The sequence below is a fragment of the Canis lupus genome, chromosome 20, assembly GCF_011100685.1.
Source record: "Canis lupus familiaris isolate Mischka breed German Shepherd chromosome 20, alternate assembly UU_Cfam_GSD_1.0, whole genome shotgun sequence".
Classification (NCBI taxonomy): domain Eukaryota; kingdom Metazoa; phylum Chordata; class Mammalia; order Carnivora; family Canidae; genus Canis; species Canis lupus.
This window is the reverse complement of record NC_049241.1, coordinates 9,791,348-9,863,436: the sequence shown is the minus strand read 5'-3', so window position 1 is coordinate 9,863,436 and position 72,089 is coordinate 9,791,348.

The window sequence follows — 72,089 nt, the reverse complement described above, 5'->3', positions numbered from 1 at the left end:
ATAAGAAGAGGATAAAAATAAGAGTTAACCCAGAGTTATGATTATCAGAACATAAATGGTTAGCTGCCCGCTGAGGATCATGCTCTCAGCACATAATATATAGCTGTACTGTGAGCATTGCTTCAGCCAAGGACCATGTTTCTCAGACTTCTCTACATCTAGATAGGATCAGGTTATCAAGTTCTGGTTCCCAGGAACCTTCTTATAGTCCTCCACACTCACACACACAAGCCTCCTGATTACAGGATCCAGAAAATGGATTTAGACTGTACCAGGTCTCATACCAGAAGACAAAAGACAGCCCAGTTTCTCACTCACTTTTAGGAGGAGGTCTGTCAATCAAATTCCCATATTGGATTCATGAATACATAGAAATAAGCTACTATATTCAGCCACTGAGATTTCAGGGTTGCCTATTAGAGGAGCCAATCTTAAATTAGCCAAACAAGGATTAGATGCTTTATCTCAAGCAATGAGTACCATGTTTGACAGAGTAAGCACACAAAATAGATGGTTGCTCTTCTTTTTGTTACTCCTAACTCTGTACAGTACTTTATGCCTTCTAGGATGTTACTATATTGGACAGACTAATTCAATTTATGTTGCCAAGCACTGAAGAGGATAAAAAGTTAACAAATAAAACTCAGAGACTCCATTCTTCAGGGATTCATATGCTAGTGGTACAATTAGATCTGTAATGTAAGTAATAATATTGCAAGGCAAATTTTATTAAATGTTTTAAGAGAGGCTCAAGGTGCAATGAGGAGGGGGAGATTAATTTTACCTGAAGAGATTGAAATGTTCCTGGAGGAATAAAGATATGAATGGGGCCTTGAGGCACAATTTATACTTTGACAGGTGGACACTGGCCAACAGTCTCTGGATGGGAGAAAATTATAGATAATGGGAAACAATAAAAGGTCCCACTTCCTCTGTTCTCTTGTGTAAGGAAAAGGTTGCAGGAGGGAATAAGCTTTGTCAAGGCTTGAGGAGGAGCCTCAACTGCCACAATCAGGAGTCCAAGCTTCCCTTTATTAGTAATAAAGTACATTATTCACAGCTCTGACTGGAAATGACAGAAACACAAATGGCATAAGCTTAAGCAAACAGGGATTTACAGGCTCTACTCATAATCCAATTATTAAAAGGGTTAGAGCTGGTCCTTAGGGATAAATGGAACCAGGGACCTGAGCACCATCAAAAATCACAGGTAGTAGTACCCCCACCCTCCACCCCTATTCACTCTCCTAATCCAGTTTTATGTTACTTTTACTGTTTTCCACTATCTGAAATTACCTCACTTACTGAATTGCCCAACCTCCTAGGATATAAGCTTCCCAAGGACATGGGTCACTCGGTTTTATTTACCAAACATCACAGCTCCTAGCATGGTTCTTACATATATGGCACACAGCACACACTCAGTGCATATTTGTTGAAAGAATGATGTAAATGGATCAGAGATTTTAAGATGTTCTAGTTACACAAGTATGAATATTTAATCTCCCTGACTGCTCCAGTTCACCACATAAATTCGCACATTTGCAGTAAAGTTTGAATAGCTCAATATATCCGTGATTAATGTCCTCAAGAGTCACCAATAGCATTGAACATTTGGTTCTGTAAAAGTGAAGGTCAGAAGCTAGACTCTAGTGAATGAACCACCTTGTGGTACCACAGGGAGGTAGACCAGCTGACCTGTGCTGAGATGGTCTAACAATTCTATGAAGCTTCTTTGAAATGCCAGCACTTTCTGTCTCAGAAAGTCATACACCGTGGACCAAACTCTATTCTTTAAGACTGAGGAGAATACATGGGCTTTATGTCACATAAAGGGTCACAGTAACATTTGTGAGACTTCATCCTATTCTACAAAAGGTGGTCCCTATGAACCTTGTGTAAGAAGTCTAGAACTAGACATAAGTAAGACACAATCCCTACTTAGACCTTAGCCAGATTCTGAAACTATTCTCTTCTGTCCTTTCTGACGTACTGCCAGGTCCTTTGGTTTTGCCAGAGCAGAGATGGTTTGAACATACTGGAGAGTTCCACATTTGTTCTCCTTGTTATCACATAATGAGATGATCACAGCCCTATTTTGAGTCTTTTTGTCTGAAATAGCCTTCCCTATTTTTACTACCATTTGACAAAAAAGAAAGAAAGAAAAACAGCCAAAGTTATTTCAGGATCAAGACAAAGAATCATCACACAATCCTCTGGGTATGTTGACTTTTTTTAGCCATTCCACTCCCACCTATCTTTGCCCTATATTTTCACCTTGATCTGCTGAATACTCTATTTGTATATTACTCTGAAAATAAACAAGGTATCACATTCTTTTGTGTTTTCTTTCCATTTGTTAATAGTTTGATATATATTTTTGTTAGAATTGTTAAGTACCACCAGAAGTCATAAAAAGACACAGGCATAGTGGTATACTACATATCAATACATCACACTCTGGCCATCTTAAAGAAGTCTATTTGATGAAAACCAGGAAAGGAAAAGAGGTAAGTAGTAGAGACAGGAACACTCCCCAATTTTCTCAATAGCCAGAATGGCTTTTCCTGGGAAGGAAGAGAATCTCTTCTGCAAATTATTTCCATTTGATGTAGTCACTTACCTTAGTCACAAACTATGACATGAATCCAAAAATACCTTTCATTGTGTGCTAACATGAAATAATGGTGAGACCACTGTGGTATAAGCAAATGACCGTGGTTCACCTCACTACTTCTGCTGTCAGGCCTAAGCTCAGTCAGTATTACAGAGATGAGTTTGTGCCAGCTCATTTCTAAATCTCATCTGGTCCCACCTGGGACCAGTGATAGGTATTTACCAGGAGGTAATTAAGAGATAATTTCTATCTGTAGCTATCCCCAACATAAGGCTCAAATTTATTCACCCTAAATCTTCACTGATCAGCAAAAAGTTACAAAGATTTATGCTAGGGACTGGACAGCACGGGAGAAATTATTTTTTCTGTTCTCTAGGAAGTGACAGTCAAGTGGGAGGAAGAGAAATAGGGCACTAATATGCTAAAACAAAAGTAAGTGCCCTTAGAAGTGAGACAGTAGTAGAGGGAGTGGTCAGGATAGCAAAGAGCAAGAGTTGTGGACAGACATGAGGTTTGACTCTCCCCCTTAAGATATCATTTAGCCATTACTGCAATAATGCAGTGTAACCAGTATCTTTTTAACAATAGTTTACAATATCAAACATTTTTCTCATTCTGCAGGACACCTGGGTTTTAGCTGATCTAAAATGTGCTCCTCCTGAAATCCTGGAATTGGGTCTAGACTGTGCCTTGAATTCAGGTCTTCTCTACTTTTGTCTCACCTCCTTGAACCAGTGACTCTCTGAAACATGTTCTTATTACACAATAAAGGCACATGATCCTTGATTTTGGGCCTATGAGCCTAAGAGCCTACAGCAGAAGTTAAAAGTTAGCATAATGGAGTCAAATTTTCTTTATATAAGAAACCACTTATGAAGGCTGTAATTTCCACATATCAAGAACTATATGCAAGTGAAAGCAAAACCATCCCCAACCCTTACCTCTCTCACTTCTACAACAACCACAGGACAATAGCATAATACCTTCAAATCTTTTGTTAGTATTCTAAGGTTTATGACCTTGCAGGGATGCATTTCCTTTCTCAGAGCTCCTTAAGTTTGGGGAACATAAATTGCTCTGGATCTTACTTTAAGGCAGGTTAGATAAAGTAAAACCATTCTGAGCAACATGTTACAAACTTTGGGATGTTGGAGTCTGGTGTCTAGTGAGAGGAAAAGTCTTAAGAGGGAAGAATAGACCAAGAATACTGTATTGAGCTGGGAATTAGGGAGGTACATGGTTAGTAAAGAAATTCACTATGATGAGTTATGGTTAAGTCTTCTTGGGAGTAAGGACTGATGTTAAATTTTAAGTTGCCTCTATTGTACTGTGCAGTGATTTTTCCCTTCAAATACTGTGCACCTAACAAGTAATGTCTGCATCACACAACAGCATTCTATAATTGAACTTGGAAGAAATGAAAGAATAAAGATTCTGGGCAACACAGAGCAAAGTAGTCATAGAAGAACACAGGAGCTGCAAGATCCAAGTCAGGTTGAAGAGGTGAGAAATTTAGCAGCTGGAAGAAATCACAGTGAGAGGTAAAATAGTAGGAACACAAGCCTTCCAAAGAATTCTTAAATTCTGAGCTTCTCCAAACCTCCAGCATTCTTAGTTTTCCTTTGGGAACTCCTCTTCTCCCAACTGGTAGGGCTGCAAACACATGGCCTTTCTTTTCCAATTCAGTGGAGGAGGGGCCTGCAACACAAAATGTTTGGTGAAGAGCCCTTTACCCTCCTGAACACATAACAGGTTCAAGGTTCAGCACCCAGTTCAATCAGAGTCCTAAGGAATGGAGAAGGAGTTACAATAGATGCTGCAAGTAAGAGGGTCCCTTTTTTTCAGCAAGTACATCGGTAAGAACTAAGGGCCATATAAGCTCAAAAGATTGGCCATCTTTTCTATCATGTAAAGAGAGCATGCCTGAGAATGAAGCCAATACAACAGAAAGGAGGTGCAAAAAGTAGAGAATGAGAATCCTGGTGCCATTCTTTATGCCCACAGATCCAGCCATAACTGAAGCCCCATCCATACTGGGAGTCTGCAAGCCCAGACTCCAGACAGGGTCCTGTCACAACCAAAAGAAAGCCTCCTCATATCCTGAGTTCATGTACCTACCAATTTACCCAGTCTACTCTCTACAGCAGAAGTTAGCAAATTCTTTCTGTCTTTCTGTAAAGAGCCAGATGGTAAATATTTTAGGTTTTGTGGGCCATTAGGTCTCTGTTGCAACTACTCAACTCTTGTTATGGCATAGAAATAGCCATGGACAGTATGTAAATAAATGAGCAGAACTATGTTTCAATAAAATTCCATTTATAAAAACATGTTGGCAACTCAGATTTCCTACTTATGTTGTAGTTTACTGACCCCTGCTCTATGGAAACCCTAGATGGTAAATTTCATAAATGACCACTGAATTTGTGCTTCAAAAATTCTATAAGAAGTAAATGTCATAGGGGTGCCTCTAAAAGTCATTTCCATGGCTAAAATGGGATTTTGGGGGAGGAGGAGGTGTTGTTTTATTTTTTACTTCAATGGCTTATTAATAGTATGGATGACATAACAGATTCTTATCCATTCATGCAGTGTTTCCTCTCATCCACTCTGTGAATTCCAACATGTGAAATACCCAGAATTCATAAAATTTAGCTAGTAACACCGGACTTTTTAGGCCTAAATACAGTGCAACTTTGAAAGTTAGTTGACTAAACAAGGCAGTATTAACCACATCAGCAAAAAGCAATGCTGCTTAATACACCATCTTTGTGTATTACATTTTTGATGATGACTGTGGTCATCCTGGGACATCACCGAGCTTCACTTATCCCTTTGCTGAGGGACAATGAAACTTCCTTTCCAGCCTATTAGTTATTTCACTTTCCATCGTCATTATTCCCTAGAAGAGCTTTTTCCCTTGAAATAGTTGTTAGAACTTTGTGCTCCACTGACATAAGCAGTCAAAACATTTACCCAGGTAGCTTTATGACTTTCTTATGAAATGCAATCAGAATGGCCAGCAGTATGTGTATGAATCAATTCAAAGACACCCTTGAGCATCAGTCATGATCAGAGAAAAATTAGGTTTACATCATCAACCAGCCACAACTACAGAAAATACAGACACAAGGCTTAACTCTGCCACCACCTAGCCATACGGTCTACTGTTTTTCCATGAGTTCTGAGTTTCTATTTGGATCACTTAGGGTTGAATCTGACCAAGTCCTAAAACTCTTGAGATGGCAGCCATCTCTCTGATGGCATCAAAATCTGGGCAACTGATTCCTGGATTTGATGAGGCCCTGGTTCCAGAAATCATTATGTGGTGCAGCTAGTCTCCCTGATTCACTGATGTTGAGTATTTTCTGAACTCAAGATCAAGACACACACATTCCCACTAGACCAGGAAAATCTTACCTGATACCTTGTATAATGCCAGAGGCTGGTAGAAAGAGTTTAATCTCTAAGAATGTGAAATGTTAACTGTATTCATTACCCCTACGATATAGAACCTCCAAAACCTTAAACTTAAACCCTTCCTAAAACCCAGGATCAAATTTCTCTCTAGCCCATCAGATCAGGCTCTATTCTGAGTTTTCTAGCAGGATCCCAGGATCCATGTGCTCTAAATTTCTTCTAGGTCTTCATTAATATAATTTCAGTGCTTATTATAGTATCTGGCACATAGTAGGAACTCAAATATTACTGACTGCATAAGCAAATTAATGTGTTGAGAATTTGCAATTAGTAATTAGGAATTACTCCTAAAATGGTAGATGGTATTAGAATACTATTTGGTAAGATTAATTCTATACTCCCCTCCCACACAAGAAATAATCTTACTTGCTTGGCCATAGAATTGTATTGTTGTTATAATGATGATGGATTTTGCTTCCCATACCTTTAATTTGGGTTGGGCCATATAACTTGATTCATCCAGTGGGATGTAGGCAGACGTGATGCAATAGAGATTGTGCAATGTAACATCTTATTATACTCTCTTCAGCATCATAAGAACTCCCACTCTCAGGGCACCTGGTGGCTCAGTTGGTTAAGTGTCTAACTTTCAATTTCAGCTGAGGTCACGATCTCAGGGTCATGAGATTGAGCCCCACATCTGGATCCATGCCGCACATGAAGCTTGCTTAAGGTTCTCTCTCCTTCTCTCTCTACCTGCACCTCTCTCGTGTTCTCTCTCTCTCTCTCTCTTTCTCAAAAACAAAAAAATTAGAACTCTCACTCTCCCCAAGGTAGCCATAGCTCCTTTGGCCTGGGATTTGAAATAAACACAGATGGAATAACCTGAGCTCACACTGCAGTAAGGAGCCAAGTCCAGCTGGATCTGCAAGTTGACAAACAGCCTCCCAGCTAAGCCAGGCTAGAACAGTCAACTGTCAGGCAAACCGTTGACAGGTAAGCAGGAATAAATGACTGCAATACAGTGATGTCAATTGTTTCCTCAAGAAAGTGAAACAAAATAAATTTTAAAAAATTTAAAGAATAAATGACTTATTTTAAGCCACTGGGTTTGTAGTACTTGGTTATGCAGCATTATTATAATATTAAATAAAGATACACCACTACCACCAGTAATATTAACAGCACTATCACTATTCTATCACTGCTATGAAAATGACACAGACCCCAAGCACATGACAGCTCTGCTTCTGCTGGGAAAACAGAAAACACCATAACAGCCCTAGTGCCTAAGTGGAAGACACAAAAAGTAGAAGACCCAAAGGCTTTGCTTGTCTAGCCCACAAAAATGTGGAAGACCTGCCTTGAAAGTAAGAGCTATCACATGGAGAAAATCCTCTCAAATGAAGAAGAAAAACAGAAAAATGCACCCTATATTTTCTTCCCCCTTTCCCATGAAGTGAAGAAATCAATTAAGTTCCTTTTTTAAAATAATCATTTCAAAGGTCCTCACAGATCTGAGTGGGCACAACCATTGTAACAATAGCTGCTGATAGCATTAATATGCAAATGGTGACATTCAGTATTGGTGACTTAAATGCAAACCCAGGACCCTCATTCTTCCAATCAGCATTGATTTTGAGACAAATACTAATGCTTGCATATACATTTGTTGACTTTTTCCTCAGAAGTTTCTTAAAAAAAAAAAAAAAGGCAATGAAAAAGAAAATGGCTTTTTGTTTGAATTTCCTTAAAGAGTCATTTGGTGAAGCAAGCATCATCAGCTCTGGTAAACACGCAAAATTCATTTAAGTGATCTCTGACTGTTCTGAGAAATTGGAATCCGAAGCCTTGTAGCAAATTGTCTCAAACGGATCATGGAATGTGAAATGCATGTGATATAGGCAGGATTGCCTTTATGACAACTCAGTGAGGAAAACAATTACTGCTACTTTTAATGCTCTAAATTAAGGCTCTGCTGTCTTCCATCTTGATAGAAGAATCACCCAAGGCTTGTGATAGATGCTGCAGGTAGGGTTCAGGAAGATGAGGATGAAGGACCTAGGAGCCTAGGAAGCAGCCCAAACATTACACAAACTCACCAAGACTATGTAAAAACATAGTGTAATCATCTCACTTTTTGCCTCTTCCACTTATCTGCCTCTTCCTCCAGCTTCCAAAGAGGTGTCCAAGGATGCCAAGGAGACCAAACTGTACACCCAACAATACTGACTAGTACATGCTGGCTTACCCTGGGTGCATCTCATAAATAAAGGTGTATATCTCCAGGCATCTTTCCACCAACTTCTCTCCTTTCATTTGGTTCCATCTCCCTTGAAGATCTCATCTACTCTATAGCTGATGGCTATCAAAACTCTAGTTCCACCTGACCTCTCTATTGAGCAAAATTCCTATGTTAAATGGCGAAAGTTACTTATTTTACAAGCACCAAGACCCAACATGAGCCAAGTAGCATTCATTAATTTCTGCCAGATGTATTTCTTCTCCTGCTTTCCCTTCATCAGGTAAAGGCATCAGCCGAGCTAAGAGACTTAGAATCATTCTTTACTCTTTTCTTCTTTCCACCCTCAAAGCCAGTAGGATGCCTAGGACCCTAGAGCTTCATTTTCTACTCTGTTAACCTACATCTGCCATTCTTTCCAGCCAACTTCCCATTCACTCGTTCGTCCAATACTTACTGAGTCCTTATTCTGTTCCAGACTCTTTTCTAGGTGTTTTTGGGATACAGCAGTGAACAAGCAGACCAAAAGCCCTCCTGTTTCGGAGCTACTTTTGAGTGTGGCAAGAGAGACGATAAACAAATAAATAAGAAAATATATAATTGTGGTAGTGTTAGGGAAAACAAAGCTCAGTAAATGGATGGTAAATGGGCAAGTGGATGGGCTGTGTGAAGAAGGACAGGATGCAGTGTTGGATATGGTGGGCAGGATAGATCTCTCTGTAAAGATGAAGTTTGAGCAAGGATTTGAAGAAGCCAAGACTTAAGCAAGAAAACATTATTATAATAATTCAGGCAAAAATGTGATGAGGGCTTAGACCACTGGTAGCATTGAAGATAATGATAAAGGTAGAGGCAATGGGATCTTAGGATTGGTCCACTATGGAATATGAAAGAGCCAAGTCAAGGGCAACTCTAAAGTTTTGTCCTGACCAAATGAAAGCAGCAAAGCTGGGAATGAAGCAGGTTTAGGAAAGCAAAAAATCACCAGTCTTGGGCATGCAGAGTTTGAGATGTTTATTAGACATTTGAGCAGAGACATAAAGTAGGCAGTTGCATAACTGGAATAGTTGCATAGGCTAGAATTCAGGAAGGAGGTTTAGCCTGGAGATAGAGTTCAGGTCCACATCATCGCTCACCTGCATTATTGCAATGATCTCGTAATTGGGCTCTGTGACTCCAATTTTCTATTTTCTGCAATTGCCTTCCACATTTCTACCAGACAAGTATCTCTAAAGCCAGAATCAATTCCATTTCTCACTCGCTTAAAAATCTCTGATTTCCCATTCAATACCAAATTAAACACTATTCCACAATATGGCACTCAAATTTGTATTTTGAGCTCTCTCTTATTAGTGCCAAACAAATGGAGATGATACACTGGACCCTAAACTAATCGATAGTCTTGAATGTGTCAGGCAGCTTTGAGCATTTGTACATGTTTTCTGGATGTGGAATATCACTCCTCCCTTGTATTCCTGGCAAATCCACTCTTCTGTGAAGTACTAATTCAAATGCTGCCTCCTTGCTAGCCCTTGTTTTGCATCTCCCAGAATTAATTGCTCTTTTTTTCTGTCTTCCCATTGCACTTTGTACATTCCTCTAGTGGTAATACCATGTGGCAATACAGCTTTCTATATTTGACTAATGCACTGATCAGATGCTACTTTATTCACTTAAGTCAATGGCTAGCACAGCGGCCAGCAAAAGCTCATACAATTGCAATGAACCAAAAGAAACCCAGCTGCCTTGTCAGCGTACATAATATGGTAGCACAATCTGGGAGCCTAGGGATGTGGGAGAGAGAGTGGGTAGTGATGTTCCCCCATCACATGGGCAACCAGGGGCTGTCAGTTTTAGGGTGAGGCAGTCCCCTCGAAGTAGGTGATCATCCCTGCAGCCCACAGCAACTAAAATCTCCCCTTTTACTCAGTCTTGTGTAAGCCTGGCAAAGAAGAGCAGTGAGGGTAACAGGCTTGAGTTCTAACAGTAGGGGTTTTGTTTAGGCATAAAGAATGTCCTCATTAAACCAAGAAATGAGATGGAACTTGCAGAGAAACATTAAGGGAAATAGAAAAATGTTCTCTAAATTCATCAGACGCCAGAGACCTCAGCAGGCACCTCAGTTCATCACACTTTGCTTCCCTCATATTTACAAAGCATCCACAGGCCTGCTTCTGCAGTTTATTAATAGATATGCCTCCACCTCTGGTTCCCTACATATACTCTTTCTCCTGCCTTCTCTATTATAACAGTGTCACTGATCATTTAGAACATTTAGAACAACTGCCTCCCAGTGTTAGTTGAACACCTTTCAAGGATCTTTTGATAACTTAGCACTTTTTAGATTAAAACAAAACTCTTTTCTAGTTGATAAGAAGAGATGAGAGAAACCTCTCCTAATCCCAATTGCAGAACAACTCCCACCTCCTCCTAGAGAAATAACCAGCCATAAAGTTCACTTTGCGCTCTTCTCTGGGACTTGGGGCTAATTCCTAATTATTATGAACATCAGAGGCCACAGGGAGCCTCTGTGTCCTGAATATTCTAAATAAGGCTCTTTGGGAGAAAACCAAAATAAGAGCAACTTATGGATGGATTTATTCTTCACTATGTTTTAGGTTTCAATTACTTCTAAGGAAAATAGAGCAATTTTCAGGGATGCTCAAACATGACTTTGATGCAAAAATAAATTTAAAAACTAAGATTGAAAAGGTCCAAAGAGAGGCCACCCCATGAAGCCAGGACATTTTATTTGTTTTGTTCATGGTAATACTCCCAGCCTCCAGAACAGTGCCTGGCAGAGTAAGCACACCATAAACCTTTATTTAATAAACAATGAGTCACAGGACTTAAAAGTTAGGGTCAAATAGAAGGATGAAATGCCAAAGATCAGATGCTGTGGTAAGGAGTCAAGCAGTCATTGTACATTTTTTTAAAAGATTTATTTTTATTTATTTATGATAGAGAGAGAGAGAGAGAGGCAGAGACACAGGCAGAGGGAGAAGCAGGCTCCATGCCGGGAGCCGGACGTGGAACTCGATCCCGGGACTCCAGGATTGCGCCCTGGGCCAAAGGCAGGCGCAAAACCACTGAGCCACCCAGGGATCCCCTCATTGTACATTTTAAGCTGATTAAACCCCCTTAAAAAATAAATGAGCAAAAGATAAGTTACCCTTCCAGCATCTGTTTTTGTGTTTCATGTGAGTATAAGTAGAGAAGCAAGACAAATGGAATAATTCAGCCAAATATTTACTGAAGGTAGGAATCTCAAATACTCCAGTCCTTCTTCTCTTCTTCCCTTCCTCCCCATTTCCCATTGCCCTGTCTCCTCATCCCCCCACTCACCATCCTCAGGCAACCTGCCACTAAATATTATGGTTTGTATCTCTTCTGAAGTTGTCTCCCACCAATTGCCTGCCCCCAGTCACTCTTAGGCTCATTCTCTCTCTACCCTGCTATATAAATGACCCTTCTAAATCACTTGACCATATCTTTTTCCTCCTTATAGACCATAAATCCCCTCCTTGTCTAAAGTACAATGTTTAGTTATGTTTGGGTGGCATTTAAAACTTCATGAGCTTCACCTCCAGCAAACACTGACCACTCCTTATAAACTGTCATATGTCCCTCTCCCCACTGCTTGCTTGGCAATCCCCTACCCATGTTTAAAGGCCCAAATGCCTTAAGGACTTAGTGATAAGTAAAAAGATTTTAAAAACTAAACATCTGAAAGGACAAGAACTATATGATCCTCTCAATAGATGCAGAAAAAACATTTGACAAAATATATCATCCTTTCTTAATAAAAACTCTCTGCAATGTAGGAATAGAAGGAATATATTTCAATATCATAAAAGCTATATACAAAAGACCCACAGCAAATATCATCCTCAACAGGAAAAAACTGAAAGCTTTTCTCCTAAGGTCAGGAACATGGCAGGTATGTCCACTCTCACCACTGTTCTTCAATATAGCCTCAGCAATCAAACAAAAATAAATAAAAGGCATCAAAATTGGCAAAGAATAAGTCTAACTTTCATTATCACAGACAACATGATACTCTATGTAGAAAACCCAAAAGATACCACCCGAAATTTGCTAGAACTGATATAGGAATTCAATAAAGTGAATGGATATAAAATCAATGCATAGAAGTCTGTTGCATTTCTATACACTAACAATGAGACAGAAGGAAGAGAAATCACAGAATCACTTTCATTTACAATTATACCAAAACCTATCATATACCCAGGAATAAACTTAACCAAAGATAATATAAAGGATCTATATTCTGAAAACTATTGAACACTTATGAAAGAAATTGAGGAAGACACAAAGAAATGGAAAAACGTTCCATGCTCATGAATCAGAAGAACAAATACTGTTAAAATATCTATGCTACCTAGAGCAATCTATACATTCAATGCAATCCCTATCAAAATAACATAAGGATTTTTCACAGAGCTGGAACAAAATCCTAAAATTTGTATGGAATCAGAAAAGACCCCTATAAATAGCCAAGTAATGCTGCAAAAGAAAACCAAAGCTGGAGGCATCAAAATTGTGGACTTCAAGCTCTATTACAAAGCTGCAATCATCAAGACAGTATGGTATTGGCACAAACATAGACACATAGATCAATGGAACGGAATAGAGAACCCAAAAATGGGCCCTCAACTAATCTTCAACAAAGTAGGAAAGAATACTTAATGGAAAAAATACAGTCTTTTCAACAAATGGTGTTGGGAAAATTTGACAGCCACATGCAGAAGAATGAAACTAGACCACCTTCTTATACCATACATAAAAATAACCTCAAAATGGATAAAAGACCTAAATGTGAGACAGGAATCCATCAAAATGCTAGAGGAGAACATAGGCAGCGACCTCTTCGACCTCGACCCAGCAACTTCTTGCTAGACACATCTCCAAAGGCAAGAGAAACAAAGGAAAAAATGAACTCTTGGGACTTCTTCAAGATAAAAGCTTTTTAACAGAAAAGGAAACAGTCAACAAAACTAAAAAGCAACCTTGGAATTGGATAAGGTATTTGCAAACGTCTTACCAGATAAAGGGCTAGTACCCAAAAATCTATAAAGAACTTATCAGGGCAACCCAGGTGGCACAGTGGTTTAGCACCGCCTTCAGCCCAGGGCGTGATCCTGGAGACCCGGGATCAACTCTCACTCTGGGCTTCCTGCATGGAGCCTGTTTCTCCCTCTGCCTGTGTCTCTGCCTCTTTCTCTCTCCCTCTCTCTCTCTCTCTCTCTGTGTCTGTGTGTGTGTGTGTGTGTGTGTCATGAATAAATAAATAAAATCTTAAAAAAAAAAACTTATCAAACTCAACACCCAAAAAACAAACAAACAAAAAATACAGTCAAGAAATGATCAGAAGACATGAACAGTCATTTCTCCAAAGACATACAAATGGCCACCAGACACGTGAAAAAATGTTCAACATCTTTCCATATTAGGGATATACAAATCAAAACCACAATAAGATACTACCTCACACCAGTCAGAATGGCTAAAATTAACAACTTAGGAAACAACAGATGTTGACAAAGATATGGAGAAAGGGGACTCCTTTCACACTTCTGGTGGGAATGCAAGCTGGTGCAGCCACTCTGGAAAACAGTATGGAGGATCTTCAAAAAGTTGAAAATATTGCTACCATAAGGCCCAGCAATTGAACTACTAGGTATTTATCCAAAGGATACAAACACTAATCCAAGGGGCACCTGCACCTGCACCCCAATGTTTATAGCAGCAATGTCCACAATAGCCAAACTATGGAAAGAGCCCAGATGTCCATCAACAGATGGATAGATAAAGAAGATATGGTATATATGGACAATGGAATTTTATTCAACCATAAAAAAGAATGAAATCTTGCCATTTGCAATGATGTGGATGGCACTAGAGTGCTGAGTGAAATAAGTCAGTCAGGGAAGGACAAAACCCATATTATCTTACTCATACGTGGAATTTAAGAAACAAAACAGATGAACATGGGGAAGGGAAGGAAAAAAATAAGATGAAAATTGAGAGGGAGGCAAACCATAAGAGACTCTTAACTATACAAAACAAACTTAGGGTTGCTGGAGGGGAGGTAGGTAGGGGGACAGGGTAACTGGGTGATGGGCACTAAGGAGGGGATTTTATGTAATGAGCACTGGGTATTGTATGCAACTAATGAATCACTGAATTCTACCTCTGAAACTAATTTAAAAATTTTTAATTTAAAAAGAACTAAACCTCTAAATTCTTATATCACCTAGCATGCCTAGAAGAAGAAAGCTATCAGATTTATTTATTTTTTTTTTTTTTTTTTATTTATGATAGTCACATAGAGAGAGAGAGAGGCAGAGACATAGGCAGAGGGAGAAGCAGGCTCCATGCACCAGGAGCCCGATGTGGGACTCGATCCCGGGTCTCCAGGATCACGCCCTGGGCCAAAGGCAGGCGCCAAACCGCTGCGCCACCCAGGGATCCCCCCAGATTTATTTTTCTAAAAGCCTGAAAGAGTTTTGGGTGAAAATGTACAAGAACAAAAAAATACATATGCTTTCAGTCCCTAGCAGGGGTGAATCCCTTATTTCTGCAGTTAGCTGACATGTATGTGGCCAGAGTCTCTTAGTATCAAGTAGCTAAGTGGTGGCACTCTGGAAGTCATTGCTGCTTAATCTATTTAGGCATCTTATTTGTCTTTGATTTTGTGATTTCTTAATTGTTTCATTTCCTGCAAGGATTGAGGCTCCCAATTACTGCCATCTTAATGAATTAAAATAATATATTCTCTCTCTCCAACAGTGAGGGTTAGAATAATGTAGGGCCATGTAATATTATGAGCAGTTTGGAATTCATTTCATTGAATTTGTTTACTCTTTTTAAATTAAAGACAAAAACCTTCAGGAAGACAATAAACTCAACATTTAGTGATATGTCTCTTTCTATCCCAAAGGCCACATGCCAAGGATAGCCAAGTTTGGAGAGTTCAATTATAAGTTCTTTTCTCGGTGTGGGAGAGATTGTCCTCAATCATGGACAACATGAAAAGTCAATAAAAGAAACTTCCAAAGGATATGAAAAGGCCACTGAAGGGTTCAGTAAAAATAAGTATAAAGAAGTAAAACTTTCTGCGAAAGTCTTTTTAAAATATACAGTCAAACTATAGTTTCAGCAGGGTAAAAATCATACACCTGTTTTTAGTCTGAATTCCAAGCCCTCTAAGGTAATTAGTAATATTAAATATATAATCCAAAAAAAACAAAAAACAAACAAGAAAACACTTTTTAATTACTTCTAAGTTTCAGAGGACTTGCCACCTAAGAGCTATTATTAGATGGAGGGAGTAGATCTCCTGGTTAGAAAATATTGGATAGGGAAAGATAAAATAGTAACTTTTCTTTAATACATTCTGCTTATAGAAAGAGGAAGATGCAAAGAGTAATTCTCTCTTATGTGAATAAAATGCAAGCATGCCTGGGAATCTGAGCTCTTTTAGAGACAAGCAGATAGAAATCCCACGCAAAGTTCTTACTAATTGGAGGACACTCCTGACCCTAGTGAAAGCCACAGAGAAACCTCAAGACCTTTCCATTTCAAATACAGAACAAAAACCACAGTAAGTCCACACTAGCTTAATGCAAACCTTGCTAAATTAAGCAGTGATGGAGACCAGTTGAACCATGGTAAGAGCAGGAGCTGTTTGTATATAACATTTTCATCCCTCAAGATCATGTTTAAATCAAAAGGCTGGAATAAAACAGGCCTCACTGGTCATTTTGAAAGCCATTAAGATAAAGCTACAGAGAGGAACCGGGGCACATAATAAACCAACAGCAACTTCTTCAAAAGTTTCACATATGAGATTTAATGTGCCCCATGTGAAACTGAATCTTCCTAAAGTTGGGTCAAAATCACATTTCAGTTACCAGTCAGGTTTCATGCAACATGTTTACTGCCACAAGCTGCATTTTCCTGTATTCTTCTCTTTAGGATCATAAATGTTAAAAACTCTGAAGACTCAACAACAAAAACAACAAAAGCAATCTACAGATTCAGTGTGATCCTTATAAAAATTCCAATGGTATTCTTTACAAAAATAGGGGGAAAAATCCTTAAGTAAATAAAAGCCAAAGCAATCTTGAACAAGAATGACAAAGCTCAAAACCATCATATTCCCTGGTTTTAAAATGTATTATAGACATCCAAATTGGAAAACAGAATTACAACTGTCACTATTGGCAGATGATAGGCTACTAAGGAAGCCCTCAAGATTCCACCAAAAAAAAAAAAACCACTATAACTAACAGGTAAATTCAATGAAGTTACAAGACACAAAATTATTACACATAAATATGTTATAGTTTTATACAAGAATGAGCTATCAGAAAGAGAAATTAAGAAAATAATCTCATTTATAGCTGAATTAAAAAAAAAACAATAAAATACCTAGGAATCATGGAAATCAATGACCTATTGATCTGAAGAATAAGACATTGCTGAAATAAATTGAAGATAACACATATAAATGTAAAGAGTACATAGTACATAGTTGTTAAGTACATAGATGTAAGAATTTATATTTTGTTAAATCGTCCATACAACCCAAAACAATATATAGATTCAATGCAATCCATATCAATATACCAATAGCATTTTTCACTGAACTAGAACCAATAATCCTAAAATTTGCATGCAACCTGAGAGGATCCCAAATATCCAAAGTAATCTTAATAAAGAAGAACAAAGATTCAGTTATCATGCTCCCTGATTTCAAACTATACTCCAAAGCTATAGTAATCAAAACAGTATGGTACTGGCACAAAAAGAGACACACAGATTAATGCAACAAGAGAATACAAAACAAACCCATAATTATACAGCCAGTCTTCAACAAAGGAGGCAAGAATAGGGAAAAGACAGTGGAAAAAATGGAAAGACACATGCAAGAAAGTAAAACTGGATCAATTTCTTACACTATATATAAAAATAAACTCAAAAGAGATTAAATACTCAAATCTAAGCCTGGAAACCATAAGACTCCTTAAAGAAAATATAAGCAGTAAGCTCTTGGATATTGATCTGAAAATAATTTTTTGGATCTGTCTCCTTAGGAAAGGGCAACAAAAGGAAAAAAAATGTGACTTCACTGAACTAAAAAGCTTTTGCATAATGAAGGAAACCATCAATAAGACCAAAAGGTAACCTACTGAATGCAATAAGATATTTGAAATATATATACATATATCTGATAAGGAATTAATATCTAAAATATATAAAGAATTCACACAACTCACTATCAAAAAAAAATCCAAATAAAAAATTGGACAGAGGACTAGAAGAGATATTTCTCTAAAGACAGATGGCCACCAGACACATGAAAGATGCTCAACATCTCTATCAGGAAAGGCAAATTAAAACCACAATGAGCTATGTCTTTACACTTGTAAGAATGGCTATTATCGGGATCCCTGGGTGGCGCAGCGGTTTAGCGCCTGCCTTTGGCCCAGGGCGTGATCCTGGAGACCCGGGATCGAATCCCACGTCGGGCTCCCAGTGCATGGAGCCTGCTTCTCCCTCTGCCTATGTCTCTGCCTCTCTCTCTCACTGTGTGCCTATCATAAATAAATAAAATAAAATAATTAAAAAAAAAAAAAGAATGGCTATTATCAAAATGACATGGGATCAAACCCGTCTAGATCTACACTCAGCATGGGATCTGCTTGTCCCTCTCCCTCTGCTCCTCCCTGCTGCTCTCTCCTGCTCTCTCTCATTCTGTCAAATAAATAAATAAAATCTTTAAAAAGAAAAGACAAGAAATAAGCGTTGGTGAGCATATGGAACCCTTGTCCACGGTTGGTGTGAATGCAATATGGTATATCCACGAGTCAGTAGTATGGAGGTTCCTCAAAAAATTAAAAATAGAACTACCATACGCTTCAGCAATTCTACTTCTGGGTATTTAGCTGAAGAAACCAAAAACACTAATTTGAAAAGATATATGCATGCCTATGTTCATTGCAGTATTATTTATAATAGCCAAGATATGGAAGCAATCTAAGCATCTATCAACAGATGAATAAAGAAGATGTGGCATATACATACAATGTTGTATTACTCAGCAATAAAGAAGAATGAAATCTTGCCATTTATAACAACATGGATGGACCTAAAGGGCATTATGCTTACTAAGGTAAGTCAGAAAAAGAAATACCCTACAATTTCATTTATGTGTGGATTCTAAAAAGGAAAACAAACAAAATATAAATAGATTCACAGATCAGAGAACAATCTGGTGGTTTCCAGAAGACAGAGGTTTGAGAAGATGAGCTATTAGGGGGAAGGGGATCAAAAGCCACAAACTCTAATTATAAAATAAGCAAGACACAGGGATGCAAGGCACAGCATAGGGAATATAGTTAATATTTTAACAACTTTGTATATTGACAAAAGGTACCTAGATTTATTGTGATGTCATCATCACTTCATTTCCCAATGCATATAAATGTTGATTTGCAATGTTGCACATCTGAAACTAATACATCTTTTGTCAACTACACTTCAATATAGACACATATATGTGCTACATTAATCGAAACAGTATGGAAATGGCATAAAAATAAACACATAGGTCAATGAACAGACTAGAAAGCCCAGAAATAAATTCATGCATCTACCATCAAACAATTTTCAACCAGGATATCAAGAATACAAAATGGAAAAGTTTAATAAATTGTGTTGGAGAAACTAGATATTCACACGCAGAATGAGACCCTTATGTCACATTGTACACAAAAATCAGCTCAAAATAGACTGACAACTTAAACATGAGATCTGAAACCATAAAACTACTAGAAGAAAATATAGGGGAAATGCTTCTTGGCATTATCCAACAGCTATTTACTAAAATCTTGGCTAGACCCTGGAGATATAAGAAATAAGATGTAGTCCCCATTTTCAGTAAAATCAGGGCCTACCTAGGGAAGACTGAAGTTAGAAGGTAGCAAATGCTAAAAACTCTTCCAGTGAGAAAAGGTAATCACTTGCAAGAGTATATTCCCATATTATAAAATAACTTTACATTTGTAAAATGCTAAAATTATTTATGGCTGTGTTAATCCTCTGGCTGAGAGCAATATGAAAAACTATTTTAGGGAGAATATTCAGAGAAGGATTCTTAAGGACAGGACACTGAAGATGAGACAGCGATCAGAAAGGATCAGTTTTGGGATTGTGATGAGATTTAAGTACATTACCACAGAATTTCTAAACTACTTAGCTAAAACTGAATTTTGTATTTGACATCCCTTTCCTTCACTTTCAGCCTCCCCTTACACATCCTTAGCTTGAGGTGTCCCCTTGTCAGGAGAGCACCAGTCATGTTAAGTGTTAGAGACTTGATGTGTTCATCAACCAGGAGTTCCTACCAGCAAGACACAGGAAAGTGAATGTAAATAGTATCCATACCTGTGTGTAAAATGTAAAAAGTGAGGGTTGCTATATACATATATCCTTATATATGTATGTAATGTCTGAAAAAGACTCAAAGACATCAACAACTATGGTTGATTCTGGGGAAGAAACTGAAAATCTTGGGATCCATGCTGAAAAAAGAGACTTCCTTTTCAGTAGCTACCCATTTGTAATGTGTTGTTGCTGTCTATCTGTTGCTTATGTCCATGTACTACTTGTCAATTTTAAACTAAAAAAAAAAAAAAAAAAAAACGCCAACCCAACGGAAATCAGTTGCCATAATGCCAACACAAAGAATGACAAAGAGTGAATTGACAACACTGAGGCATAGGATGGGAAAGTTATTTGAAGACTTGGAGGGCCCTCCATGAAAGTTGCTTGCTCCTTCTGTCTATTAGGAGTAGCCTGACCCAGTGCTTGGCAAGGTTGCCTCATTATGCCATGTTTAAGTCCATATATACGTAAGATGCTATCTTAGCTTGAGTTGCCTGATGAAATAATAAAGACTAAGTAACTTAACAACCAAAAGTTATTTTCTCACAGTCCTAGAGGCTGGCAAATCAAAGAGGCAGCATCGACAGTTCCTGTGAAGAACACTCTTCCTAGCTTGCTGACAGTCGCCTCTCACTGTGTCCTCACATGATGAGCAGAGACACAGCAAGCTTTCCGTGTCTTTTCTTAAAAGGACACTAATCTTATCAAAGATAAGTGCCCCAACCTCATGACCTCATATAACCATAATTACCTACAGCCTCACCTCCAAATACCATCAAATTTTGAGTGAGAGCCTCAACATGAATTTTAGGGGCAGCACAGTTCAGTACATAGCAGATGCATATATGTTAAGACGCATCTTAAGATAAATATTTGATCCTATCAAGCACATTTATTTTGTGGATGTGGGTCTCGCATAGAGAGCTTGCTCTTAAAGAACACTCTGTGTGGGTTTATGCCAAACCTTTTATTAGAAATGAGAATAGATGGAGAGTTGAGTATGGAACCTGGCAGGAGAAAATGCTTTGCCCTTCGTGCCCAAGAAGACACAGAGTGGAAGCCAAGTAGTCTCATTAAGGAAGTACAAAGAGGGTAATAAGGAAAGCCTTAGTGCCACCTGCTCCCATTTCTCCTTATATCACAGGGTAGAAAACTACCCTATAAAACTAAGTAAAACACCATCTGTGCTGTTGCTTCTGGAAATTGCTTAATTGATAGTACACCAGGAAACAAAGTGAAGTGAGCTTCTAATTCACTCAGCTCAGTCCCACCTCAGGAGTCTCAAAGACACAGGGAACGTGTATTATGCTTAATTTGGAAGTTTAGACTCTTCTTCCTGCATCAGATTTGATTACCTAACATTTGAAATATCGCACTGCAGTTATGAACCCATCTCGTGAACACACAGCCTTGGTTACAACGTGACTTTCAAAATCATCACTGCCCTGGAGCTGTTCTATTTCTCACAAAGCCAACAGATAGAACACTGGAGGAATTACGTATTTCCCTTAACATATTTTACTGTAGTTCCATAAAGGTCCATTTTTGCAAGAAAGGCAACATGTGTTTTCTGAGAATGGAAGGCAAAGTTACACGCAAAAAGAAATTAACAGGATGACAACTATCTAGAAAACGAAATACACGCTTGTTTTATTGCAACTCACTCCTGAATTCCATTGAAACCTACAGGACTGAGATCAATACTCAATCAGCTGAGGCAGTCTCAACACCTTGAGAATCAACTGGCAACATGCCACCCTCCTATACAAGAGAGTGCTATTGACCCAGGTGGTGCCTGCAGCAGATATGGCCATGCCCCCCCTCGGGTATTCTGGACCTTCCTGATAACCCATGTTTGGCGGCCAGAAAGATCTCTTATCAGAGCATTATCTGCCAAGGAGAGAATTCTTTAACAGCACAATTGGTGCTTTAAAATATACACCAAGTCATTCAAACTAAGTTTTGAGACCCTTAGAATTGTAAGGTTCTTCGATCGATTCTATTCTGCAAAGTACTTACTTCAATCTATGGCTATGCTACCAAGAAATTGAATATTTTGATTCCTGATTTAGAAAATTCAACTCAAGGGTTTTAAATCTTCATCATCAGGAAGAGGTGATTTTTTTTTTTTCTTTCCCAAGGGACTATTCCTATTCGCAGCTGTATGGGCTTTCCATGAGGTATGAAGGCAGCCTATTATTTTTCTTTTTACCTAGAAAATGAGGCAAAAACAAAACAAAACACAGTATTAAATATTGTAACGCAGTTTTGTAGGACAATAACCACTACCTTGTAGCCTGCTTACTAAATTCTAAATGCTTTATGTATATCCACTCATTTCATCCTCACAGCCACATAGGAGTTGGCTACCATTTTTACAGATGAGGGAATGGAGACACAGATAAAGTAACTTGGCCAAAGCAGAAAGGGCAGAGGCATTTCAAGGGAGGCTTCTGATTAGTTTAACCCAAACACTTGAAGAGTTTTGGAGGGGAATTAAAAAAAAAAATCGTCCCTCAAAAAACAAAATACATTTGAACATGGTGTCCCTGATATTGTTAATGCTCTTATGTAAATACAATGAAGACACCCCTCCCCCAACCATCCTGCTTAGGTGGGTCCAGTAACCTGGTGTCTCTACACAAAGTAGATATTCAGTGAATACTGGCTGAGGGAAGGAAGAGATAGGTAGAGAAGATGGTTTTTTTCTAAATTACTATGGTCTCTTTGCAGCCCCTCCCACAAACATGGCCTCTGATGACAAAGAAACAAAAATGGTGTCTTCTCAAGGCTTTAAAGATCACTGTGGACTCCAGCACCCATCCCTCCCAAATTAATGCATGGCTAACTCATTCATTCCTTACCTGTGAGCAATTTCATCCAGTGTCCATTCATCTACTTCTGCTTGTCTCTACATACCTTGCATCCCCACCCTATGTGATCATGTACCCCTGTTTTCCCCAGGGTCCAGGCAGTCAGAACAGTAGACCCATAGACCCTTCATGCAGGACAAATGGACTGCACACAATTGCTACATCAATTCTTGGAAGACATTTTATTCTCACTGCTTCTGCCTCCCCAAGTAAGAGAAAACATTAAGTTGTGGTTAAGTACAGAAAGTGATCAATGTGATAAATAATAAGCACCTTGAATTGGTTCAAGATACTTGGATGTATCAGCCTATCCCTTGCCACTAACATGCCTTATGACTGGGAGTCTCTTCCCTTCTAGAATAGTAGAGACTACTGGACTACTTGGGGGACAGCAAATGCATATGACCAGGTCCCATCCCCAGTCCCAAGGCATGCATCACTCATCAGTCATTTTCCAATGAGCCAAAATTAAAAGTCAAAATTTATAATAGAAAGCATTCTTTTTTAATATTTTATTTATTTTTTCATGAGAGAGAGAGGCAGAGACATAGGTAGAGGGAGAAGCAGGTTCCCCGGGGGGAACCTGATGTGGGACTCAATCCCAGGACTCCAGGATCATGAGCTGAGCAAAGGCAGATGCTGTACCACTGAGCTATCCAAGTAGCCCCACAATAGAAAGCATTCCTGACAGATCAGAACTGACACACTGTCTTAAGCCTCTTTGCTACCTCCCAAATTTGGTAAAACTTGATATCTTTCCCATTAGTTAATTTGTGCTATATTGTGTTGAAATCAAGGGCAACTGGTCAATAGTTTGGGGAGATTGGGTTTTTTTTTGTTTGTGTGTGTGGATTTTTTTTTTTTAATCACTACTTATTTGCTCATCTCCTCCCTGGCATCCTTTCTTATTCTCTCTACCTCCTCAGGACTATCAAATATTTGTGTACACATAATCTGAGAACCTACAAATGTTATTTGTGGGTCAGGAGATTTAGATTATATTCCTTCATTCATTCAGACTCATTTAAGTTTTTTTTGGGTAGCAGCCACATCCAGGCCCAACCAGTTGGACTCTTGACAATGGCTCACGTGTTTGGATAGGGATTGCCTATTCTAATTTGATTGTCCTTTCCAGTGAAGGACATTTTCCCTAACAGAAGGCACTAAAATGTCTAGGTATGGCTGGTTATCTCCTATGCTTACTTTTTCAACAGCAACTCTCCCAAAGAAATGTCCCCCAGTTAGTCCCCAAAACTCTCTGAGCTGCATTGGATGGCATTTGGGTGTGGTCACCCCAACAAGGTAACACAACACCTCTGAGCTCCTAGAGATAGAAATTTTTACAAGAGGGGAGAGGACTCTGAGGTGTCACAAGGAGGACTAATGTCTAATTTGGCTGACATTTACATTTTGTCTGCATTAAGGCACATTACCTGCCTGTTCCATGCCGACTTCACTCACCAAAAGAAGTGCTCATATTCTGAAGTCAGGTCCAAATAATGATGAAAAATAAAGAAATAAGTCCAAGGAGCCCAATCACTTTTTCTATTATCCGGAGGGACATCAGAGGCCAAAAGGCTCAAAGGGTTCCATGCCTATTATATACAAGATATAATGCTGACACACAAATGGGAATCAAGGAAAGAAGGTATCAGGGAATAGTTTCTGACTCAGTGCAAAGGACATATGAACAGTCAGAGCTGCCCAAAGAAAGAGAAGATGCATGAAAGAGTAAGGAGCTTCCTGGCTTGAGGAGGTAATCAAGCCAGGCTGTAGTAGAAAAAGGGAAGGGCCCATGCTTGTCTTATTTGGCTCTATAACCTCAGTGCCTAGCATATAGGTGCTCAATAAGTACTTCTGAAAGAGATGAAGAAAGGGGACATAAAGAATCAAGCTAACAATCCTGGTTCTTGAGGGAATTCTTACTCTCAGAGCGTGGCTGGATTAAATGACTTTTGGTCCCTCCTATTTCTGAGATTCTTTGATTCTGAGAAAAAAGAGAAGTGTATGAAAGACTTACCCAAGGTTTTTAAACAGAGATCAATATGACTTCTAAATGAGGGAGCTCCCCCTACTGGACTTCATGAGCTTTGCTGCTTAGTCCGTTGGAATTGGGAGGTAGGAGCATGCCTTCTCATACCAAATCTTTCTAGACCCTGAAGAAGCCAGTATTCAGTATGCCACACCCTGGTCTGAAGAACCAACTGTGAACAAGTGATAGAGTCATAAGCAGTGAAAATACTATTGATCGGAATCCCTAAGTCTAGTCTTTCTTGCTACCAATCTCCTTCTCTCAAGGAATCAGTTTCATCACCTACAGTAAAGCTGTACCCCATTCTATTATAAGCAGCCAGTCAATTATCTGGTCTCTATTCAACACCAACTATGTACCAAGCTGTCTGACACTAAAGATGCAATGATGAGCGTAAACATAGACCAGCAGAAAAAGAACTACAAGATTCTTTGAGTATGTGTGTGTTTGTGTGTGTGTGTGTGTGTGTGTGTGTGTGTGTGTAAGGGGGATTTGGGGAAGTTGGCCCATGAAGACCTCCGGGAAGAACTGATGTTCTGGACTGATGTCTGAAAAATGAATGGGAGTTTACCAGGCAGAGTAGGTGCTCACTGTTTATAAAAACTGAACAACTAAGCCACATAGCCCAACCTTTCTATTTCAGCTTATTTAAGGTTTTTTACATGCCTATTGCTGAACAGACTGTGGATGCTTTGAGGGCAAGTGCCTTAGTTTATACACCTGCTAGTCCTTAACCTCAATTATTTCAATAGAGGATACCAAGAGATTTCAGTTCTCTAAACAGAACTAAGGAATTAAATCAGAAACCTGAGTTGACTGCATTTTCAGCAGGGCCACCTTTGACTTGGAAGTGATTGGGATGTTAATAATATTTAAAATTCAATCTCCAAATACCACTCACAGGTTTCACATTTAAAAGTTTTGATAATGCAGACTCCTCCTACCCATGTTGAGAGGTTAATGCATGGAGTCATAAGTAACCACTGGTGTGAGCAGGAGTCAGGAAGAGTAATTGTTAACCCATGAGGCAAAGGTATAAACAATATCTGCTCTTGAGGAGAAGGAATTTAAAACTGACATTTATTGAGTACCTACTATGATTCAGATATAGGTCTGTGCTACTGCATTTTGTCTTTGTAAAAAACCACATGAAATGGATATGTCAACTTCAACTGATTGGTAAATTGACATAATGTAGACCATGGGGTCACAATGGTTGCAAAAGAGTAATAATTACCTTCCTGCCAGTCTTCTCCAAACTACAAAACAATAAAACTATATACTGAGCCTCTACCATGTACCAGGCTTTAGGTCCAGTGTTTTTTATAAGTGCAGCATTGACTTCATCCTGGATACCACAATTCTCCTTTCTGAAGGGGTACACTGGGGCTCTGAGAGATGCCATAATGTGCCCAGAGCCACACAGCTGCTAAGTGGAGGAGGCAGGACTCTTCATCAGAGCCTGACACCAAAATCTCACTTCCCGGACACATGCTACACAGTGTTCTAGTGTACCTTAACTTAACACAGGCTTAAAGGACTCAGGAGGCTTGGATCACACAGGAAGTCATCCACAGGGAAACCTTGTTTTCAGCCTACCGTAACTCTACCCTACAGCCCATGCCAAGACCCAAGAACAGAAGAGTCACCCTTCTACTCAGGCAAGGGGGAAAGGAGTGAATTTTATTTTCCTAGCATACACCTCAGGCCAGGAAAAACTCTAATAAGAGAATCAAACTTTTTAGAGGAAATCTATGCAAAAAGGATGCTCTAGATTGCTGCAATTTAACTTTCAGACTCCTTGCCATCATAAAACCCCTTAAAGGGATTCTATTAAAGCAGAACTTCACTACAAAGAACATTACCAGGAAAGAAGTTAAAAATACAAGATTTGGCAGACAAGACAAAGAATGAACCTTGAACAACGAAGTGGGGAGATGTATTTACCCTCTTCTCCTCCAACCAAACACCTCTACCAGATTCACCTGTGTGAATTTCACCCAATTCTTCTCTGTACCTAGTTGCACTTGTTCGCACTATGGGATGTAAACACAAAGGTGTTCTCACCAACTTGGATATCTGATGTATTCAGCAGGGGGCAAGGACCATGGCTTACTTGTCTCTACGATGCCCAGTGTCCTGCTCCATGGCTCACTGAGAATGTTCTCTCAAGATAAGTTAGCTGTTTCACTTCTATTCCAGTCAGCTTGGAATACCATGACACAATGCCGCAGACTGGGTGGCTTAAACAACACACCTTTCTTCCCCGCAGTTCTGGAGACTGGAAGTCCAAGATCAAGGTGTCAGCAGTTGGTTTCTGGTGAAAATTATATTCCTGGCTTGCAGACACAACTTTTTACCATGTCTTCACATGGCCTTTCTTCTGTGTATGTGTAGAAAGAGAATTCTCTGGTAGCTCTTCCTCTTGTTATAAGGACACCAGTCCTATTGGATTAGGGCCCACCCTTATGACTTCACTTAACCTTAATTACCTCTTTAAAGGCCCCATCTCTAAATATAGTCACATTGGGGATTAGTACTTCAACATATGAATTTAGGTGGAACACAATTCAGTCCACAATAGACATATCATGATTGTCACCATCATCTTACTCACCCCTATACTTGAGTGCCACCATGGCCCCAACACAAAGTAGAAGCTCCAAAGAGTATTCACTAAACTGAATCTCATTCCTTTGCATCCACAACCTTAAAGTCAGTGTGACCACTATGTGCTATATACAGGAGCAAAAAACAGTCACAGGGCTGTAAAAGTTCCCTGCATCTGGGAGGAGGTAATTAATCATCCACTCATTCAAGCGAAAGATATTTATGGAAGATGCAAAAAATGAAAATGAAATCTGTCAAAAGAGAGAGAGAAAAAAATGAATGTGCATGAATGAATCAATCAATTAATCAATCAAGGTGTGCTTTGTATGGAATTCAGAGGCAACTTCTGCTGAAATCTCTGCTGGTCCTATACCTTACAAGCTGAAACACTTGGTTTCTAGTTTTGCTTTTTGATTGGTTAATCAGATATACTTGGAGATTATAAATCATGAAAACTCGCTCTTACTATTAGAATCACAACGGCTCTTCGTGTAGATGAGAGTGTTTGCAAAATAATCAGGACAATAGACATTAATTGTAATTAAACATTGATTGTAATGCCAAAGTTATGTATATTCATTGTAACACAAATATCTTTTTTCACATATAACTTGTAATTCATCCAGTTACTGAAGGCAGAAAGATAAATTCCTACTCCTGGAGTTAACTACAGTCTTTGACTCCTCTCTTTTATTAGTTTAAAAAAATTATCTCGTGAGAAGAAACTGTGTGGTCTGGAAAAGGGCTATTTGAATATATGTTTTTGGGATCAGACGAATTAAATGGATTCAAATTCCAACAATGCCACCCATTATGTTGGAGAAAATCTTTGCCATTCTGTGCCTCAGCTTCTCCTCTGAAAACCATCAGCAGAATAATGCCAGTTAGATGTAACAGCAGATGTGAAAGGGGCCTTAGTTTTTCTTGCATTTGAGAGGTGTAATGCCTTCCCATCATGTATAAAACCTTCACCCTTTTTTCCCAAACAGTATGCACAGTACCCTATAGTCTTAAAAGAAAATAAAAATCATCAGAAATTCTTTTCACTCTGACACTGGCAGTCCATAGCAAAAATTAAATTTAAAGGTGAATTTATATTGTAAAGCAAATGTGTCCCGAAACACGGAATTACGACTCAAGCCACCTCAGTACACTTTGCAGTGACAGCACCTAACTCTGGTTTCACCTAGAACAGAGCACATGATGTTGAGGTCACGTGACAGCTGAAAAGGCAAGTCCCAGCAGTGGTGCTCTAAGGGAAATGGGACTCAGGGAGATTAGGCAAGTGAATCTGAGTCACACAGATGTAAGATGGTAGAGCCAAGGTTTGAATCTAGATTGGTGTGAAGGCAAAGCCTGAGAACTTACCTGTCATGCTGTAACATATGCCTATGGAGTAAACATCACCCTGCCCTCAGGACCTTTGCCTGTTCAAAGAAAAACCTTAAAGATGCTCTAAACAAACTGAGGACAGAAAAACAGGCCACTACATCACTATGAATGCATGTAGCAAGAAGCTGAAGACCAAGCAACAGCCAATCTGTAGGCTGCTGTTTCCCAAGATGTCAAACAGCCCATTTGGGCTGAAACTTTCAGTGGGGGACCTCTCAGTTTTGAATCACATCAACCCAGTGCTGAGTGCACCTGCTCTACAAATGTAATAGCCAATATCTGGAGCAAGATGAGATAAATTAGCCCCTCATCCAGGTGTTTTGATGTTCATTAATGTGACATCTTTTAAGAATGTTATATACTGGGTATCTGGTAGGGGGCTGGTTCATTTTTCTTATTTTCCTATTTACCAGATGTGTTGTACAGTAGGAATGGAAACATGGTATCAATTCTCATAGAAACAAAATGAATGGAGAAAAACAAGATTATAAAACAAACGTCTCTGACTAATTTGCATTGAATTAGCAGAATTTATTATTAATAACAACATAATGGCTAGCATACCTCCACCCTTCATGGAGAACTAATAGGCATGTCAAGCAATACAATGAATGTTTTATGTATATTATTGTCACATTTAATCCCTGCACCTATTCTCATTTGAGACACAAGGATTTGGAGACTAGGAGAGTCTGTCAAGTAGCAATGGTCAAGTTAGATTCAAACAATGACTGACTCCAGAGCCTTAATCCAATGTCACATCAGTGACTTTTCTGTCCTTGATACTCAGAGTGTGGTTCGTGGACCAACAGCAATTGACTTCTAGAAGCTTGTTAGCAACATAGGATATCAGCCTCCCTCCCCAGATCTAATGAAAGCAAGCCTACACTTTGCCAGGATTCTCAGGAGACCCTGTGCTAACTCTTGTAGGTTTAGTTCACAGACCACTTAGTGCATATCGCCTGAGTGCTTATGGAAAAAAGACATTTATCTGGGCTCCACTCCAGGTTAACTGAATTCTCTGAGTGTAGGATTAACTGGTTCTAGAGGGTAGAACCAACTAGAACCAGAATTAACTGGTTCTCTGAGGGTAGGATCCCGGAATCTGTATTTTTATCAGTTTTTCAGATTGTGCTGATGGCACAATGATGTTTGATAACCAATGCTGTGTTACAGTCTTTTCAAAGTCTAGATGTAGGGTTCTATGCTTATTTCTGGAAGTGAAAGATGTTATACCAAGATGGGTGGACTGTAAGAGAGAAAATAGATCCAATTTAGGGATTTTAGGAAGACATTCACCTATTGCTGATTTGTAATCCTGGGGAAGCTTTAACCATCTTAGCAAAGCCAACTCATCAAGTCCATCCAATTCAACAAACATTTGCTGAGTCCATGCACTCAGCATTAGCAACGGGGAACAAAAGGGTGGGTTTTAAAGTACCAGGCTGATAAGCAAAGGCACAAACACAACCCAAAGCACAGAAGCTTCGTGACATAAGAGATGCACAACATCCAAATTAGCTCTCCCTAACTAGAAACCCCAATGCCCTCCCTCAGCCAGCTTGGCCTCATCTGGCACGAAAAGCCACCATCCTGTCCAGGGAAATAGATTGGCCATGACCTCAGCCACCCTTCTGGATGCTACCTGAAGTTAGGCTGGTGGACAAAAACCTCTACGCCTCCCTAAGCCCTCAGCATGCACTTGTACATGATCCATGTTGCCCTAATGTGTTCACTTGGGTTTTGGCTTTGTTTTTCCTGTTTAGCTGCCAAATAACCTACTAAGATTAAAGCCTCTAGTCTTTCAGGGCACACAGCCCTTGCTGATGTTCAGCAACTTCCCTGTTAGCTCTCTGAAGTGGGCTAGCATCTGGATCTTGAGCATTCATTCATTTCACACAGGTGCCCAGGACTGAGATATCACAAAGATACTAGACTGATTCTGTATTCCACACCTGGAAATCTGACTTAGAGGCTAATAGGGAAGGACATTAACCATTAAGTAATTACAAACAGAGATCAATGCAATGGAGGTGAGGTTCAGAGTCTTGTGAAATGAATAGAGGAGCCAAACTCAATGACGGAAGTGACATTCAGTGGAAACTTGAAGATCCAGAGATGGAACTAATTACCTGGACACCCACCATCCCTTGTGGATCAGGATGCACCTGAACATCCACTGCTCTGCAATGCTCATGGCCACTCGAATCTGCATTTAACACTTCCTAGTGTGAACAAATGAGGTTTTGTGCTTTGTTATGAATTGAACTTATGCCCCCCCACAAATTCATATGCTGAAGCCCTCATCTCCCATGTGGCTATACTTAGAGATGGGGCCTCTGAAGAACTAAGTGAGGGTAAATCATCATAAGAGTGGGGCCGTGATCTAATAGTATTTGTGTCCTTTTGAAAAACCCCTGAGCACTCCCTCTCGTTCTCTGCCATGTAAGGAGACAATAAGAAAGGTGCTGTCTGCAAGCCAGGAAGAAGGTTCTCCCCAGAAACCAAACCCTGTTGAAAACTTGATCTTAGAGCTATAGCTCTTCGAACTATGAGAAAATAAATGTCTGCTGCTTCAGCTACCCAGTTCATGGTGTTTTGTTATGGCAGCCAAGCAAACCAATACATGCTGTATTTTGACATGAATTTGCTAAAGGCACTTTTTTATTCATTTATCATTACTTATCAATACAAAAGAAAAATTAGACCTTGGAGCTTGAGGACTTATTTTCTTTACCTTTTTTTCTGATCAGCAACAATATCTATGTGATATTTGTAATGGTGGACTAAATTAAAATAAAACCAGTTAAGTTCATTTTATAGCTTAGGTGAATAAAATAGATTTCCTATCATAAATATATTTTATGATTTTAAGTAATCAAAGTTTCTAAGTAATTTACACATTTAATGGTGAAACTGATACTTCACTTTATCTCATGAACTCATTAAAATTATAGAGAAACTATTATGCTTAACATAAGAAAATAAGTATTCTTCAAAGGTTTTGCCCCACCTGGTCCTTTTTTCTTTTTAATACTTAGGGATGAATATGCTCCAACATTTTTCTCCTTATTTTTAGTGAGAAAGACAAAAGTTATCCTGGCATCTTCAGGATTTCACAAAGTTGTTTTGTTTAGTTTTAAAGATTTTTTTTTGTTATTTTTCCAGTATCTATTTTATTTATTTCTGATCCAATCTTTACTAATTTCTTTCTTCTGTTTACTTTGAAGTCAGTTTGATGTTCTTTTTCTAATTAAGTATTAAGTTAAGCTATTGATTATATATATTTTTTAAATAATTTTTATTGGTGTTCAATTTACCAACATACAGAATAACACCCAGTGCTCATCCCGTCAAGTGTCCCCCTCAGTGCCTGTCAACATTTTTCTCCTTATTTTTAGTGAGAAAGACAAAAGTTATCCTGGCATCTTTTGGATTTCACAAAGTTGTTTTGTTTTGTTTTGTTTTAAAGATTTTTTTTGTTATTTTTCCAGTATCTATTTTATTTATTTCTGATCCAATCTTTATTAATTTCTTTCTTCTGTTTACTTTGAAGTCAGTTTGATGTTCTTTTTCTAATTTAAGTATTAAGTTAAGCTATTGATTATATATATTTTTTAAATAATTTTTATTGGTGTTCAATTTACCAACATACAGAATAACACCCAGTGCTCATCCCGTCAAGTGTCCCCCTCAGTGCCCACTCACCCCCACCCCCCGCCCTCCTCCCCTTCCACCACCCCCAGTTCATTTCCCAGAGTTAGGAGTCTTTATGTTCTGTCTCCCTTTCTGATATTTCCCACACATTTCTTCTCCCTTCCCTTATATTCCCTTTCACTATTATTTATATTCCCCAAATGAATGAGAACATACACTGTTTGTCCTTCTCTGATTGACTTACTTCACTCAGCATAATACCCTCCAGTTCCATCCACTTTGAAGCAAATGGTGGGTATTTGTCGTTTCTAATGGCTGAGTAATATTCCATTGTATACATAAATCACATCTTCTTTATCCATTCATCTTTCGATGGACACTGAGGCTCCTTCCACAGTTGGGCTATTGTGGACATTGTTGCTATAAACATCAGGGTGCAGGTGTCCCGGGGTTTCATTGCATCTGAATCTTAGGGGTAAATCCCCAACAGTGCAATTGCTGGGTCGAAGGGCAGGTCTATTTTTAACTCTTTGAGGAACCTCCACACAGTTTTCCAGAGTGGCTGCACCAGTTCACATTCCCACCAACAGGTGTAAGAGGGTTCCCTTTTCTCCGCATCCTCTCCAACATTTGTGGTTTCCTGCCTTGTTAATTTTCCCCATTCTCACTGGTGTGAGGTGGTATCTCATTGTGGTTTTGATTTGTATTTCCCTGATGGCAAGTGATGCAGAGCATTTTCTCATGTGCATGTTGGCCATGTCTATGTCTTCCTCTGTGAGATTTCTGTTCATGTCTTTTGCCCATTTCATGATTGGATTGTTTGTTTCTTTGGTGTTGAGTTTAAGAAGTTCTTTATAGATCTTGGAAACTAGCCCTTTATCTGATATGTCATTTGCAAATATCTTCTCCCATTCTGTAGGTTGTCTTTGAGTTTTGTTGACTGTATCCTTTGCTGTGCAAAAGCTTCTTATCTTGATGAAGTCCCAATAGTTCATTTTTGCTTTTGTTTCTTTTGCCTTCATGGATGTATCTTGCAAGAAGTTACTGTGGCCGAGTTCAAAAAGGGTGTTGCCTGTGTTCTCCTCTAGGATTTTGATGGAATCTTGTCTCACATTTAGATCTTTCATCCATTTTGAATTTATCTTTGTGTATGGTGCAAGAGAGTGGTCTAGTTTCATTCTTCTGCACGTGGATGTCCAATTTCCCCAGCACCATAAATTGAAGAGACTGTCTTTCTTCCAGTGGATAGTCTTTCTTCCTTTATCGAATATTAGTTGGCCATAAAGTTCAGGGTCCACTTCTGGTTTCTCTATTGTGTTCTATTGATCTCTGTGTCTGCTTTTGTGCCAGTACCACACTGTCTTGATGACCACAGCTTTGTAGTACAACCTGAAATCTGGCATTGTGATGCCCCCAGATATGGTTTTCTTTTTTAAAATTCCCCTGGCTATTCGGGGTCTTTTCTGATTCCACACAAATCTTAAAATAATTTGTTCTAACTCTCTGAAGAAAGTCCATGGTATTTTGATAGGGATTTCATTAAACGTGTAAATTGCCCTGGGTAACATTGACATTTTCACAATATTAATTCTTTCAATCCATGAGCATGGAATATTTTTCCATCTCTTTGTGTCTTCCTCAATTTCTTTCAGAAGTGTTCTATAGTTTTGAGGGTATAGATCCTTTACCTCTTTGGTGAGGTTTATTCCTAGGTATCTTATGCTTTTGGGTGCGATTGTAAATGGGATTGACTCCTTAATTTCTCTTTCTTCAGTCTCATTGTTAGTGTATAGAAATGCCATTGATTTCTGGGCATTGATTTTGTATCCTGCCACGCTACCAAATTGCTGTATGAGTTCTAGCAATCTTGGGGTGGAGGCTTTTGGGTTTTCTATGTAGAGTATCATGTCATCAGCGAAGAGGGAGAGTTTGACTTCTTCTTTGCCAATTTGAATGCCTTTAATGTCTTTTTGTTGCCTGATGCTGAGGCTAGGACTCCCAATACTATGTTGAATAGCGGTGATGAGAGTGGACATCCCTGTCTTGTTCCTGATCTTAGGGGAAAGGCTCCCAGTGCTTCCCCATTGAGAATGATATTTGCTGTGGGCTTTTCGTAGATGGCTTTTAAGATGTCGAGGAAAGTTCCCTCTATCCCTACACTCTGAAGAGTTTTGATCAGGAACGGATGCTGTATTTTGTCAAATGCTTTCTCTGCATCTAATGAGAGGATCATATGGTTCTTGGTTTTTCTCTTGCTGATATGATGAATCACATTGATTGTTTTACGAGTATTGAACCAGCCTTGTGTCCCGGGGATAAATCCTACTTGGTCGTGGTGAATAATTTTCTTAATGTATTGTTGGATCCTATTGGCTAGTATCTTGTTGAGAATTTTGCATCCATGTTCATCAGGGATATTGGTCTAGAATTCTCCTTTTTGGTGGGGTCTTTGTCTGGTTTTAGAATTAAGGTGATGCTGGCCTCATAGAACGAATTTGGAAGTACTCCATCTCTTTCTATCTTTCCAAACAGCTTTAGTAGAATAGGTATGATTTCTTCTTTAAACGTTTGATAGAATTCCCCTGGGAAGCCATCTGGCCCTGGACTCTTGTGTCTTGGGAGGTTTTTGATGACTGCTTCAATTTCCTCCCTGGTTATTGGCCTGTTCAGGTTTTCTATTTCTTCCTGTTCCAGTTTTGGTAGTTTGTGGCTTTCCAGGAATGCGTCCATTTCTTCTAGATTGCCTAATTTATTGGCGTATAGCTGTTCATAATATGTTTTTAAAATCGTTTGTATTTCCTTGGTGTTGGTAGTGATCTCTCCTTTCTCATTCATGATTTTATTAATTTGAGTCTTCTCTCTCTTCTTTTTAATAAGGCTGGCTAATGGTTTATCTATCTTATTAATTCTTTCAAAGAACCAACTCCTGGTTCTGTTGATCTGTTCCACAGTTCTTCTGGTCTTGATTTCGTTGAGTTCTGCTCAAATTTTAATTAACTCTCTTCTTCTGCTGGGCGTGGGGTCAATCTGCTGTTTTTTCTCTAGCTCCTTTATGTGTAAGGTTAGCTTTTGTATTTGAGTTCTTTCCAGTTTTTGAATGGATGCTTGTATTGCGATGTAATTCCCCCTTAGGACTGCTTTTGCTGCATCCCAAAGATTTTGAACGCTTGTATCTTCATTCTCATTAGTTTCCATGAATCTTTTTAATTCTTCCTTAATTTCCTGGTTAACCCTTTCATCTTTTAGCAGGATGGTCCTTAACCTCCACGTGTTTGAGGTCCTTCCAAACTTCTTGTTGTGATTTAGTTCTAATTTCAAGGCATTATGGTCTGAGAATATGCAGGGGACGATCCCAATCTTTTGGTATCGGTTCAGACCCGATTTGTGACCCAGTATGTGGTCTATTCTGGAGAAAGTTCCATGTGCACTTGAGAAGAATGTGTATTCAGTTGAGTTTGGATGTAAAGTTCTGTAGATATCTGTGAAATCCATCTGGTCCAGTGTATCATTTAAAGCTCTCATTTCTTTGGAGATGTTGTGCTTAGAAGACCTATCAAGGGTAGAAAGAGCTAGATTGAAGTCACCAAGTATAAGTGTATTATTATCTAAGTATTTCTTCACTTTGGTTATTAATTGGTTTAAATATTTGGCAGCTCCCACATTCGGGGCATATATATTGAGGATTGTTAAGTCCTCTTGTTGGATAGATCCTTTAAGTATGAGATAGTGTCCCTCTTCATCTCTCACTACAGTCTTCGGGGTAAATTTTAGTTTATCTGATATAAGGATGGCTACCCCTGCTTTCTTTTGAGGTCCATTCGAATGGTAAATGGTTCTCCAACCTTTTATTTTCAGGTTGTAGGTGTCTTTCTGTCTAAAATGAGTCTCTTGTAGACAGCAAATAGATGGGTCCTGCTTTTTTATCCAGTCTGAAACCCTGCGCCTTTTGATGGGGTCATTAAGCCCGTTCACATTCAGAGTTACTATTGAGAGATATGAGTTTAGTGTCATCATGATATCTATTCAGTCCTTGTTTTTGTGGATTGTTGCACTGAACTTCTTCTTAAAGGGGAATTTTCAGAGTCCCCCTTAAAATTTCTTGCAGAGCTGGTTTGGAGGTCACATATTCTTTCAGTTCCTGCCTGTCTTGGAAGCTCTTTATCTCTCCTTCCATTTTGAATGAGAGCCTTGCTGGATAAAGTATTCTTGGTTGCATGTTCTTCTCATTTAGGACCCTGAATATATCTTACCAGCCCTTTCTGGCCTGCCAGGTCTCTGTGGAGACGTCTGCTGTTACCCTAATACTCCTCCCCATAAAAGTCAGGGATTTCTTGTCTCTTGCTGCTTTAAGGATCTTCTCTTTATCTTTGGAATTTGCAAGCTTCATTATTAAATGTTGAGGTGTTGAACGGTTTTTATTGATTTTAGGGGGGGATCTCTCTATTTCCTGGATCTGAAGGCCTGTTTCCCTTCCCAGATCAGGAAAGTTTTCAGCTAGGATTTTTTCAAATACATATTCTGGCCCTCTGTCTCTTTTGGCGCCCTTGGGAACCCCAATTAAACGTAGGTTTTTCTTCCTTGGGCCGTCGTTTATTTCCCTTAATCTGTCTTCATGGTCTTTTAATTGTCTGTCTCTTATTTCCTCAGTTTCCCTCTTTGCCGTCAACTTGTATTCTATGTCACTCACCCGTTCTTCCACCTCGTTAACCCTCATCGTTAGGACTTCTAGTTTGGATTGCATCTCATTCAATTGATTTTTAATTTCTGCCTGATTGGATCTAAATTCTGCAGTCATGAAGTCTCTTTAGTCCTTTATGCTTTTTTCTAGAGCCACCAGTAGCTTAATAATGGTGCTTCTGAATTGGCTTTCTGACATTGAATTGTAATCCAGATTTTGTAACTCTGTGGGAGAGAGGACTGTTTCTGGTTCTTTCTTTTGAGGTGAGGTTTTCCTTCTAGTCATTTTGCTCAGTGCAGAGTGGCCAAAAACAAGTTGTATTGGGAAAAGGAGAAAAAGAGAGAGAAGGAAAGAAAAGAGAAAAAGAAAAAGGAAAAAAGGAAGAAAAAAGGAAAAAAGAGAAGAAAAAGAGAAAGAAAAAGAAACAAAGGTGAAAAAAAAAAGGGTGGGGGAAGCAATCAGAAATCCAAAAAAAAAAAAAAAAAGACCCACGGGGGAGTATCTTCTGATTCTGTATACTTCAAGTCCCTTGACTTCCCCTGGAACTTGTCCGTCCAGCTGGTCTTCTGGGGGAGGGGCCTGTTGTGCTGATTTTCAGGTGTTAGCACTTGGGGGAGCTGCTCTGCCCCCCGCCTGGTGCAGGGCTCAGTGGGGGTTGTTTACCCCGTGAGGCCGCAGGAGGAACAACCGCAGTGGAGGCTCCGGGGCGGGGCCGCTGATCTGCTCAGCTGGGGCAGGAGCGTCCTCGCTGTCCTGGGCTCTCCCGGCCTCTGCCTGTCCCGGGGGAGGCCGGATCCTGGGCTGTGTCCCGGCGCCCTGTGCTCCGGGGCCTGCGCTGTTGGATTTGCGCTCCCGCCCCGCAGCCCCCTCCGCGGAGCCGCCCCCGAGCGCCCCCCGAGCTGCTCCGGGTCCCGCCGTGCGCGCTGCAGCCCTTAGGGAGCTCGGCGCACTCCCCCGGGGCGCAGGTGTCTGTTAGTGTCCCCGGGAGCCCGAGGGCATCCTCGCCCTCCTGGGTCCTGCTCCACCTCCCCGCGAGCCCCTTTCCGCCCGGGAAGGTCGGTGCAGCTCCTGCGTCTCCGGGACGGGGCTCTCCTGTCCTGGGGACACTCGCCCCGGCCTCAGCCCGACTCCTCCTGGGCCCCTCCCCCTTGGAGGCCTTTTGTCTCTTTATTTCTTTTTCCCCGTGTTCCTACCTTGATAGAAGCGCGAACTCTTCTCACTGTAGCGTTTCAGCTGGTCTCTCTTTAAATCTCAGGCCGAATTCGTAGATTTTCAGGATGATTTGAAGGTTATCTAGGCAATCTGCTGGGGACAGGTGATTAGGGGACCCTACTCTCCCTCCATCTTGCCCCCTCCCTCCCTAAAGATTTTTTTAAATTTATTCATGAGAGACACACACGGGGCCGGGAGAGAAAGAGAGAGAGAGGCAGAGACACAGGCAGAGGGAGAAGCAGGCTCCATGCAAAGAGCCCAACGTGGGACTGGATCCCGGGTCTCCAGGATCACGCCCTGGGGCGAAGGCAGGTGCTAAACTGCTGAGCCACCCAGGGATCCCCTTACAAAGGTTTTTGATTTGTTTTTTACACTTACAATTTATATTTTAACAACTATGGCTGATGTAAGAAATCAAAGCCTCTGATTTCTGACTTCCATGCCATACCTTAGTAACTATGCTCCACCCTTACAAATAAACAAATGATGAGGTAAACATCATGATTCCAACTTAGTAGATAAGGAAATGAGACACCGGGAAGGGACATGAAGATAAAGCCAATGTCACATAGTCAGAAAATAGAAATCAGCTTCCAAATCCAGGCCTGTTTCACTCTCAACACTATCTTCTACACTTAACCACTTAATTCCTCATCTACACTGCCTTCTCTTCTGATTAGAACCCTCCACTACCTTCCTGCCCCAAGCCTGTCAATGGCTACACTCTCAAGAGGACCCTTCACCATCCACCCTCCCCCATCTTTCCTATTATGCCACACTCTGCCTCCCTGTCCCCACCTCATGTCTCACACCCACAACCAGTGTCAAGAAACAAAATGCTTCTAGAACGAAAAATGTGGAAAAACCAACCCCCTGCAGCTGGAATCTGTAGAATATTAGAGAAAGGCAGCCTTGGCCTTGAAGCTTTCAGGAGGAACCAAGTTGTGAAGAAATGTAAATATTATAAACAAAGGTATAGAGCAGGGAAGTTATAAAATACATGAAATATATCCCAAATTAGAGTTCAGTTTTGATAAAGAACAGAGTGCATGTATTGGGTATATATCTAACACTCGGATAGGTTGTCTGGGTAAGCTGTGGAGAATACTAGGCACAAATTTGTAGAAAATTCCTTGTGCCTCCCCAGAATCTCCCCCTGCACTGGTAACAGATGCCGGCACATACATATGACCCAAATTGGGCCAATTCTAGTAGCTCCCCCTGGCCACAGTGATTGACAGGGTACTTGACTCAAGCTAGACTGATCATATTCTCTCTTTTGGGAATATGACTATTCTTCAGACACCTAATCACCAAGAGTGGTTGAACCCAAGTCATTCTCTGGCAGTTTTCTAGACAGTAGGCCATGCACTCTAGCCTCGGAGACATCTGGACAACCCTGCATCCCATCATTCCCCAGGCTTGGTTATCTGTCTCTTCCTTTGATTTACTGAGCTATCCCATTTGCTTGAGGCAGATTCTAGTGCTTTAACACAAGCTAAGTAATCTGTGCTTCATTAAATAGGAAATGTAGGGTCATTAAAGGATTTTTAGAATAGGGGGTTGTTATTATCAGGCCTGCAGAAATTATCCATAGGGATAGATATAAAACAGCATAAGAAGGCTGTCTACTGACAGGCCCATCAATAATTATACAGAGCCATAGTCACCTGCCTTGTACCATAAACAATGTGACTAATGATGGTTTGAAATATCAACAAAGAAATCACGGAGAAGTCCCAAAAAGCAAGGTAAATTTCATTTCAGACCATCAGAAGCACATTCTTTCTTAATCTTGAGAATTCCCTACTTGAGAACTTTGATTTCACAGTACCAGAGAATATTCAGGTTACATGTGACATTCTATTACTTGGTCTCAGGAAACTGATTTGTGTTGGATATTTTAAGTGTGTCAATATTATTATTGCATTCCGCCACCCCCCAAAAATTCTAGTCTTGTCCAAAATCTAGAGTCCTGCGACTCAATATTTTTCCTGATGATAAGGCAGGCTCTTAAACTCTTGTCACTCCCTACCTTTCAAGAAGCTGTACTTGGATGAAATGAGCTCTGCCTAAGGCCAGTGGACTTGGATTTTCCTCAGGACAGGGAGGAAGAAACAAAAGCATCCAATGATTATGCCCCATTTTAGGTCATTCTGGGCTTCATTTTGCTTTGGGATTTGATGCTCAGAAATGAGAGCAGACAGTCATGGGTATCACAGACCTGCCTCCACATGCAAACACATGGGATTATCTATCAAAATGAACCTGTCAATTCACACAGTTTATAAGATTTCCATTCCAACATCCAATTCCACATCCTCCCTACAGGGACTGCATTTACCCACACTCTTATTTTGTTCTCCCATTTCTGTCTTCCCTGCTTCTCAGCAGACATATGGGTACGGTACTACGATAAAGTATGAGTCTGGATATACATGCCCGTATGTGTTAGAACAGTCATTTTAACTCCTTAATCATATCTCCTAATAATGTTATCGAGGTTAGAAAATCTGAAGACTTTACCCATCTACAGAATTTTATAATTTGCTAAAACTTTGCATATGTATTATTCCATCAATTATGTTAAAAGACATGATTTCTCAACCTCAGTATGGCTGACATTTGGGTCTAGATATTTCTTTGTGGTAGAGGTCTGTCCTGTGAATTGTAGGATGTTTAGCAGCATCCCTGGCCTCTAACCACTATCTACCAGTAGCACCCATCCTGGTTGTGGCAATCATAAGTGTCTCTAGACATTTCAAGGGGCAAAATTGCCCCCAGTAAGAACTTCTTCAATAAGGTATCACCTTACTTTTTCTCAATGCCCCTTACTCCATCCTCTATATCTGCCTCACTGGCAAACTCCTACTCATCCTTTCACAGTTGGCTGACACATTGCCTCCTCCTGAGAGTCCTCCTTGGCCTCCTGGAGTCAGTTAGGGGCACTTCTCTGGCTCTATTCAAAACTCACACTCACCTGGATTATACAAGTGTCATACTTTATGACCATTACCCAATATTGTCCCTTGGGAAGAGGGGTCACTTACTGTTCACATTCTACACCATCCAAAATGTATGGCAGTGTGAATCATATCTGGTAGGTATCCAAAGACTCCTTGGGAACAAAGAAAATAGGGCAGGTGATATTAGCCCACTCTGCTCATGAAGAGTCCGAGGTCAGGGTAGTTGACTGACTTCCTTATGCAAGGGCATATGCTTGTTAAATAGTTTGGCTTCTTTTATTTCCTGAATGTCTCTGGATTCCAACTATTTGCCTCCATCCTCATGGAAATCACCCAAGTCAAAGTTGTCATGTCTCACCTAGGCTTCTTATAGCTCTGGTAGTGTCCCCTCCAGTACCTACCATCTGTTCTTCACGTACCAGTCTGGTGGCCTTGCAGATGTTAACCTCCCAGGTCAGAGCCCATATCTGTTAGGGAAGCCCCTGCCCACATCTCCACCTCCCCTTACTACACCTATCCCCTCTTTGGTTTTCCCTCTGTTCTAAATATGAGGCCACTTCCTCCCGCAGCAGGGCCCTGACACATACTTTTTCCCCTTTTTGGAATATTCTATCCCTATTTTTCACCCAATAAACTTTTCTACTCCAGATTCTCTCAGTTCTAAGATGTTTCCTTCTTCAGCACTCTACAGCATGAACTAGATCAAGTCCTCCTGCTATAGGCTCTCATGCCTCCAATACCTTTCTTTCATAGCACTTATTATTTCTGACTATTTCTGTTGAATGTCTGTCTCTGACACCTCTCACCTAAAATATAAGCTCTGTGATAGTGAGTCTATGTTTATTTTGTTTACTATTATTATACCACTACATTGCACAGCAGCCTGGCAGGCAGTAGGCACTCAATGTACATTTATGGAAGGGAAAAGTGGAGGAAAAAAGGAAAAAGGAAGAAAGAAAGTGGAGGGAAAAGGTAGCAAAAGGGAAAGGTAGAAAGCAGAAGGGAGGTGGTTTGGAGGGAAGTAAGGAGGGATGGAGGAGGACAAGAGCATGCAAAGCCATGATTAGTAGGTGATACCTAATACATAGAATTATCACTGATAGCTTATGCTATTAGAACTGTGGGATTCTTAAAGAAAATACCACTTTTCTCTCCATTTTGACAAGATGTCCAGATTGTCTTAAACCATCCACTCATCTAATCTATCATGTAAGCAATTGTTTGGAATCTGCTACACAAAAAGAGAATCAGAAATCAAAGGAGCTTGTGACCTTTAAAGGAAGTGACATTTTGCAGGATACATTGGTGGCACAGGGAACACATGATACTTTTCAGGTAGGGGGTTGTATCTTTTGATATATATTCCAGATTTTCTTTCTGTATATCTGCCTTCACCTAAGCTATAGCTGGATTTTCTCCATGTGGTAACACTGAGGCCATCAGTCTGCCTGCCTCCTGCAGACAGAAGAATTTTTGAAGATGGTCCAGTCCTTTGGCAAGTTGGTTTTGGTGGGGTAGATGGTGGGGACCATAGGAAAGGGGAACTTGAACTTCTGAAGGATGGAAGCTAACAGAGAAGAACAGAGGCTGCAAGCAGACACCATCTCTCCTTCCCCTCTCCTCTCTTCCCCTCTTCTTCTCTCTCTCCCTCTCTCCTTTATGTTTTCTCTAATCAAAGGTGGGGAGGAAAACTCTGGCTTCTCCCAAGGCTCTAAGATAAGTCTAGTTCTCAGCAAAATAGGTGCTTTAGGGAAGGCCTGATAGTTTGCACCTAAGCCCTCTGAACCCCCTGCCTTCCATTCAGGGAGGCCCAGCCTCCATCCCCCAAATGCTCCAGATTTTCTAAGTCTCTACCACTTGTGATGGATGATTTCATGTGTCAACTTGGCTGGTCCTTTGGTACCCAGTTTTAGGTCAAACACCAATGTAGATATCATAAAAATGGTTTTTTAGTGTAATACATTGAAATCAGTAGATTCTAAATAAAATTGCCTTCCATAATTTAAGTGGGTCTCACCTAATCAGTTAAAGGACTAAAGAGAAAAGACATATTCCACAAGGATAAAGGAATTCTGCTCATAGACTGTTTTGGACTCAAGCTTTATTTTTACTTTTTTTAAAGATTTTATTTATTCATGAGAGACACAGAGAGACAGAGAGAGGGGCAGAGACACAGGCAGAGGGAGAAGCAGGCTCCATGCAGGGAGCCTGAAATGGGACTCAATCCCGGGACTCCAGGACCACACCCTGGGCTGAAGGCAGCGCTAAACTGCTGAGCCACCCAGACTGCCCTGGATTCAAGCTTTAATATCAACTCTTCCCCCGGCTGCCTGCTGGCCTGGCCTGCCGTTACTGAGCCCCCAAAATCACCTAAGCCAATTCTTTAAAATAAAGCTCTATCTCCCAATCTCAGTATTTCCCTCCCTCTCTACATCCTTCTCTGTATGTCTGTACACAGAGATACATGCACATGTGCATACACACATATACTCATATTCTATTGGTCCTGTGTCTCTGGAGAACCCTAATACACCACTCCTCCTCCTTCTAATCACAAGGCACAGCTCTGGTTCTGGCCCCCTGGGCGTGCTGGGACAATCTGATTAACTATTTCTGGCTGCAGCATTATTAGATACGAACAGAGAAAGAGATCACCCCTCTGGGAAAACATTCATTGTAGCTAGGGCTCGCAACTGTGTCCATGTACTGATTTTCATCTCCCATTCTCCCAGATGAGCAAGGAGAATGCGCATTCCTATAACCCTTTTTAAAAATGAGTAAAGTAATCCTGGGGAGGTCAAATGGGATGCCCAAATTCACATGTCTACTGTCAGTCAGAACTCAAATCCATGTTTGTTTGTCCTCAGTTCTGGCCTTCTTCTGAAGCTGTATTGGTCTGCCTAGACCCAAGCTCTTGACATTACAGTATTTAAAGGTGGGACCCTGAGACACAGTGTCAGGCAGGAGGAGAAGATGAAAAATGTGGCAAAAGAACTTGGATTTGGATTGTCAAACCTGCATCACAACTGTGCTAACTCCCTGTGGGATCTTGCACAGCCATTTAATCTCTCTTGGCCTTGGTTTACCCAATATAAAATGAGAAGATTGGACTAAGTAGGTGATTAATTTCTAGGAAGGGTCTCTCTCTGTGCAGCTTCCAAAGTGCCATGATTGGAGAGAAATAGCTGAGCACCAGGAATAAACTAATCCAAGAAAGGAACAAAGATTTCTGGTGTATGTATGTCTGTGCACACATGTGCGAACACGCCTCTGTGTGTGTGTGTGTGTGTGTGTGTGTGTACATTTTGTTTTCATCACTTCTCCCCGCTGCCAGGGTCTGTTTTGAGTTTTTCCACCCTTGACACCCGTGTCTGACACATCTCTCCAGCTCATAATGAGCTTTCATTCAAGTCACTGATCAATAGCAGGAACCAGCAGGTCTGTCTCTCCTGCTTGTTTTCTCTATCTTCAATCTGCCAAGACAGATTAGGCTACTTCCAAGGTCACTCAATATTCAGGTAACGAATGGAAAGATATCTGTTGGGCTGTTCATAGAACAAGGCTGCCAGCAGACAAGATGTGAGCTCAACTGTGTGTTCCATGACAGATTCGATTTACATCAAGGTCAAAGAGGGTATGTTTTCTTGCTGAACCCTCCCCTATCAGTTTCTGGCTAGTCCATCAGCTACCAACTCAGGGTCCTCCCTAATGGAACACCGACTTACAAACACAGAGCCAGCCTCACCAGTCAAGAGGTGCTGTGTAATCTTGTGATCTAAGGTGTCCCTTGCTATGCAATCTGCTTTATCAATCTGTTGAAATATTCATCACTGGACTTTAATGTAGGACATAGCACAGAGCCCCTTTCTTTACCAATCCTGGCATTTTTGTTGCAATAGCTAAGTCTAATCTCTTGACAGGTACTTATATTCACCCAATCATTTCTACGAAGTGCTTGTAGAGAAACATCTGTTCAGCCTCCACCTTTGAACACATGCACAGATGTTTCCTGGTTCAGGAAAACAACATAAGTATGGTGTTACCAGGCTGCCTGAGTGGCTTGGCCAGGTTAAGCATCTGCCTTCAGCTCAGGTCATGGTCCAAGGGTGCTGGGATCATTGAGCCCCAAGTCAGGCTCCCTGCTTAACAAACAGTCTGCTTCTCCCTCTTCCTTTCCCTCTCCTTCTGTCCCTCCCCCACTTGTCCTCTCTCTTGCCCACTCTCTCAAATAAAGTCTTGTTTTTTTTAAGATTTTATTTATTTATTCATGAGAGACACAGAGAGAGGCAGAGACAGAGGCAGAGGAAGAAGCAGGTTCCCCTGCAGGGAGCCCATGCGGGACTTGATCCCAGGACTCCAGGATCACAACCTGAGACAAAGGCAGGCACTCAACCACTGAGCCATCCAGGTACTCCTCAAATAAAATCTTTAAAAAAAAGAAAGAAAGAAAAAAAAAATATGGTGTTGCCATATTCCCCCATTTATTTGTGAGGAAACTAGGAAAATAAAACAGAAAATCTCAAGTAAAAAAAGGTTTTCAATTTTAAACCTGTAAGCAATTGTTCATAAACTGTAAAGATGAAGCCCAGGTTGCATGCAACATATAGACTTGGAGAGCCTGCCTTGACTCTTGTTCTGGGTTAAATTTTGTCTCTACAACAAGTCATATGTTGAACTCCTAACCTCCAGAATCTCAAAACATGACTGCATTTGGAGTTTAAAGTATACCTTTAAAGAGGTAATTAAATTAAAATGAGGTCATTAGTGTGAGCTCCAATATAATATGATTGGTGATCTTATATGAAGCAAAAATTTGGACAAAGTCACATACAGAAGGAAGATGGTGTGAAGACACAGAAGATGGGCATTTGCAAATCAGAGAGAGAGGCCTGGAACATATGGCTCAAGGCTCTTAGAAGGAACCAACCCTGCGACACCTTGATCTCAGATTTCTAGCTTCCAGAACTGTGAGAAAATTACTTTCTGTTGTTTAAGCCACCCAACCTGTGGTACTTTGTTACAGCAGCCCTAGCAAATTCATAAAACTCTCCCTGAAGACAGCGTAACATTTGCCAAACAACTGAAGTCATATATTCGGATGTAGGGACCCTTCTCTGAACAAGTTTACAATGCCAATAAAAATGGTGTTTCAAAGTACATGCTTTCTAGAAGAAAAAAATGTAAATATAATATGCATATGTGAGAGAAGAGAAAAAGAGAAAAGAGAAGTACTTTTCCCTAATCCTTTATTTTCTATGATACTTGGAAGTTGTCAAACTTGGCTCTGAAGCACAGTACTTTTTATTAACAGTCCCTGATGTTGTTAAGGGATTCATTAAATCATTCTACAAACATTTATTTGATGTTCCCTATATTCTACTAGGAACTGGCGTTATAGGTATGAACAAAATCCCTACTGTCAGTGAGTTTACATTCTAGGAAGGGAGATAGGTGAAAAAGAAGTGAATACATAGGGAGTATGTTAGGTAGTGATACAAGCTATGGAGAAAAAAAATTAATCAGGGAAAAGGGATGAATTGTTGAGAGCTGTCACCTTAGACAGAGCAGATAGGGCATGCTGGTTATTGACCCTATGCCTCTCTGCTCTATTCTAGTCCTTTCAGGGTCAGCTCTGAAAAGCAGGGGGCTGAAAGCTTGCAAACTACATTTCCAAGATCCCATTGCAGCTGGCACTAGTGAGGCTCTGCCAATGCTCCCTCTGCCAATGGGAGGCACTGATGGAAGACTGAAGGCAGAAGGAAGGAAGAAGCAAAGTTCTTTCTGCTTCTAGTGGTATTTAAGCAACTGTAGCTGCCAAGGTGGAATCAGGGGTGGGAGGGTTCTTGAGTCCCTGATAAGACAGAGTAATGCCAAGAGCATTAGCCATGAGGCAATTAATGGCTCTGGCTCTGGCAGTGGTAACACCAGAGGCGAGGGGCTCTTCTAGCTCCCAAGCACCAGTGGAAGTGAAGACTCTGGTCTTGCTGCAAGGTAGTGGCATGGTGGAGCCAGCAGCATCCAACTCTGTGGCAGATCAGGAACTGGCTCTGGGTTACACCATTTCCCCCTTTCTCCTCCAGCCCCCCTGCGGTCAAGAATCTCTGTGTAGGTCCACCTAACCCTTCTGTACCTCTAGGCTTTGATTTGCAACCAATCTCCTCTATTATATTGTCTGTTTGCAAAACCTAGTTGTTCCTGTGTTTCTAACTAGATAGTGACCAGGACAATAGGTCTCACTGAGAAGGTACCATTTGAGTTAAGGATGTGAAGAATATGGAGTGAGACTTGGGACTATCTGACTGAGGGATAAGCATTCCAGGCAGAGGAAGAGTGAGTGCCAAGGTCCTAAGCAGGAGCATATCTGGTATTTTCAGGGAACGTAAGGAGGCCAGGGGAGATGAAGCAGTGTGATGCAGAGAACAGAAAATGAGATTAGAAAGAACCAGATCATAAGACTACTGAGATGATGCTATTACTCTAAAAAAAAAAAAAAAAAAAAAATCCAACATCCCCTATTGAATATGTAAAAAGGGAGAGAATGACAAAGCTGGGAGTCATCATAATTTTGAATGGATACTGGAGCCTAGTGTATGCCTGTTCCAACATTACAAAATTGGAGAAACCATGGGAACTGTGATTTAAAACAGGCTCTTTGTAAACTATAGCCCACAGGCCAAATCCAGCCCACCACCAAATCGTTTTTTGTAAATAAAGTTTTACTGGCTCATAGCCACACCCATTCACTTATATTGCATATGGTAGTATTTGCACCACAATAGATAGCTAAGTACTTGCAATGGAGACTGCCTGGACCAAAATGCCTAAAATATTTACCCTTTCCTTTATAGAAAAAGTTTGCCAACCCTGATATAGAGAGTTAGTCATCTCAGTGATAAAGGAAAAGTGATTTCAGAATAGGAAAATAACCATACATAGTTAGTAAAAAGTTCTGACCTACATAATGTACAGTCTTTGTGTAAGCAGAAGGATCACAAAATAGAAACCTCCAACTATCACATCACAAAATTTTTCACCTACTTTTATTTTCACCTACTTTTTAAAAAAGTAGTATCAGACTTATAATACAAAGAACAAACTAATGGTTGCCAGAGGAGAAACGGATGGGGGGAGGAGCAGAATGGCTGAAGGGATTCATTCCAGTTAAAGAATGAATAAGTCATAATAGTGAAAGGCACAGAATAGAGAGTATAGTCAGTGGTATTGTAATCGTATTCTATGGTGACAGATGGTAGCTACACTTTGATGAGCATATAATGATGTATAGAGTTGTCGAATAACTATGTTGTACACCTGAAACTAATGTAACATAGTGTGTCAACTATACTCAAATAAAAAACATTTTTTCACCTAAAAGCAGTCTGGATATTGTCAGGAAAGTATCAAGTAGTAGGCAGTGATTGAGGCAATGAAGAGAGGCACTAAAATCAGTCATTAGTATGATCTCTTGAGCAAGATGACACCTGCTTAATCAGAACAAAACAAAACAACAGCCAATAGGTATCCAATAGAGTGTCAGAAATTCAGCAATGCTGAACAAAGAAAACTTCACATGGTTGGAAATCCCACCCTAATCCTAAATCCTAGAACAGGGAAAAAAAGAAATGCATCTGTAGTTCTCACTCTATGCCCTCATCCCATATTTTCCCAAAATGAGCACCTTCCATCCACTTCTTTCCTTCCTCCCACCTAGGTCATACCCTACCCTGAGCACTGAGGTGGAATAGCAAAATTTGTCTTTAAATATGTAAATTTAGCTCCTTATGTGCTTGAAATGTACAGAACCAGAAACTAACATTTGCATTTCATAGTCTCTAGATTCCCACAGACCTTGATGAGCCGAGAGGCAGTTAACACAAGCATTCCTGGGTAAACTCAGTTTTCTATTGGCAAATAAATCTTTTTATATTAAGGTGAAACAATAATAATCATTTTAAACAATCATGTGGAGTGTGATTACAAAATAGCTCATTTGGAAAGAACATTATCAGCTTATGAGATCCTTGGAGATTCTAAGACGGAAGGTGCTATGGATAAAACCAACTGTTATGGGGTTTTGTTATTTCACAGTACATGGAGGCAAAATTCACATTTTAATACTGTAATGAGAAAACAATGCAAATTCTGATTAAGTAAAAAGTGAGAGCACTTGTTACAGCCAAACCCAATGTCTTTCATATCCTTGCTGGCATTGAGAAGGAATCATGAGAGAGATTTCTAAACTCCTGGGGCTCCTCAGGTACCATTCAGTTCTGTGCACTCACATTCTGAGCACGCTCCCTTTGAAGGCTGGGTAATAGCAAAGGTTTGCTAGCAAATGCAAACAATTACATTTTGCAGTATTCCATTCACTTGCTATTTACCCAAGGTTTCCGGAAAGCAGAATTCCATCTGGCCCAGTCTAAGTCATGCTGAGCTCATTTCAATGGCAAGTTTTCCAGAACACTACAACCTCCCTGACTTGGGCTTATTGGTAAAATGTCAAGACTGAGTTACTCAACGTTCAGAAGAGTCAAGAGCATGGAGTACTGTGGCCAAGGTATGGTGTATTCCTTCTGAGTACTTAGCAACTCCTAGAATAATAAAGAAAGAACTAGCATTCATTCATTCAACAAACAGTAAATGAACCCCTTCTTTGTACCAGATGCTGTCCTAGTGCCAGAGACAATTATGAAATAACAGTTGGGATTCTTCCTGCATGGGACTTCATATCCAACAGAAATGGGAAAAACAGGTCATCATCAAATCAATGATTTTATGAAAAGATATATCAAAAACATTTCCTTCTGAATATGGCAACCATCCCCACTAACATTATTTACACAAGGATAAAAGTTATTTATCCTTCTTTCTTAACACAATTATAGGTAATTTTGAGCAAAGCCATTATTCAAATCATGAATTCTTGACATCTAAACCAATGTGACCTAACTCCTTGTTGCACTGGTAAAGGTAATATCTACTTTCTGAACTATCCATGAACATTTTTTCAGCACATGTAGTTTTTTTGTTTGTTTGTTTTTGTTTTTTCCTGCTGCCATGCACATCAGGCTTGCTTCTGCACAAAACAGAATGTGGATGCTTGGAGGATACATTCCCTTTCTCATTAGCCTTTTCCATCTTTATGCTCTCACTATCTATTCTCTCATTAGCCCACTAAAACGTGGCTTCTGCCTCTGTCTTGCTGGTTGACTACTGCCAAATTTATTAATAACTTCTCTGTTGCTTAAATGCAATAGACAATTGTCATTCCTCAGCTTCCTGATCTTCTCAGCTGCATTCCATAGAGCTGACCACTCTGTCCTAGCCTTGTCTTCCATGGCACTGCATTTGTGTAGCTCTCCTCATACCTTCTTGGCATCCTTTGCTCACTAATTCTCTTTTAAATATTAATATTCCCCAAGGAGGACTCTACAACCTTTCCTCCTGGCTTCATACTTTGTCTCCTTGCTTCCATTACCATCTCTGGGGTAATGGCTTGAAAATCTATGTGCCCAGCTCATGCCTCTCCTCTGATCGAAAAACAATATGCTCAATTGCCTAGTTAACATTTTCCTATATACCACAAGTACCTTAAAATCATGTATCTAAAACTAAACTTGTAATATAATTTCCTAACTCATTTTTCTCCAAAGTCTTCTGTCTCCACGAATAGCATCATCAGTTGTTACAAACTAGAAACTTCAAAGTCAATATTCCTCCTTTCTCACCAACCACATCCCAATAAATGTCAAGAGCTATTGATCCTACTTCCTAAGTATCTCTAGGACCTATCCAAAGTTTGTGTCATATCCACTAACAGCCCATTGGCTAAAGCCAGTCACAAAGCCAAGCCCAGAATCAAGGAGCAAGACTGTCATTCCTCCACTGCAAATCTACAGGGGAAAAAGGCATGGATATACAGATCGTTGAAAAACTGAGGCTAAGGATGCAATTTACTCCCACACACTGACCTGACATCCACTTGAACATAATCCTAGTATCTCATACACAGCACAACTTGGAAACACACTAGCAGTCCCTTTTCCTTGATTCTCTTTGGTCCTTTAACCAGTTCTGCATCCTCTCTGGTCTCATTCACAAAGAGCTTCACACAACATGGCTCACAATGACTATTTCATGAGAAAGACTGAAAAAACAGTCAGTATTTTGATCTTTTCTAGTGTGTGGCAGTCTCTAGGCAAAGAGAAATTTGTTTTAAAAGCAAATTAATAAAAGGAGGGTTGTATACCATTTTGGTGTTATCTGTACCCTTGTGCCAAGCATGCTCCATGGACCAGCAGCTTAGGCATCACCCACAGGCTTCTTAGAAATACAGAATCTCAGGCTTTGCCCCAGACCTATTGCATGAAAACCTGCCTTATAATAAGATTCCCTGGGTGATTTGTATGCATATTAAAGTTTAAGAAACACTAAACCATGCCATGATTCCTTCAAATTCAGGGAGAGACCAAGAGGTTACTTTGGATGATGATGATCAAAATTGGATGTAACCAATTTCCACTCTTTATAGGCACAGAAATGGACAGCAAATAGCAATGTGACTGTTGCTATTAGATTATCAGAACCAAAGCTTTAGTTTTCATAATCTCTCATGGGAAAGAGGATGATGCATTCCTTGGTGAACAGTCTATTTCTTTTGAAATCACGAAACTTCAAACAAATTACAAGAAAGGTCAGACTGAAAATTAAAGCTATAATTTTATTGGGTGACTCCTCTCAGGCAGACAAAGCTGTTTTTCTTCACTGCATCACTTTTATTGAATTTCTGGGTTATTTAAAAGGAAAAAAAGTTATGCCCAGAGTGAATGAGCATACAGTCAGTTGAGTGAAGAAAAAGTATAAAAGATTCTCATTAACTGTGAAATACTAGTTTCTGATGAATGACAAAAATAACTAAAGAACTATGTAGAAAAGACAAGCAACCAAGCAACTTTCTTTTGTAGGAATAATATAGACAGGAAATATGAAAAAGAAAGTACATCTTCAAAAAATAATCTACTCATCCGGAGTGTAGGGAGAAACATGCTATATGTAATTTGAACAAAATAAATACATTTGTAAAAATTTGCTGTGCCCTTTCTAATTCATTCTTCTCTCTATACCTGTCCCCAGGCAACCACTGATCTGCCTTTTGCCATTATAGATTAGGTTGATGGCCTTCTTAGAATTTTAAATAAATGAAATCATATATTACATATTCTTTTTTTGCTCTGGCCTCTTTCACACAGCATAATGATTTTGAGATTCATCCGTGTTGTTGTGTGCATCAATAGTCTATTCCTTCTTATTTCTAAGCAGTTTTCCATCCAGGGTATTAGAAATAAATTTGCCATGGAAATGTGGGGGTAGATCTTTGTATGGACATATGTGTTGGTCTTCCTTGGGTAAGTACCTAAGAGTGGAATATCTGGTCATGTGGTAAGCATATGTTTTACTCTTTGCAAAAACACTGTCAAACATCTTGTGATGTACCATTTTGTATTCACACCAGCAGGGTATGAAAATTTTGGTTCCTCACATCCTCATGAACACATAGTATGTCAGTCTTTTTCATCATAGCCATTTTAATGGGTGGGTAGTGTTATCACTCTGTGGTTTAAATTTGCATTTCCCTAATAATTATCCTGACCATCTTTTCACATTCTTATTGCCCATTGTTATAACCTATTTTTTGAAATGTCTATTCAAATATTTAGCTTGTCTTTAAGGAGTTATTTTGCTTTTTATTATAAAGTTATACAAGTCTGTTATATATTCTGAATACATGTTATTTTCTATTATATGGTATAAAATAAGTTTAAAGCTTCTTTCTGATTCTCACATTTTAATATACCATTGTTTGGAAGTATTCCTGAATATTCAGATACTTGTAATTATGGAATCGAATGGTACAATAAGCCTTTTACTTCTCACTTAATCATTTGCATTTTCTACAGATGTAATCCACTAAGCATGGATAAATTTTAAAAGACTCCAAAACCTTGCTTATTTATTTTGTTTTCTAGTACCACAGCAATTTAAAATGTACATTGTGACTTTATTAAGAGTCACTATTTTGTCCACTGTCCAGCAGCTGTGGGAGAAATGGGACCTATTTTGGAAAAAAACAACAACAAAAAAAAAACGAAAATAAAAAGGAGAAGAGGGGAAAGAATCATAGAGAAAAGAATCTGTTTTCCTTAAGGGTCCAAAGAAGCACTTGCCCTTAAAGTCCAAAGGAGATTCCTAAGCACCTTAATAAGCCTTAACAAAAGGAGTCTTGAAGGCTACTTATAAGACATCAGACACAACACCAGAAGATAAAGCTGTCTCGCTTAGAGACCAAATGAATAGGTTTGTTTACTGGTCATTGTGCCCAAGAGAACAAGCAAGACCAAAGAGACAGGTAATATGAACACGTTTGGTGTGTGCAGTCCCAGTATTTCTTAGGGCCTCTCAAGGGACAGGGCCTCTGATGTCTTCTTAAGTACTACAGGGTATATATCCAGCACTGCTCTGCTCTTGAGCTTGAGAACTAAGAAAGGACTAAAGCAAGATTCTTGCCTTCAAGGACCTTATATTCCAGAAAAGACCAGACAACCAAAAGAAAGAAAGAGAAAGAAAGAAAGAAAGAAAGAAAGAAAGAAAGAAAGAAAGAAAGAAAGAAAGAAAGAAGAAAGAAAAAAGCCTAGGATGAGACTCCAAGAGCAGCCAGGTTAGCATGGCACATCACATAAAACAACACGAGGTATTAGAACCTAGCACCACCAAGTGGTACAATACAAAGGACTAGCGATGCACCATGGTTTCTCTGACACCCCAGAGTAGACATCCTTCTCAAAAACGGAACTCAAAGCAGCAAAGTTGAAGCAAGACCTAAAGGTAAAATAAATAAATAAATAAATAAATAATAAATAAATAAATGTAAATAAATAAAAATAATATCAGAAAACACCACGACAGCAGCAACATTGATGGTGTCAGGGGCAGAAAGCCTTATACTTCAGAAAATTAACTGAAACTACAGAGACGTAACCTCCAGACTATCTTCCTGTAATTAGCCTTTTCTAGACATGGATGGCCAGCAGCAAATGAAAGCTTAGCAAATTGAGGGGAGAACCGAAGAAAAGAATGACCACAAAAGCCTAGAGTCAGAGATGATGTTATGCCTTCTTTACCTCCTTTGGCTAAAAGACTGCACCTGTGCCAAGAGTTACAATGTTATAATTAATTAGGCATATGTCCAAGTTAACTATTTGGTAAAACTCTATGGTAGATTGTTTAGATTCTTCTCATACTCGTTCTTTTATGTGTTTTCTCATAAAAGAGACATAAAAGGAAGGAAATCCTGCTGTTTGTGACAACATGGATGAACCTGAAAGACATTACGCTAAGTGAAGTAAGCCCATCACAGAAAGGCAAATACTTTCCAATCTCACTTAGATGTGGAATCTAAAAAAGTTAAACTCCTATAACCAGAGAGTAGAACAGTGGTTGCAAGGAGCTTAGGACTAGAGGAAATGTTGGTCAAAGGGTACAAACTTGAGATCCCTGGGTAGCTAAGTGGTTGGATGTCTGCTTTCCCCTCAGGGCATGATATGGGTCCAGGGATCAAGTCCCACATCGGGATCCCTGTGAGGAGCCTGTTTCTCCCTCTGTCTACCTCTCTGCCTTTCTCTGTGTATCTCTCATGAATAAATAAATAAACAAAATCTTTTTTAAAAAAGGGGGCACAAACTTCCAGTTGTAAGACAAATAAGTTCTGGGGAGCTAATGTACAGAATGGTGATTAATGTTGCACTATATACTTGAAATTTGTTAAGTAGATGTCAAGTGTTCTCACCACACACAAAAGAAGTAACTTTGTGAGGTGGTAGTTATTTCACAATGTATACATATATGAAATCATCACATTATACACCTTAAAAATGAAATCATTTTATATAACCTAAAAATAAAATATATAAATTTTTCAAAATTAGTAAATTCTTAAAATTATTTTTAAGAGACAGCAGTGAGGTTATGCAGCAAGGAGTTAACTCTGAACCATACTTCAGAACTGCCCCAGTGAAGGCCCCTCTGCCTCCAGAACAAAGACACTGAACTTGGTCCACTGATGGCCCTAAAATACCAGGACTCCCACACTTACAAATATCCCCAAAACCAGATGTCTCCCCCAAGGATACTCCCCAGAACAAGGACGCTATGCCCCATCTGCTCCCTCCTTCTGCCTGCATTTGCATCTTATTAACTGAGCCTAAGTCATACGTCTGCACCCAGCAGCAAGGGGGTGTGGGAAAGTAAGTATTCAGCTCCTACCTGGTGTACAAAGGATTCATATTAAAAAAGACTTTTCAGAAGATTCTGTGTGGCCACAAAACAACAAATATCCACAATGCACATGAGCAGTTCTGTCTGTCCAACCAGGCCCACAGTTAGCCATGTCGGGGGTAGGAATAATGACAGGGAGACTAGAAATATCCGTGACATAGGCATGGCAAAGCATCTAGTTTTGCTGAATTTCATTCTCATTCCAACCCAGATAAATGGTCCTCACTGATGTTCATTTCCTTTTCTTTCATCCCTTATCAGAGGTTCGAGTCAAGCTTCAGCCTCTGTCACTGACATAGAATGATAGATAAAACTGAGTTTCTGAATTATTGTTGCTGGAGAACAAACCTACGCTCATTTTAAAGAGCTTTTGTCTGCTCCACATACAATAATGATTAGTTAACAATCGCTATTGTATTTTGGCAAGTACATTAAAACTTGTAAAAAAAAAAAAAAGCACTTTTATGTGAGCAAAGCTAAGTGTCTGAACAATGATAAAAACATCAGAGGTCACAAAGAGTGGAAAAGTTCCAAAGAATAACAAAGGCTATTTTTCAGATAACAGCAAGCTGAAAAGAAGGTCACGTTGGCAAGATAGACTTTCCTAAAAGAGAGGATCAAGCAACCTATTAAAAAGAATCAATACTATTAATATCACAGAGATGTCATTTAATTCACCTGCTTAATTTCATGAAACAGAGATTAATGACTATAAACCAGAAGAGAAGGGTCATATTATTCAGGTAAATGTATATCTGTACTATTAAATAAGTTCTGATATTATAATAAAGTCAGCCCCAAAATGCTCAAGTTGGTGTCTGCTTACCTTTACCAAAAATGTGATATACTTCTAAAAGTAGAGGCACCTGGGTGGCTCAGTCAGTTGAGCGTCCAACTCTTGATTTAGGTTTAGGTCATGATCTCAGGGCCATGGGATCAAGCCGTACATCAGGTCTGTGCTCAAGAGGGAGTTGGCTAAAGAAACTTTCCTTCTCTCTCTGCCTTTACCCTTGCTCTCTCTCTAAAATAAATAAATAAATCTTTAAAGTACACACACATACACTTACTCACACATAGCAGTAAACTGTTTGTAGACAAGTGTATCAATAAAAAAAATTGGGAAATTAATGCTATTGGGCAAATTTAGTCGTAATTTTTCAAATAGTTTTTTGAATGTTCTCTTAAGAGTAACCCATTACTTAAGACAATTTAATCTTACTCAACTATCTTTAACAGTCCCAAAGATATGAATACAAGCTTTTAATATCCAGACTGAGTTTATGACTCTAGGTGGATATACTTGTATTAATAACAAAGTCATACTTAATGTGTACTGTCCATAAGTATAATATTCTATTTTAGATGAAACTTTGTTTCAAAAAAAAATCAATGAGCATATAATGGAAATTGGGCACTTAACACATGAAATAGCATGAAATAGCAATCAACAAATTTATTTTACAATTAGGTTAGGTTCTTAAGGTCCATCAGAGGGGTATTGTGTACAAATTCATACCAGTAATGATTTCTCTCAAGTGAATTTAACACGTGAATAAAAATACTAAAATCAGAATAGTGACGGCTTTAAAATTATGTCTAGAATTATTTTTAAAACTGTTAGAAAGCTTAGAAAATTTAAGTATTCAGTCCACATAGTTTCTTACAGAGTCACTTCATTAAAAGATAATACCCTTTAAATAAATGTATGGCAGTCAGCCTGGATAAACTCATAACCAAAATCCAGCAAGTACTCTGCCTTCCAAATCAGCACTGCCTTGCTCATAAGCAGCATTAGGACCCTGTGTACCTAGAACTACGGCTTTTCAACCCAATCTCTTGAGAGGAATGGAATGTCATGTTTTCCAAGTTTTTAAAAGAACTTTCAAAATAAACTTCATATATTGCACTGAAGAAAGGCACACAGCTACTTATTTCCTACTTCTGTTGATCTGAAGGTTCCACAGAACTCATACAGGCTACTTTCATTATGCTGCAAATGTTCTCTAACCTCAAGCAGCCATTCTCATCACCTGCAGAGACAGAGATGAATGAGAGAGGTGGATGCACACCAAGGAGGCGATTTCCCTGATATAAGTACTAATGTTGGTGACATTAAGCCTAGACAGAGAAGAATTACCCTCAGAGTTAGAAGGAAAGAGTGCCCTTTATTTGCAAGTTCCTGGGATGGAGAGCTGGTTCCTGGACAAAACAGTGAAGTTAGCAAATTGACCCGAACTTGGCATACTCTCTGCCCCACCTCCAAGTGTCCTGTCTCACACTATTGCCTACGGAGAAAACAACCCTATATACCCCTCAGCTGCTCTGAGCCTTGGGGTCCCCATCTATAAAATGGGGGAAACAATATTACAATTTTTGTGTTTGTTAAAGGAGCTACTAAAGTAGCTAGATCTGAGTATGTGCTAGACTAGTTTAAGAAATTTTCCATTTATAACAGCACAGGTGATATTAACTATGAACTACTGATTGTATCTTCCAGTTATTGTTTTAGGCTAAATATAATAAGCCAAGTTAACATTATTATTAAGAGCACCATCTTCTGGGATGAGCACTGGGTGTTATTCTATATGTTGGCAAATTGAACAGCCAATAAAAAATAAATTTATTAAAAAAAAAGCATCATCTTCAACTCTCATGAACTCTGGAGCCGTGCATAAATGAGTTAGAACAGTGGCTTTATATATTTATATAAATACTATCCATTTAGCTTTTACTATGTACCAAGCACTGTGGTAAGGATTTAACACACACACACATACAAAAAACTCTTAACCTTTGAATGATCTGAGAAGTGAAGTGCCAGTATCCACGGTGGGATGGGGAGAGCAGGAAGGACTAAGAGAACTTGGTAGTGCTGCTCTAATACCATGCAGGCAATTGTCTACTCCATTTACAACAAGAAATTTTTTGGAAAGCAGACTTCTCCCAAATGTGATCATCATCCTTAAGAAGCACAGTGTGTGTTCATGTGTGCACATCCTAAAGACGGACGTGTAGTTCTATTCTCACCCCACCTCCAGCCTGCTGTGTCAGCTTAAGCAGTAATTTCCTTTTCCTCAGACTAAGTGTTCTCAACTGGAAAGCAAAGGCTAGATGATGTCTACAGGTCTTTAAATCTCTAACATTTCAGATAGTTACTTAAATCAATCTTTTGTCAAAAACAAAAAAAAACAAAACAAAACAAAAAAAACCCAGAGGTCCATTGGAACTAGTGCTTCATAGAAGGAAGGAGGTTTTTCATAGTATGGTCATGGAAAGTGGTCCAGCCCTAAGGAAGTCTGAGGCCAGCAATTCTATCAGGGAGTCTCGGCTTCAATCTGGGCTTCAACTCTGTTATCCTCTTTTTTCTATCCATCTGGGATCTTCACCTCTAATCTGTTTTTCTCTCTTTTTGTTGTTGTTGTTCTTTCATGACTCTAATAATGTCAGTTTGCACATTTTTTTCCTCATGGTATTCTACAGCGTTTTGCACCCACCATTAGGTAGGTCAGCCTCTTAGTTTTCCAGTTTCTGGAAGAATTATCTAATTCATCCAAGCAAACACTTCTGGCCAGGCCATGGTCATGGCCATGGGTCACTATTCAGCCTATGGACTGGCCACTTGTGTTCAGGCCCCAGCCTTGATGCATTCAGCTGTGATCAATGAGGAAAGCACCACCTCAGTGAGATAAAACAGTCTCACTCCTCAGCAGTGTTTGTAGGTGGGGCAGTTTCCTCTGGAAGAACACTGTGTTCAATGAGAACACCAGAATCTAGCAAGGCTACTATACCATGTTCATGTCTCTATTAAAAGATACGCTTTTACCAGAGAATGGTGGCCATGTTTAGGCTGTGGCTTAAACACACACACACATGTGTACAGATACCCATACAAGTGTATATACCCACACACACACACGTGAAGAACCATGAACTCTGTATCTGTACAGCTGCAAACATAAAAAGTTCCACTTTTCAATAAAGCTTGAGAAAGATAAAAGGAGCCCCTGATATCCAGCTAGACCTTGATGTTCTCCTGTTGAACATAGACAATGTCACAGTACATCAACACCAGACAGGGCCATGCTACAAGTATGATGAGTCAACACACACACAAAAAAGACCATAACCCTGTCTGAACACAGACAAACATGAACACTGTCCAAGACACCACAAAAGTCACCCAACAACTCCTGACTGATTAGAGCATCAGTCTCCATTTCATCTTCCCTCTCCCTAGATAAAATGAATTAAGTTATCTAAATCAGAATCACAGCTGCATCCTGACACTATCTGGTCCACAGAATAAGCCCCTCTTCTTTAAACCCTCCCCAAACCACCTGACCCAGGACCAAATCTCATCAAAATCTTTCGAACACCCACCAAGACGTCCCATAATTCCCTGTGGGATCATTTTCCCTTACTGCAATGAGTAGTGGACCCAACCTGTACAACTACAGGTGTGTTCTTGGAGGGCATGGACATGATTTATAGCTTATAAAGCAAGTCTGCTTGTGTGAAATTCAGTCATTTAACCTCATATTTGCCCTATGAATAGTTGTCACTAGTCAGTAAGTGAAGCAAGTAAGGTTGAGCAAAGATTACGTGGAAGCACAACTGGTCCTCTGCAATGGCCAAATTTAAATATGGTGCTGATTCTAAATCCAGTGCTCCTTATTGCAGAAGGAAATAATTTCCTTAATGTGACTGCCTTCCTTGAAATGATTACAGTAGCCAAAGACAGTCATATCTATAGCTAGCTGTGGGTCTCTCATCACCTTTTTCCTCTTTCTCTCTTTCATACAGCCTTCTTCCTGATTTAAAAACCAATGTGAACAACACAAAACAGTCACACTTTGACTTAGAAGTCATGATCGATGAGAATGTGAGGCTTGGCTGGAGACAAGGGCCATTGCCACAATTTAGGAGAAAATGCTGGTGGCACGTGGAGATAGCTGGCCCAGATGGCATGCAGTCCCTGGGGATGTCTCCATCTCAACACCAGCCAGCCTGGGCCAGGCTGACCAAGTGCCATTCTTCTCGCCTTCTTGCTCTTTTCTGCAAACTGGAAGAGATCCAGTTTCCACTGCCATTCAAGCACATGAATAGGAACCAATTCCTCCTCTCAAACTTTTCATCTAAATGGAGGTGAAAAGCCATCCTAATGTGTACTTACTATGAAGAGTTGCTCCTATAAATGGAGTACTGAATGACAGAGTTAATAAAACATTGAAAAAGAGGCATTTTCTCACCTGAGAACTTAATTGCTACAGCAAATTTAACAAGGAGCTCTTGACATTCTATTTCATAAAAAGTGTTTTATTCTCAAATTGTACCTTTGATTTATAAACCGCAGGGTGAGGGCCCATCAATGGCCATGGGGAACATTTCTCTTCTGAAATACCAAGGTATAATTTACACACGTCAAGACTAAAACTAATTTATTTGGCTTACAATATAACTCAAAGTGCCTTTAATTTATGTCATTATAATTTTGAAAAATTAACTTTGAAAATAAATTAAAGCATTGCCCATCTTCACAAATATGCATATCCCTTGGGAGTTTGCATAGGCCAAAGGCTCAAGTTATCACTATAAATGGGAGTTAGAAAAGATCCTGCCCTACCCTTTTGCAATAATTTAACCAAGAATATGAATAATAGAATATTTGTACAAATTCCTTATAAATATTTTAGGACTTATTTTTCTTAGCAAGGCTAAATGAAGGTTTAAGTTTTCCATCTTAGAAGAACTTTACCAAAGGATTTTATATGATAGAGTGTATGTGTATATCTTAGTTTTTACAGAAAAAAATATTTTTGAAAATGTTCTAATTTCACTAACAAACATTTATTAGATGTTTATTCTATCAATCAAGTCTCAGCTGTAAACAGATGCACACTCAAAATAAATAATCTTAGATGTTTTATTCACAGAGGGGCCCAGTACAAAGGCATGGGTCTATAGTAAGTAATCACAAAGGGTGGTGGTGGGTACCTAGCGTTAGCAGCAGGGACACTGTGTGGCTCTTAGGCCAGATGGATCAAAGTAGGGAATAGTTCCTAAACCCTAGAAAGGGAGATTCCAATAGTGGAAGCTACTTTTAGAGAAATAAAGGCCTATAGGTGGATGAGGGATATATACCGGGTATGAAGAGCACTCCCAGGGAAAAAATAAAAATCCCGATCTCACTCTTCCTTCTCCATCCATTTTTGGGGGTGTCTAGACTATCCATTGAACAAACCCAAATGGAATAAAAAGGATACCGGAAACCATTGACATGATTTGCAGAGGTCAACCTTTGGGGAGAGAGAGCAGAAAAGGATGGGAAGTGGATGGGCACACAGAAGATGTCAAGCACATCTACCACACTGTACTAAGAGGACATGGAGTCGAATAGCAGCCCTATCTGCCCTCAAGAACTGTGTCATCTGTGAGAGAGAAAGAATATAGGAGTATAAATTAAATAAACCATAAACAGAGCATTATAGAATTTTAGTGGAAAGAAAATTTTAAATTTTTATAAGCTCTGTTTTGCCTATATGGGAGCTGTTCTTTATTTGGTACAAGCACGCTTATTTTCCTTAGCATAGTGGTTCTTAAACTTTAGGGATATGTGAATCACCAGGAAGGGTTGGCAAAACATAGATTACTGGACCTAACAATTCTGGAGTGAGCCTTAAGAATTTGCATTTCCAGTAGGTTCCCAGGTGATGTTAATGTTGTGGGTGTCCAGGAGGGCAGTTTGAGAACCACTGCCTTTGGAAAGCTACCTGTCCCCCACACTCCAAACCTCAGTTCCTAAGGCTCATATAGGGTTATCAACTTCACACCTATCCACTGGTAGTCACGACCCAGACCAGTCGGCATCATCACCCATCACCTTGAACTCCACCCCAATGGAACTGCTCTGCAAAAGCATTAGTCTGTGAGGCAGCATTGACCTCAGGCCCCCTATTCACCCTTTCATCTTCTTCACTGGTAAATAGCCCAGCTCTCATGTGCTCACTACACTGTTTACACTGTATACATCTTCAGGAAATACTCTGAAGTCCGTGCCAAGATTTAGCAACAAGGATATTCATCACAACATTATTAACCACCTAAACAGACAGTTACAGGAATTTGGTCAAATAAAGTATCACATGTCCACACAATGCTATATAAAGAAGCCATTAAAATTTTGAATGCAAAAATACATTCCTTGATACAGAATGATGTTCACAATACATTAAGCTAAAAAAAAGCAAGTAACAAAACTATTTATAAGATATTATCCCTTCTTAAATATATATATACATATATACATATACGGATATATATATATATGAAAGTTAATACACCATGTATTAACTGATTGTTTCTAGGTGGGTGGGATGATGGGCTTATTTTAATTCTCTTTTTTGTTTGCCTGTCTGTTCTTTTTTAAATGGCCATGGATTGCTTTTGTAATAAAACAAATAGTAAAAGAAATTTCATTTTGAAACATATACTCATGCAGTTCTCATACTGACTGTACCTAATTTAAGGGCTCAAAAAATAAACACCTATATTTGTTCTATTTTCTCATACCTCTGCGGCTCCATAAAATCCAGATATATTAGTTATAATTAGGTTTTGCTATATGCAACCTAAAACCCAAATTAAGAAAGGCTTAGAACTGAGAAGGTTTATTATCTCCCATAAAATTTATAAACGGTCTAGGGTCAACTTGACAGCTTACAAATGCTAAGGAACATTGTCACCTTCCAGACCTCCCCATTCATTGTTGCTGGAACGTGGCTTCTTCTGAAAGTTCCAAGATGACTGCCCAAGTCCTGGTCATTTTAACTCTATTCTAGCCAGGAGTTAGGAGGAAGGGTGAAAGAAGAAATACTCTCTCCCTTCAAGACATTTGACTGCACTATGCATACTGCTTGCATACCATACATCCTATCCATTGGCTAGACCTTACCACATGGCCACACCTAGATGCAAGAGAGGCTGGCAAATGCCTTTACGGTGCACAGCCACATCCTCAAATAAAATTGGGAGTTCTATTACTGTAGGAGAAGTGAAAATGAATATGAGAAACTAACTGACATCCCATGCTATACCATGTCAAGGAAAAGGCATGATCCCCTTAAAGTCTACCCAGTAACTTCTCCAGATAAGCACTCAAAATTAAGGTTCTTTCTGCAATATCTCCTGGTAAACCTGAGCTTCAAAATTCCCTAACTCCATGCTGTTGAAAGAATATACTTTTCAATGGCTTTATTTCAGAAGTAGCTAGTACAAGAAGAGGATGTTTAAACTTGAAAAAATTTGTAAAGTTCAACTTTTCCTTCATGGTCATGACTGAAGAGACTCTTGCTTCTGAGAAGCTAGTCATCGATTGTGTGGAGGTTCATTACCCAGAGAATTTCCTGAATCCACACTATCTGCATCTCATTTTAGACATAACATCTGATATAGAGCTGATTTCCACAACAGATGGAGTCTACTGATTACTCCACTTTAGTCACACTGGATTCCTCATTGCCCAGGAATGTGCCAGACAGCTCAGTGCCTGTGACCTTGCTTGCTCTCTGTTTGGGATGTTCAGTTGTTAACTTGGCTCAGTGACTCACTCCTCTGCCTCCTTCAGATCTCTGCTTAGAAGTCACCTTATCAACAAGGCCCTTGCTCCAATCTATTTAAAATTGCAATTGCCTGCCTCCCTACCCAGCACTCTCTACCTCCCATTTTCCACTTTATTTTTGTCAGCTGCAATGATCTATGTCAAATATAACGTTTTTGAGAATTTAATTTCTGTCCTACCTTTGTCCCCAACCAGAAGGTAAACTCCATGAAGGCAAGAATCTTTCTCTGTTTCACCCAATCCTTTTGTCCCCTGACCTACAGTAGAGCCTGGCATATAATAGGTGCTCAATAAATATTGAATCCGTGAATTGATGAATAAACAAACAAATCTTATATCCTAGTATCTCTGACAGAGTACTAACTCAGTACTCTTGAATGGGCATTTATAAAAGAATAAATCAAATAGTTCTAGGTGTGACTCATTAAATCCAGAGCTCAAGTTTGTGTTTTCTGAATCCTTATCTCTGCTAGACTCTATGCTTGACAACAAGTAAGCATTGGTGAGCAGAGCCACAAAGGCTCTAAGTCATAAAAGTGTCAACCTGATGAAGTAGCACAATACAAATCATAGAGTCCCACAAACAAATGTGAAACTAGGACTGTGCCAATCAGTACAAAGGGGAGCGACCCCTTCCCAAGTGATTGTTCATATCACCCTGTATTTTCATATTACCTTTCAATAGAGCTTACTGAATTTTCTATTTGTTTAACTCTTTATTACATACCTTCTCCACTAAAATAAAGGTCTTCTTTTCACAGGGATCTATCTGCCTTTTCTCCATGACCTTCGTACCTAGAGCAATACTTAGCACTTGGAAGGCACACGGTAAGTATTGTTGGATGGATGAACGCTATGAATGTGTGAAAGAAAGTAAGAAAAGCAAATGGGTGGTATGATTGATGAGAGATGTGAAAGCGAAAGAACAAGTTAACTGAGCAAATAAGGAAAGGAAGGACATTCCAGTCAAAGGAAAACAAGAGCCTTGTGCAAAAACTCTATGGTCAGAAGGAGCACTATCTGTACCAAACTACAGCTTGTGGTTTGATATACACAAAACAATCCCATTCATCATCTGTTTTTGTAAATAAAGCTTTAGTGGAATACAACCATGCTCATTCCATATTGTCTATGAATACTCTCACACTAAAGAGAAAGAGCTGAATAGGCAGAGATAAGTAAATGCAAGGGAGGCCCAAGGCACTGCAAAGCCCAAAATATTTACCATCCTTTACAGAAAAAGGTTACTGACCTCTCTCTATGCAAAGGCTGAATGTTAGACAAAAATATGGTAGGCAGTGCTACTCAAAGTGTGAGCCTCAGACCAGCAGCATCAGCATCCCCTGGAAAAGTGTCAGAAATACACTCATCAGGCCCCATCACAGACCTACTGATTCAGAATCTCCAGGACATGCATGCAGCCATCTGTGTTCTGAAAGCTCTCCAGATGATTCTGATGCACACCAACCACTGTGGTAGAATGAAAGGGAAAAGAGGAGTGTGGTGAGAAATGAGGCTGGAGAAGTCAGCAAAGGCTAAATAAAGCATGCAGGCCTAAGGGTACGTTCTAGAGGTCAGTCTTCATCTTAAGGACAAAAGGAAGCTGTTGAATGGTTTTAAGCAGGCAGGTAATTCTGAGCAGATTTGCAATTTGCTATCATTCTGGCTGCAGTGTGAAGAGTAAGTTATAGAGGGCGCTAGAGTGTGGGTGGCAAGACCAGCTGTCCTCACCAGAGAGATGATGGAAAGGGAACAATTCTAGTCTGAACTCTGGATGATGCCGACAGCTGTGTAAAAATATAAGAAATGGATGTAAGGAACCCCCTGAAACATCCAGTCATCGTGCTCTTGTTGCCCTCATTGCTTTTATTAAACCTGAACATCAGTTTCCTTATCAGTGAAATGGGGATGTAACTCACAAATTTGCAATGAGGATTAAATTAACATTTTACATGAAGCACCTAGCAAGGCTCTAACACAAAATAAGGATTCAACTAATAGGAGTTCTATCCTTGAGGTCCTTTCCTTGTTTTTCTGCTTTGCCTTCATTCCTTTGTCCTGAATAATGACCCTTGTATTCCACTTTGGCCAGTCTACCACACGACAACTTAGAAGTAGAGAATATATTCCTATTTCCTTTTCACGTCTAGCAAGATTAGGGCTCATTTTTATGATGAACCTTAAACTGCTATCAAAAGCAACGGAAACTCATTCATCTGGTATTGATATGGTCATTAAGAGGGAATTCTTTTTTAAGAAAATACTTTTTCTTCACTTATACCCCACCCTATTCCAAACAGGAGTTAAGATGGCTTCCAAAAATGTGCATGCCACAGAAAAATAAACTGAAAGGAAGAAAAAAAATGAGACAAAAAGAAAATAAGGGAAAGAAAGAGATTCAAAGCCGTAAATAAAGTCAGTAAACTCCCTAGGACTATGCCACTAATTTGGCTGTTTTCCCAAAGTCAGTATGTCAAGGAAGTCGGAGTAGGTTATAGGATTCACAGTGTCCGTAAGGCTGAAGCACAGTAGTGCTAAAGAAAAGCCCCTAACACAGAGGCCAGAGAAAGATGCCTCCCCTGGGCCCTCAGAGTGAAGACATCGAATAATGTAACAAACAGCATCCTTGGCAGCCCCAAGAACAAGCCTGAAGAACTCCTGCTTAATTGCTATGTTTTATAAAGCCAGGATTCAAGTTAGTGAAGGAGAGAGTATATCACCCCAAAATGTGCCACTTTGGTAAGTGGATAATTTTGAGCTGAAGGCAATCAAGACCCAGCAGACTCAAGAAAAGATTTTACTTTTCCCTTAACTGCCTAAAACTAGTTAAGAGGCCTGGCCCAGAAAGAGAGCTATTACTAGAGATAACTTTTTATCTGAAGGACTTACCTGCGTGGCACAGCAAACAACTGATAACCAAACATTTGCTCTTTTCTCCCTATGAATTATCGTCCCTCACCTTTGAAACCCCAGACCCCTATCCTATTCCTTAGGTCTGGCAGCATGGAAGCCTCAGTTGCCCGACTGCCTTCAGGTCTCACATTTTTACAGCACTCCTGTACATGTGAAATTAAATTTGTTTTCTCCCATTAATTTATCTTATGTCAATGTGATTATTAGACTAGCCAAACAACCTAGAAGGGTAGAAGGAAGATTTTTCTGCCCCAACGTTAGCATCATCTATCATTTCAGTGGTCCGCCTGAGAGCTGAGGAATTTCATGCTGCTGTGTTAGTCATATTCAAGGAGAACATGGGAGCTAAAAGTCATGGGGAGTGTTCCAGCCCAGAGGTTCTGAGGCTATTTTGTGGATTCCTTGGGTTCCAGAGATGCCTGAGAAAATGTGAAGGCTCGGAGGAAAACACCAGAGGCCAGAGAAGCAGGGTTTGCTCTCCACGTCTTTGGCTCCATCCAGAGTAGTTTGAAAATGACATGGCCTCAGTAAAGTGCAGATTTAGTGAGCCCACTTCAGAGTTATTTGGAAGTCAGACAGACTGGGTTAAAATTTACACTTAGATACTCCCTAGCTGTGGGACTTTGGGCAAATTACTTCACTTCTTTATGCCTCAGTTTCTCTATCTGTCCAGTCTATTCCAAATCTGTCTATTTGTATTGCCTCCTACATAAGGCTGCTGAGAAGATTAAGCTTCTTGGTGAAGATGCAGTCTCATGATGCTGTGACTTATAATAAAAACATGGTTTGGTCTTTACCCTTATTCTTGGCTCACATTTCCCAACACCCTTGGAATTTTCTGAGTATAAAAGCAATCAGAACATCTTTTATCAAAATATTTGGTCTCTTGTCTTCAGTTCCTAAAATTGCTTCAGAGTCATGAAGGTGAAATGGGTGTCTTGTTATTCATAACAAGTCCCTTTCCATCACAATTGGGTGTCAATGAGATGATTTTGAAAAGCAGGTAAGGATGGGGCTGCTTGCCGGGAACCAACCTTGAAGAGAGGGTTAGAATTTTCAGTCATCCCTTGATTTCTGGAGGGGAGAGAAGCTAAAAGTTGAATCAACCACCAATGGCCAGCGGCCTATGTAACAAAGCCTCCATAAAAACGCAAAAGGAAAAGGTTCAGAGAGCTTCTATGTTGGTAAACCAGACACTTCCATGCACCACCATGCCGGGCCCCAAACTCCACAGGAATAGAAACTCCTTTTGTTTTCAAGACCTCACTCTATGTATCTCTTCATCAGGCTATTGATTCATATCCTTTAATATGCTTTGTAATAGGTAATCTGGTGAGTAAACAGATTTCTCAGCGGTCTGTGAGCTGCTCTACCAAATTAACTGAACCAAATTAACAAAACTGATTGATTCAACTTTTAGCCTCTCTCCACTCCAGAAGAAAGAGGTCATGTGAGCCTCCGATTTATATCCAATCAGTTAGACATACAGGTGACAATCTGGACTTGTAACTGCCATCTGAAGTGGGTGCAGTCTTGCAGGACTGAGCCCTTAACCTATGGAATCTGTTGCTATCTGCAGGTAGATAGAATGAGAAGTGAGCTGAATTTTAGGACACCCAGGTGGTATGGGAGAGTTACTTGGTAGTGTGAGGAACTCCCCACAGCATGCACACACACACAACACTCACAATGGAATAGAGTCCAGAACCCATTCCTTTAGCAGAATGCCTGGCACAGAAAATTTAGTAGCAGAAGTGTGGGTAGGAAAAATATTAACCCCAGAATCTAGTTCAACCTCCTACATATGAAGAAACTGCTGCTATAAAAACACTCTGCCTGCATAAGGGTTATCCAAAAGAAGAGTATCCAGAAGTTGAAGACACTTGTCCCAAATCACATTTCCACTAGCAGAATAGGCACTGAGCCCAGCCCTCCTACCTTCTTGTCCAGTGCCCAATCCACATGAAAGGGAGACCAGTTCCCATTTCTCATGGCTGTGTTCTGTTTCACTCTCACTGCCTCCTTGTACCTGTTTCCTGAAACCCAATATATGGAATGGCAATGAGTTCTCATCTCAGGTGTGACCTCCAATTGTCAGTGGCTTCTAAGAGAAGGATTTTAGACCATATTCAGGATTATCAATACAGAGTTTGATAATCAATTACTAATGTCCACCATGGAAAGAACTAGGGAGTTATTTGCAGATGTCCTTTACTGTGGCAAATACTATGCTATATAGCAATTTCTTGAAGATGGAAACCATGTATTAGTGTTTTGGACTCTCCACAGCACATCTCCCACATAGTAAGTCATTTGTCAATGTTTACTAAGTGACCAACTAATTATTTGTATAAAATCTTTAATGAGCATAAAATAACTATAGTGACTGATGCCTTCGACCTTTAACGGAACATAGAGTAGGTGAAATTACATGAGGCTAAGAATTATGTACATTAAATTATTTACTTTCTCAAGATCCTCTGAACATATAACAATGCCTAACTGCTTTTAGAAGGTCCATTGGCTGAACAATGGGCAGGAACATTGCACTGATTTCTATTAGGAAGATGTCCGTTTGTGAAGGCCCGTAAATCAATTCAGCACTCTTATACAATGGCTGACTTCAATATGCATTGCCTCTGAAAATTGCTTATTTTCAAATAATTCTAATGCTGCAAAGTTACTGGGTCCCTACTTTACCCAGATGCTGTGCTACTAGCTATAAACCACAGAAAAATGAATCAGAGTTGCTGGCTTCCAGCAAAGATATAAATGCCATTTAATCTTAAACTTAAGAATGCAGATTGATACTAATATTAGAGCAAGAAAAATGTTATTAGAACATATGCCTGCGGCAGAGGTGGTGAGTGGGAACGCTTCTTGGAAAAGGTTCCTTTGAGCAAAGTAGAGTCCAAAGATCTGTTATGAAGGGAAGACCATTCCAGGTGGATGAACAGGCTTCAGCACAGGTATAGAGAGGTTAAGAATGACAAAGCATGTTACACAAGGCAGCTGCCCAAAATAAGCAGAGGAGAGGACATGTGATGGGGCAAACTGGAGTGGAAAGTTGAAAAGGCTGTTAAGGGCCAGATAATAGAAAGCATAGAACACCAGGCAGGAAACACTGGAGTTTTCCAAAAAATAATGGAGTGTGAAAATGTTTTTGAGCAGTAGAGCTTTGGCTTCAAGTTACTGGGGAGAAACAACAGAGAGACAGAGTAAGACACAGAGACAGAAAGAGAAGCATAGAGAACCAAGAAACTTACCTAAGAGTATATAACTTAAAGAGAAATGCTTCAATTTTTAAATAAACCAAAACTGCTTTTGGAACCATAACTTTTCAAAATTCCTAGTGTGTTGCCTGAAAACAAGGCTCATCCTTTGGCAGTACATAAAGAACTTCTAATCGATGAAATTACTTCATGTCAGTTATCTCACATTTGAACACAGTCATGGATTATACAGAAGAGTTGGGATTAGCATTCCAAGCTTACAGATAAGAAGGCCAAGACATATAGAGGTCCCATAGCAAGCTGGTAATTTTTAATACTGGAAACCATGCTTCTCTCCCTCACTACCCCTACTCGGTGATTTCCTCAACACATTGCAACATTCATTTCATGATTGTTGAGCATATATAATATATACCAAACATCACAGCAGGAAAGCATCCCTAAAAGCCGGCATAATGCCTAGCATAGTGTAGGAGACCAGCTGGTTCTAGTTCTAGGTTTGCCACCCCCCCATTTATTGCCCACCAAAATCAGGTACTTCATGTGGCAATGAGAATATGCTTATACATCCTCATTTCTGATTTTTTTTATTATTATCCAGGAACTCATATAACTTGCTATTGATTTTTCCAAGTCCTTCTCTTACTCAAACCAGCCCACGTTATAACTTTCTGAGCAACAATGTACTCAGAGGTTGTTCATTCAATCACTCAATAGATATTTACTAAGTTTCCATTGTGTAGGCATTGTTTTAAACACTTACAAATACAGCAGTGGAGGAGACAGACCTAGGGTCTCTGTCCCCATGAACCTCATAAGTGGTGAGGAGGTCAAAGGTTGAAGGGTGATTGCAAAGTGGGAACAAAAAAGAAATCTGCGAAACCTGTCTCTGAGCCTTGAGCTTCAAGTGAATAATATATGTAGGAATACCTAGGAAAATATTAAGTACTGAACAAACAAAAGTATGGTTAAAATGGTAATAATGGTAACTACAAATGTGTGGAATTTGTATCAGAGGAGCAAGAGAATCTCCCAGTTTCTAAACTCCTCATCCAGAATTTAAGACAAAGTTGGTCAAATACCACCAATGTCCCATGAATAAATATTTCAAATAATAATTCAACCATGGGATTAGAGATTTCACCTGTATTGTGATATCTGGAAATGAGTATAAAACTTTATGAATATAAGGATAAAGGGATTCCTGGGTGGCTCAGCAGTTTAGCACCTGCCTTTGGCCCAGGGAGTGATTCTGAAGTCCCAAGATGGAGTCCCGCATCAGGCTCCCTGCGTGGAGCCTGCTTCTCCCTCTGCCTGTGTCGCTCACTGTGTCTCTCATGAATAAATAAATAATTTTTTTTAAAAAAAAGTATAAAGTTATCCCAAAAAAGTAAATGTGATACTTTCTTTTCTACCCTTCAAAACTGTTAGATCTCTAAACTCAAATTATTATATACCTGCTCCAAAATCATTTTCAAAAACAGCAAAGTAAAACTGGATTAAAATAAATCAGGGATCCCTGGGTGGCTCAGCGGTTTGGCGCCTGCCTTTAGCCCAGGGCGCAATACTGGAGACCCCGGATAGAGTCCTGCGTCAGGCTCCTGGAGCATGGAGCCTGCTTCTCCCTCTGCCTGTGTCTCTGACTCTCTCTCTCTCCCTCTCTCTCTCTCTCTCTCTATGTCTATCATGAATAAATAAATAAATTTATTTTTAAATAAATAAATAAATAAATAAATAAACAAACAAACAATAAATCACATATTTGTATTAAAACCGTGTTGGCTACATACCCTGTAGTAGGCTGTAGAATTGAATAAGACACAG